This window comes from Tamandua tetradactyla, chromosome 3 (genome assembly GCF_023851605.1).
Source record: "Tamandua tetradactyla isolate mTamTet1 chromosome 3, mTamTet1.pri, whole genome shotgun sequence".
Lineage (NCBI taxonomy): Eukaryota > Metazoa > Chordata > Mammalia > Pilosa > Myrmecophagidae > Tamandua > Tamandua tetradactyla.
In genome coordinates, this window is record NC_135329.1 from 68,922,582 (window position 1) to 68,994,670 (window position 72,089).

The 72,089-nt window shown below is 45.3% G+C and overlaps 1 protein-coding gene across 17 annotated transcripts; it reads left to right on the forward strand.

The window, feature by feature from the left end:
- The first annotated feature begins 6,116 nt into the window (after window positions 1-6,116).
- On the forward strand, window positions 6,117-32,628 carry LOC143677370 (uncharacterized). 17 transcript variants are annotated; one of them, XR_013172538.1, is made up of 5 exons: window positions 6,126-6,228; window positions 8,232-8,401; window positions 9,469-9,522; window positions 11,214-11,395; window positions 18,095-18,457. XR_013172538.1 is itself a non-coding variant. In XM_077153234.1 (4 exons), exons 1-4 carry the CDS (start codon window positions 8,441-8,443, stop codon window positions 26,938-26,940), a joined length of 453 nt encoding a protein of 150 aa, XP_077009349.1. In that variant the 5' UTR covers window positions 8,408-8,440; the 3' UTR covers window positions 26,941-28,021. The 17 variants fall into 17 exon arrangements, 2 of the variants coding, with proteins under 2 accessions (XP_077009349.1, XP_077009348.1); XR_013172536.1 differs by having other exon boundaries at window positions 11,186-11,395; window positions 18,095-18,454; XR_013172533.1 differs by having other exon boundaries at window positions 9,469-10,256; window positions 11,186-11,395; window positions 18,095-18,442.
- The last annotated feature ends 39,461 nt before the right edge of the window (window positions 32,629-72,089 follow it).

A 72,089-nucleotide genomic window follows, 5' to 3' on the forward strand; every position in this document is an offset into this window, starting at 1 on the left:
TTTCAGTCGTTGGTGTATTTCTCTGGCAGTACCTGTCACCACCCGTCCTTTTAGGTTGTGTCTTTCTTCTAGAGAGAAGGGGCAGTAGATGTCATATTCTTTTTTGCATCACCAATATCAACATAATGCTTGGCATACAATAGGTACCCATAAATTCCTGTTGAGCAAAAGCTGGGTGGTGAGGAGGGGTTCACTTGGCCCATCCACCCCCATGCCTCCACAATCCACCACTGAAGGGGAAATAAGAAGTCGACAGCCCTGTGTATTTGAGTTTATAGCTGTATTAAGAGGATGGACTTTGAATCGGTTATTCTCGAGTTTGACTCATAGGGCAGCCATGAGATGTTGGACAAGTTTCGTAATTTTCCTAAGCCAAGAATTTTTCTGTCTAGAATAACTCTGATTAAAATAGACAGCTGAATAAACCTAACCTTATCTCAAGAATTTCCGTGAGGATATAAGGCAATAATGCACAGAGAGTGCCTGGCCCAGAAGCCACTTATTTGGGAGGTTATTATTGTGACCTTTTTATTTGGAACACATCTGCTATTTGCTAATAAAGTTAACCGGATACAAATGAAGCACTTGGTCAACTCAGAGTGGTGAGCCAGGATTCCTCCTCCAAAGACTTGAATTAATGATGTTTTCCTTCAGCTAATTAAATTACTACAGAAAAGTTCAACGACAAGCTGGAAGTTGGTCTGACATTTTAAGATTTCGACACCACCACTTCCAAGATGAGTTCAGTTGCATGGGGGTATGTCTCATCCCTGGATCTATGGGAATTTTCAAAATATGGCCCTCTCCTCTGTTCCCACATGAACAGGGAACATAAAATTTTTTTGAATACAAAAAGAATGATTCTGTATTCCTAAAATATCCATTTAAAGGGATATCCAGCCTGTTTGAACAATTAAGGGGGCTTACCCTTGGGAATTAAAATGTAAGTTGTTGGAACTCAGAACAGAAGAGATTGTAAAGTTAGTCAATTTTTGTAAAGAGTATGATTTCTAAACCCAAAATTTCCTAGAGCTATTTCATCACTTACAAATATGTTAATGACGGGGTACAAGGGTCGCACCGCAGTAGAATTCTCACTTGCCATGCGGGAGACCCTGGTTCGACTCCTGGTCCATGCACTTCTCCAAAAAACAAACAAACAAGCAAAACAAATAAACAAAAAATTCAACAAATGGTGCTGCAGTAACGGGATACATGGAAAAATAATGAAACGTGACGCCCCCCCATACAGCACACACACACAAAAAAACAAGTTAATAGCTAGCTCAAAGGTTGCATTCAGACGAGTCCACCCTTCAGAGCAGTTAGAGGAAAGCATTTTCCAGTGACTCTCCAAGAGGGCAGCAGAGAGCATTTGAAGAAACTGGGATTTGGAACAAGATGAGTATTTGAATCTCAGCTCGGTAAACAAGCTCTGTGATTAAGGGACATTTCCTTAATCTCTCTGGGTCTCGGATAAGATAGTTTCTCACCTCCAGTTCTGTGTGCTTTGTGCAAGAGTGTGAGAAGAACAGAGAGTGGATAGGAGCTCATCGTGTGCTCACAATTCCAGAATGAAATAGGAGCAGATGGATCCGTCAGTTTCAACAGCACTGTGGGAAGTAAGTGGGATGTTTGGTGGCCCCAACGCTACTCACCCATGTCAGCTTTTGCCCCTCAGAGAGGAGTCAGAGTGATTTCCTAACCCACCACTCACCTCCTCACTTCTTCCTCTATTCCTTATCTCTGTCAAGGTCTCCCTGGCCTCGCGGGTCACGTCCAAAGTCATCCTCAGGGGCTGGAAGAACCCGAGCCTGAGGCTTCTGGCCTTGCCTAACGTTAGTGTTAGGATCAAGTGCCAGTCTTATTACTACAGCACATTGTTCCTGATTTTAGCTATTTCCCAACAGCTCAATCCTTGAAGCACTCTAAACCTGCTCCATGTGTCCTAAGCATTGACATGTAATGACTTAGATTCTTTTGTGTCTCTTGTAAAGTCAAAAGGGGCAAATACTTGAAGCCCAGTACTGAGGTGATGGTTCCAATATGGACTGGCTAGCCTTGCCATTTTCTTCACTGACTCTAGGCTGCCTCAGACTTGCAAATTTAACATGCCCTTTACCTCTACCACCCACCCTTTAAACATTAATCATAAGCTGGAACACATCACGTGAGACCCATTGATGTTCTTCACACAATGAATTGAAAGCTCCTGTTAGAAATAGAAAACTGAACCAATATCATGCTGTCATTTCAAAGCCCAGTATTTTTTGCTCAAGTTCAATTCAGAACAAAGGTCAATTGAAAGACAAAGCAAAACAGCCAAATGAAGACAAGAGGGGGATTTTTTGAGCTGGGAAGGCACAGTGTTATAGATTCTAGTAACTGACGATTTCCACCCAGAAATTCAGTCTCTACTCAGGGGTCTCTGTAACACTGTTATTTATGGCAGTTGTCTCGGCAGGCTAAAGAAAGGTGGTATCTGCCAGGGTACCAGAGTGGGGAATTCTGGGTGATCATTTGGGGTCATCGAGATTCAACTATTTCTGGTTCAAAGGCACCTCAATAGAGTCATTTACTGAGATTTTATAAACAAGGCTTCTCTTGGGATAAAATGAAACACAACATGACTGGCATGATGCATCGATGCACAATATAATTCTCTACGATTCGATTTGTTCCATATCTCATTATCCAATGAAGAAAAAAGACTTTACCATTGTAACTGGAAAGCACTCACTTCCTGATTTTTTTTTAGGTGTAATGACCAGAAGGCTTTTTAGAGGACTAGGAAATGCTTCTGTCTCAGCACCTTCCACCCACCTCTCCACTCACTCTTACTTTTTCTGTGGCCGCAATGGGGGCACAAGGCTGATGTCAGGGGCTTTCTCAGAGGGGAAAGAAACTGATGGGGATCAATAAGAGTCCTCAACTTTGTAGTCCCACCAGGAAGTGTCTCCATGGGAACTGAAATAGGGAGCGACACTGCCTAGCATAGTACCTAATATAGAGAAAGAGATAGATTTATTTTTATCAAATCTAAATATGAGATGTTTCCTTCAAGAACAAACTTAGAATGGGAACAAAGGAAGTTGAGTAAATTGGCAGATATGTGTTCAAAAAATGATTCAATTTATGAATTCAGTTCAATAAGAACTTTTCTTTTTTATTGCATAAATTGTAGGCTTACCGAAAAAAACATGCATAAAATGCAAACTTCCCATATACCAACTTACTATTAACACCTTGAACTGGTGTGGTGCCTTTGTTACAACTGATGGCAGAACATTTTAGTAATTATACTATTAACTCTAGTCTGCAGTTTACATTAGGAGTCACTGTTTGTGTGGCACAGTACTGCTTTTTAAAAAATTTTTATTCTAGTAACATATATTCAACCTAAACTTTCCCCTTTTAATCATGTTGAAATACAGTTGAATAAGGATTTGCCAAACAACGTTTCGGGACTAAACCTTATGGGTTTACAGAATTGACAGGCATGGTGTGCTGGGTTGAAAGGAAATATGTCCCCTAGAAAAGCCATGTTTTAATCAAAATCCCATTTCATAAAGGTAGAATAATCCCTATTCAATACTGTGTGTTTGAAACTAATCAGATCATCTCCCTGGATGATGTGATTTAGTCAAGAGTGGTTGTTAAACTGGATTAGGCGGCAAAATGTCTCCACCCATTTGGATGGGTCTTGATTGGTTTTTTGGAGTCCTATAAAAGAGGAAATGTTTTGGAGAATGGGGAATTCAGAGATAGCAGTATCACGAGGCAGAGAGTCCATGAGCCAGTGACCTTCGGAGATGAAGAAGGAAAACACCTCCTGGGGAGCTTCATGAAACCAGAAGCCAAAAGAGAAAGCTAGCAGATGACGCTGTGTTCGCCATGTGCCCTTTCACTTCAGAAAGAAACCGTGAACTTCATTGGCCTTCTTGAACCAAGGTATCTTTCCCTGGATGTCTTAGATTGGACATTTCTATAGATTTGTTTTCAATGGGACATTTTCTAGGTCTTAGAACTGTGAATTAGCAACTTATTAAATTCCCCTTTTTTAAAAAACCATCCTGTCTCTGGTATATTGCATTCTGGCAGTTAGCAAACAAGAACACATGGCTTCTGCCATCCAGGGATGTAAATAAGATCAGGATGGCTCACACAGAAGCAGTGCTAATGGTGAACAACCTCATGTGCCATGATTGCACATATTCAAGTCTCTTTCCAGTTTTGAGGATATTAGAGATCACATCCACACAGATGAGCCACCTCATGAGCCATCTTATCTGTGTAGATAAAAGGCCATCATTTATCAAGCCCTCGCCAAATCCCAGGCAGTATAGCTTGCATTTGATATGCATTATACCAACCCATAAGAATTGTTATCTCAGTTTTGTAAATGCGAAAATTTAGGTTTATGAAGGTTAAACAAGTTGTTCCTACGGAAGATAGCAGAGCCTTGAAATTAGGCCTGTTTTATTGTGAAGACCACATTTCTCCATCATGCTACACTTTCTCCATGGTCTTTGCACAGTTATGGGTCAAATGCCTTATAAGGACTACTCCAAAAGACTTCCCATCCCATCTGGAGCATGAAATGAAGGGTTTTCAAATGAATTCCCACATCATAATTCATTGAGTCTTCATTATTCCCTTTTAAAATATCAAAGCAAATGACTTAACCTTTCCAAGCTACAGTTTCTCCATCTGTCAAGTGGAAATAATCATATCCACCTCCCAGCCTTGCCATATAGGAACCAGATAATAAGACCTCAATAAGTTGAGGATATAATTTTCACTACGCTGTTGCAACTGGCCTACCTTTAAAGGGGCTGATCTCCTTTCCCCAAACAGGTGGCCAAGTCATCTGTTTCTGAGTGCAGCATGTGCAGGTGGCCACGTGATGGGACGTTTGGAGAGGTTATGTGGGTGGGAGAGGGGCTGAGGGTCACAAGTAACCGTCAATGACTTCAGCACGTTATGGAAAACATCTTGTCCTAGCTGAATTTCCAAATGAACCTGAGGGTACATAGAACCATGACATCTCATGTTGGGCAGGTAGAGGAGGCTGGAGGCAGAAAGTAGGACCTCAGGGAAAGTCATCCCAGACACACACAGCTCAGCAACCCCCAAGTATCTAGCTGAGTCCTGTACTTAGCAACTGAGTAAACAGTCACTGGGAATTAATATATTATAGTGATCACTTCTGCAGCCAGAAAATTCCTTTTGCTAATTAATTAAATTAAGCCCACAATATTGAATCCCTGGATTCATGATTGTTTGATTGGAAAAAGATGGTATAAGTCATTTAATCTAAAATATACAAGTAAATATTCACTTTATGAGTAAGTTAAAGTTCTTGGTTAAATGGTTTAGCAGAGATCACATAGCTACTTTGGACAGACCTAAGCCTAGAAATTCAGTTTCTCTTTTTATATACAGGAGAGAACCTCAAACAGGGTTCTCAGCCTCTGGACTCTTGACCTCTTGGGCCACCAAGTTCCTAGCTGGGAGGGGGCTGCCCTCTGAGGTGCAGGCTGGTTAGCAGCAACCCTGGCCCTGCCCACTACATAATGCCCCCACCTCCCCAAGCAGGACAAATCAAACTGTCACCAAGAGTGGCCAAATGTTGCATGAAGGTAAGGTCGCCCCAATGGATAGCCACTGCCTTAAACCTTATTTAGAAAATAAAAAAAGAACATGAATATGGATTTGCTTAATGGACAGCGAAGTGCGGGGCATCTGCTCATTGTTTTCATTAAATTCTGCCCTGCAGCACTGCTCTCATTTCCTCATGTTGGAACTACCTGGGCAAGAGTGAGGTGGTCTTCACTGTGGAGCTGGGAAAAGGTAGCTCATTTTGCCTTTGAATTAAACCATGGGGTCACCTCAGAATGGATGCAACGCTTCCACTCCGCCTAGCCTGTCTTCCTGCACCCATTCTCAGCTGGCTCATTCTCACCCAGCCCCTTCTCAAGGAAGGCTCTCTGAGGCCATCCACGAGCTCACAGATTGGTTACCCTTTCTCTAGATGCCCAAGTTTTCTGAAACATCTCCATGGCAGCATTCAGTACACCGGGTCACAGTGCTCTCATGACATCACTGTCCCCAGGCTATGAAAGTGGACCTTGAGAGAGGGGCCATAGGTATCCATCCTTCTGTACCTATGAATTCACACAGTGCTTGCCCCAGGAGGTGACCAACAGATCATCACTGAATAAATAGGTAAATGAGTGATGCAAGGATTTTTTTTTAAATAAAGTGAAAGTTAGATGAATGGACAGGATTTAAAGATAATGCATACTTGGCTATTCTACATCACAGGGCAAGTGCTCCCTAGCCAGGCAAAGTCTTGCTTCTGATTTGAACTGAACTAATGAGCAAGCCAGCAGGTAGGTGTTCATGGCGTCAACTCAAAAGGGCTCAGAAGCATCGCTGGAAAAAGATAAATGAGCGAGTGAATGAATGAATATGTATTAGAAGAAAATGGAATTAATATACAAGAATCTATTTCACGGAGGAATATGTGATAAGTGAGGTTCCAGTCATCATCGATGGTTTCTAAGCCACCTCTTGGGAAAGGACAGCTGATTTCCTGCAGAGCACTATTTTGTGGAGAGGAAACTGCAAGACTGGGCTCTGATGAGTGCCTGGAATGACAGGGATGAGTGAGTTGGGCCTCCGGCTCCAACTTCATGTCTCTCCTCAACACAGAACCCAACCTCTCCTTCTCCTCTGAAGTGCTGCTCAAAATATTCAAAGATTAACATCTTGAAGAGGCCCAATCATTGGCCTGGCCTCCATTTCAATGTCCTTGGGAGTATTATCACAATTAAAGAGAGATGCAGGCATTGTGTTGGGAAGAATCCCAGCACTGGCAGGCCAGGAGAGAAGGAGCTGAGGAGGGAGCAGCCCAGGTGCACCGGAGACTCTGGAGAGCTCCATCCAGCTGGCAGGGGAGAACTGTGGCGAGGCCCAGTGGATGAGGCCATTCAGTTCTCAGAACCATCGGCCTTTGCCTGATTCCAAGCTTACCAGCAACCGCAGCGTCCTGTGTAGTTTGGCAGCAGGAAATGTCTCGGTTAAGCCACAAAGAGCTGGCCTGTCTATTAGCTGTTCCCATTTCCCTTGTTAACTAACCAGCACGGTTCCTGGTTTGTATGCCTAAGTTTACCCCGTACAAATAGGCCTTTTCAAATGTTATCAACTCTTTGGTAAGATTGAGCCTGTTGACCTGTGAGACGGACAAGCAGACGCGGACCTTCTGCAGCCCCACCAGGCCTCCAGGCCTCCTAAATGCCAGGCTTGCCCTGCGGTCACTGCCGGCCTTGCCCGGCCCTTGTGTTCAGGCTTCTCTGTAGGACATTAGCATATCCATCCTTGGGATTCAGCTGAACTATTTCAGAACAAAGTACAATTATAAGCTCCTACATTATGTCACAATAGCATGAGTTCAAAAATCGTAATTTTCTTGCCAAGTAAGCATTCCTGAATATAGCTGTGCCTGCTTTTCTCCAGAAGCCATTCCATCTGGAGGTGCACACTCAGAGAAGTCACGCCTCTCCAGATCTGACAGACACTGAAGACAACTCACTTGTAATTCTGTTATTGTTTTTTTTTTTCTGTTTTTGTTTTTGTAAAGTGCCGGTCCTTCCCAGGATCTTGAGAGACGTTCTGGTTTTGTCATTTTAAATCTGTTCTTTCTCTACAAGCAGGAGCTATTCATTTGTGACTGACAAGTCTTAGAATATACAACAGAAAAGCTTAGACTGACGAATGCATTTTTAATATGTGCAGGGCACAGACCATATGTGCATGTTTAGTCTACCACCTAGAACTTGTTGAAGCTCAGAATGTGAAATAACAGTCACTGAAAATCCTCTAATTTGCAGGGGGCAGGATGCATACTTTTCCCAGAATTCTTTGCAAGGAGTCAGGTTCAAAGAGCGCACTGTGGATTTGGAAACACAATATAAATCTAAAGTAAAAACATGAGTTATTTATGAGCAATGGTATGATCAAGGCAAAAAAGTCCATGTCAAGACCCAGAAACAGCTTGCAAGTTTCCACTTCCTCACCCACCACCTCCCGCCGTCGTCTCTTTCCAAACTGTGCTTAAATTGGATTTCTTCCGAGCTGGAGAAAAGGAAGGCTCCAGAGCAGCTCAGCACATGTCCCAGCGCTGATGACAAACCATCTGACTAACTGTGCCATCTCTCTGTCGGCAGCTGCTGCACTCATTGTTATGGCCTGTCGGCTCACTCCGTCTGGGGCGTGCACACACCTCCGAAACCTGTGCCCCACTTCCTTCATTCACCCCTGCATAGTCGTCTGTGAGGCCTCTTTGTCACTGCACATCAGCATGGAGCTGTCAGGGAAAATGGTCCTATTTAGGAAGGTAAAGGTAATAAAGCTTCAGAAGGGGGGTTGCACAGAAATGCAGTCACATTTCAAAGCCAAACTACCTGAGATTCAGGCAGAGCAGCTGCACTTCTCAGGCCTGGAGCCCAAGCAGAGCCTGTCACATCTGCTAGCTCCATTCAGCTTCTGCATCAAGCTTGCCAGAGTCCTCAGATGGCAGTTTTTAAGCACTGCACAAGCTGCCATGCCACAGGTAATTAAGCTTCCTATGAGGCTACACACCATACTTTGTTGGCGAAATAACAGCTTGTGAAGGGAAGTGTTTAATTCCCTACCCCACCCCGAGGAGGTGACATTATACATCCCATGTTTAAAATCTTGGATGCCTACTTTTGTAGTAATCAATTTGGGGGGAGCGATTACAGATCACTTCCCCACACATTCTCTTTTGACCTGTGTCACTCATTTACGAGAGGTGACTATTATACAAATGTAGCAGTTAAGATGCACTGCGGTTAAGTGACATTTTCCTATCATCCTCACAAAAAAGGAAAAGCCACGATTCAAATCCTGAATCTCTGATTCCAAATCTCTCTTCAAACCTTGAAATGCATCAAGTTTAAGCATACTGCATGTCAGTCACTGGGCAGCCAGACGCCAGCTCTGCCTGTCAATCCTCTTTTCTGCTCCAAAGACTGGCCTGGAAATATTTCGTTTAGACCTCCATCATTTATGAGGATTATTCATGTCTATATATTATATAATGGTGTGAGTATTATATCTATTTATTTACATATAATAAATATAATGAAATGCACAGACCTAAATATACATAGATAGGCATACATACATATGTATACCATTCATCATAAGAGTTCTCTAGGGAACAGAACCAACCAGAGATAGCCATAAATATTATGAGATTTTATAAAAGTGACTAATGCAACTATGGGAATGCACAAGCCCAAATTCTGCAGGGCAGGACACAAAGTTGGCAACTCCCGTGAAGGTTTTTGATGAATTCCCTGGGAGAGGCTGGTTAGATGAAGTGGGGTTGAAAGTTTTCTCTTCTGCTTACTGACGTCATCACTTCTCCTTTTAAAGCCTTCAACTGATTGGAGAAACATCTTTTGCCGAAGACGCTCTCCTAAGTTGATGGTAGGTGTCATCAGCCACAGGTGCAATCAATCCACTGATGATTTAAGTCCACGAAGTGTCCTTGCAATAATAATCAGGTCAGTGCTCGCTTGACCAGAAAACTGGGCACCATTGTCTAGCCAGACTGGCGCATGAACTTAACATCGCATCACTGTAGACTCTTCCCCAGCCAAGTTGGGAATAGAGGTGGTGCTGGGGAATGAAGAAACGCTTGGCTTTGAGAACTAGGAGTTAAAGAAAATACCGGGTGCAGACACATGCTTGTTGAGCTGACTTGACTCAGTGAAGCTCACACTTCCAAAGAGACGGTGTGTCAGCCAAAGTGAACTGGAGAGAGGAGTTGAGGAAAGAGGACCACCGTGAAGCCTGGAGAGAGGTGCCCCTGGGAGGGGTGAGGGTGGGGTGAGAAGCCAGCACAGACCGGCCTTATCCGATGAAAGATGTCCTTTGGCAACATTTTCCTATAAAAGGTCAGAAAGTAGCTATTTTAGGATTTACAGACCATCCAGTCTCTGTCACCACTTCTGAACTCTGCCCAAGGCACGAAAGCCACCAGAGATAATATATGAACAAGCAAGCTTGGCTGGGCTCCAGGAAAATTTACAAAAGCAGGTGACAGGTTGGATTTAGCCTGCAGGTCATAATTTGCTGATCCCTGGACTAGAGAGTTCACCTTCTTTTGCTTTAATTCCAAGCTTCTCAAGAACCCTTTGATAACCAAGTACATGCCCCAGGTGAGCTTGAAGTGAGGTGAGGCGGGATCTCGGGTTAAGGACGCAGACTTCTTCTTATCTGGAAGAGGAAAACTGTCAGCTTGAAAATTGCTATTGCTTTTGTATCTTCCTGGTTCAGTACATCAGTAAGCGTTTGGCTTACTGACGTGTAAGCCAAAGTGTGGATGATCTCTGGATATACCAAGAAATTCTGCATTCTAATCCTCGAAGTTTGAGAACCAGAATCCAGGTGATGGTCAGTTCGCGGAGGTGAGGCACCTGGACCGGCACTCCCAGACTTAGCCCCTGGTCTGGCAGCCTGAGAACCCCCATCCCACTGCCCAGTCTTTCTTATACTTTTCTCTCCATCTTGCGCATTTGCCTTCTGTTCACCCCATTTCAAACTGTTAAAAGGTACCAGATACTAGATTTTCCACTTGGGACACATCCAGGAACTTTCCCGAATGCCACTGCCATTGTGCTATCTGCAGATAGGAAAACTCGTCCCTAGCTGACAGGGTGGCTTCCCTAGCTAAGTGAGGAAGCAGATAGGAGGAGGCGCCCCAGGGTCTGGCCTGCAGGAAATGCCCAAAGCCTGGAGGTGGTCCCGGAGGGTGGCAGAGGTCTCTAGGGCCCTCATCTCTGGCGTCCCCTCTGCAGGAGAGGGTCAGGAACTGGCCCTCTGATGACTTGCTTATTTTGCATCCGTGGCCTAGAGTCCACCACCTGGACTGACCCTGGTTTCTGAGACCCCATAGGCCTCCGAGGGAAAAATCTGTGCCAACCCAGCTCCGGTGATTTGTAAATAAATGTGGTAGCAGATGGGAGGAGTTAGATATTTTGTCAACATAGAAATCACTTTCCCAAAGTGAGTTTCCCCGTCTAAGGATAGTGCCCTTAATTTCCGCAATTACGAATACCCGCCATATGTTAGACTCTCTTTTTAACAGCTTTCAGACGCAGCTCCTCATCCTTCAGGTTGCTGTGCTGTGTGGAAGCCACCGGAAGGAACCGCTGGGACAGCTGGAGGACAGTTCCCCAGCCCACGCTCTCAGGGGCCTCCGGGAGCCGTTCTCCAACCAGGAAAAGGGTAAAGAGCAGGAGCGAACGCTCTCTTCCAGGTCTGCCGGAGGGTCTCTGACTGAAGTATGTTGCAAAAGGTGAGACTAAAGAGGAGGACAATTTCCAGAGACAGTCTCCCCAGAATGACACAACAGCAGTGGTGGCAGTGTGTGTGTGTGTGTGTGTGTGTGTGTGGTAGTGTGTGTACATGCAGGTGGTGGGGGGTGTATAGTTATGTGTGTATGGTGGGCGTGCATATGTATGTGGTGGGGTACATGCGTGTGTGCATGGTCGCAGTGTGCGTGTGTATGTGTGTGTGGTGGCAGCATGTGTGTGAAGGGGTGGTGGGGGTCGGGATGTGTAATCATGGGTGTGATGGGTGTGCATATGTGTGTGGTGGGGTGTGCATGTGTGTGCATGGTGGTAGTGTGTGTGTGCATGGTGTGTGTGTGATGGGAGTGTGTATGTGTGCTGCTGGTTGTGTGTGTGTGTGTGTGGTGTGTGTGTGTGCATGTGCGTGGTGGTGGTTGAACGTGTACGTGTGGCGTATGTGTGTGCTGATGGTAGTGTGTGTGCAATGGGAGTGGGATGTGCACGTGATAGTGGTGCAGGCGTGCATGTGTGTGCTCAGGGCAGGAACTGGCTGAACGCACAACGGATGAGGTGTAGGTTGAGCCCAGCCGCTCTCCCCGTCCCTGCACCATCTCCCTGAGCGCAGTTAGAGGGCCATACCCACGCCGTGAGCACAGCTCTCAGGTCCCAGCACTGAGCAATGGCCTTCAGAGACAGACAGACAGACATGGGTTCAGATCCTGGCTTGGACCCTTTCTTGCTTTATGAACTTGCACAGCTCATTGGCCCTCTCTGTGTCTGTGAGCTGACTTCAGAAACCTTGGAAGTGCCCGTTGGTGGTGCACAGGTGAATAAAGGGACAGGTGAGCTGCCTATTGAGGGCACAGAATTTCTACAAGCTGAAAGGATTGGGACAAGATGCCAAGTACTTCAGTAGGTTGTTGTGATGATTGATGAGTTTTGAATATTGCCTAATGTGGTTGGACAAACGCTCAGTGGAGGACAGTGATGGAAATTTAGGGAGGGGGTGAGTTGGAGCTGCTCCCTCTCCGCCGTCCCCCCCAGTGCCAGGGCCCATTGCCTCTTGCCAGGTCTCCTAGCCACCCAACTTCACGGGCTCCCCTAACCCAACCCATTCTCCACAGCAATTCTCAGAGCAATCAGTGACCCTTAAAATTGCTCACTAGCTTCCCAAACCTTAAAAGATAAGGCCCAATTCACTTCCTGGTGCCTGCCCATGCAAAGAAAAAAGAAGATAAGGCCCAAACCTCATAGTATGCCAAAATCCTCTAAAACCTGACTGTGCCATCTCCCTGTCAGCTCCTGCCTCTGACCCGCATTTCATGTCCCGGAGGCGCCAGTGCCCCAGCCCCTACCTCCCACCCATGGCTCCCAGCCCACGCCTGCATGCCAGCCCCATACATTTTAGTTCCTACAAATTCTGCCATTTCTTCAAGACACAGTTCAATAGTCACTTCACTCGTCCACTCATCGTTCAGTTATGTTGGAAATGTCTTGAGCATCTACTATGTCTGAAGTCAATTGCTAGGAAGTCTTTAAATAGCTATTAGGAGTTCCTGCTTTTGAGATCCTGCATCTGACGGGAAACGGAGCACATGCGCACCTCGTTACCTGCCCACAGGATGCACCATACCTGGAGGACATACAGGAAGCTGCGATGAGGCCTGAGGAGGGAGGAGACAGCTCAGCCTGCGCTGGCTGCGGGCGCTGTCCCTCCTTCCCACCGCATCCCCCAGCACCGCCTCACCACCCTTCCTGGTTACTGCGGTTGTTTATTCCATGCATATCTCCTAGCTATGGCCGTCCTGAGCCTGATGCTCTGTCCCCTGACCACATGGCTAAGTCCTGAGTGTGTGTGAGTGTGGAACAGTGTGGAAGGTTCTACCCTCTGCGATCGGGAAGTCCCTTGCAGGTGAGGCGGGAGCAGGGCTGGGGCCAACTCCCAGGTCAACGTAAAAGCTATCCAAGCTTGGATGAGCCACAGTAGTTAGCAAAATTAGCCAATGTCAAGGGCAGGACAGAAACACAGCCCCTTTGTGTTTCACCTTTGAGGGAGGAAAGTGACCTCAATCCCAGCTGGGGTGATTTCACGGCACATTTGACGTGGGCAGTGACAAAGCCATCTGTCTGTGCAGGACTGTGTCAGCATGCCTCTCTCAGCTCCGACCGCCCAGCCTGACACCTTCACAAGCACATCACAGCCAGAGCTGAGGTCCTCAGACTAGCCTGGCTTCTCAAAGAAAGTAATATTGCTGTAATTTTTTCAATTATTGTCGCCTTCTACACTATCGTGTGTACTGATGTCACAATTTACAAAGTATTTTCACACTTTTTTTCATTTGAGCATCTCAAACATAGGAAATATTAGCCCGATTTACAGGACGTGGCAGGTACATGGGTCAAGGATTGGGGCGAGTCGCCCAGCCCACCTCCCACGCCTATTCTGTGTGCGACGTGACAATGACATAGACAGAGACTCCCAGTTGTTTCGAGTCCCACACAGACCCAGGCTTGTCTCGCTCTTCCTTATAACCCAGAGTGCCGATTCCGCATCCAGCTCTGTCAGTGAGAGGCTCTCAAGAGCTGAGTGCTGAGAGCCCCAGGGAAGGACAAACGCCTCTGAGGTCTGGGAGGCCTCACATGGCGGGGAACAGACTCACTCTGAGTGAACCAGGGATCAGCTCGAGGGCCGAGGAATAAACAGCAGGTGGACGAAGCCAAGGTCCTCCTCAAGAAGGAACACAGCTGATCATTCAGGAAGCCATGGGTGCAGCACACCTCGGGGTCCAGGCAGATGCTGGGCAGACCCTTGCTGGCAGGGATTCCAAAATCAGCTGGAGCTGGAAGCAGGTGACTTCCTGTAAATCCAGCCACCTGACAGGTTCCTGGGATCCTTTCATCAAATCCTAGTCACTGATGAGCACAATTGCCTCTGCCCACCTGGGCCTGTCAGAGGAGGGGTCATCAAAATGCCTGTCCCTCATCTTTGTGACTCTGGGACTGGTGGGCAGTGAGCTTGTATGCTGTGCTCAGCTCAGTCCCTCCTCCCTGTCCCTCTTCCCCTCCCCTCTCTCTCCTCTCTCTCCTCTCCTCTCCTCTCCCCTCTCTCTGTCCTCTTTAGCTCTCTCACTTCCAATCCTGACTCACAATAATTAAGTGTTGGGTTATGAGGACCAACACCTGCCACCCCACGTGTCATGGCATAGCTCACAAATCTGCTATTTCATTGCTGAAAGGATATCAATGGCTGGCACACAGAGAATTCTCCCGCTTTTTAAAACTCATCTGAAGATCTGCTGCTTGTGTAACTTGCTTCCTGCATCTACAGGCTCTGTAAATTTTTCAATCAATTACATGCCTAGCAGGGAAATTGCTATTAATGATGCAATAATAGCTGTGCTTCACTGCCACACAGCAGGCACTATGCTGGGAATTTTGTTGATCCCACCCTGATTGTCAACTTCCAAGTTAGATGGTGCTTTGTCCATTTCACAGATGCTCATGGAGAGTGTTACCTGACCAGATTGGTTTGAGTCCAAAATCCATGGAATCCAGGCTTTAAGAGTGAGGGATATTTCCCCTGGTGACACTGGCTAGTCACGGAGCTGGGAGTCAGCCTGGAGTCTCTCTGGTTCCATAGTCTATGCAGTTCCCACTGCAACATGCCGCTGCAAAACTGTCCAAATTTGTAACAACAGCTGAGTTTGGATTCCAAGTTTTATATACAAAACGCAGCTTTTGTTTTCAGGATCGCTATCAGAAAAAACGAGTGAAGAACTATGACCAGGGAATGAGGTCTCAACCCCCAAGTCGTATGGTTATTTATTTATGTGTGCTAGGGCTGCCGTGGTTGAAGACCAAGCCTACACGCTCCATATCTCAGAAGCAGTAACAGTTCTCTGACCTAAGAATCAGGGTTTCTTCTACCAGCATGGAAGATTGGGGCCAGTAAGGACCGGAAAGAAGATTTCTCTCAGGCACAGCTTCTGCAGAAGAAAGCTGACAAGGGAGAATCTAATTGATTGGGCTTTTAATTGAATATTAGAATAAATTAAATGCACAGCGTCAGCTTTTCTCATGCAATGAATGCATGACAGAAAACACGCTCTGTACCGTGAAACCTGAGTCACATGCCTCTCTAGACAGTTGTTGTGGTGTTGGGATAAACTCACTTAGCTACGATTACTTATATTCCAGCAAGATATGTTGCTGGAAATAATCACCCCTTCTCAAACTCATATTGATTCTCTACAATCCAAATGTGAGATGCTGATTCTGGTATCCCCTGCAGCTAAGTGCATCTTTGGGGAGCTTGCTGTGATGGGCTTCGACATTGAGCAAACCCGACCTAACCATAAGACACTGGACAGGATACGTACCTCTCTGAACCCAGCAATCTCCCCTGGAAAGTAGCCATGAAAGGAAGCCCACAGATTAAAGGAGGTGATATGCCTACAGAGGCAACCATACTGTCAGAAAGTATTAACTCTGCACTTTCTTCACTCCATGACTAAAGGTGCAAAGAGGACTCAGAGGTCATGGTGTTGCTTCCCTCATCCTTATATAATTGCAAACAATTTTGAATAATTTAGTCCTTTTCCTGACTCATTTCTCTCCCTTATTCATCACCACCGCAGGAAAAATTGTTTCCTTTGTGGGACATCAATATTCCAGGCACTTTACATCAATTATTATAATTTATTTGATGCTGAGCTCTATACAGTGAGATTGTTGGTATTACCTCCGTTTCACAGAGGAAAAAACTAAGGCTTTTTACAAAGGACGGTGGCTCGTTTGGAGTCCAGCAGCTGGTAACAACAGGACCAAGTCAAACCCGAGGTTGTCTCCAAAGCCTACGCTTACTTACCCTTTTTAGAGACCTTCACTCTATCACAGTAGCTCTCAACTGGAGCTCCCAACACCCCGTCCCATGCTCAGAGGCAGTTAAACAAGGTCTGGAGGCATTTTTCACTGTTGCAAATGGAGGGGGTGCTGCTGACATCTGGGGAGTAGAGGCCAGGGAGGCTGCTTAACATTCTCCAGTGCACAGGACCAACCCCTGCAAAGAGTTATTGGGTCTATACATGCTAATATTGATGCTGTCAAGAAACCTTGTTCTAGCATTGATCAAAAATGTCCTTGTTTTGATAAAGTGGATGTAATATGTCTGTATTTCTGGATACAGATGTTCATTCCCTGTTGACTCCCAGACACAAAAATATCTTACCTTTTCCAATTCTCCCGCAAGACATAAATTTTCCCGCCGTGTATTACATGTTCATGCTGTCGGCTTCATTTCCACAGCTCCATGTATACTGTCTCATGGTTTCCATGGTGAAAGGTCTATTGCTGTCTGCATACATTATTTTTTGCTTGTTCATGCCATTTTTTGTTAGAGAAATTGTGGGTTTACGGGAAAAAAATCATGCATAAAATACATGCATGACCACCCTATTATTAACACCTTGCATCGGTGTGGAACATTTGCTATAACTGAAGAAAGCACATATTTATAATTGTACTATTAGCTATAGTCCGTGATTTAATGTAGGGTTCAGTTTTTGTGTTATGCAGTTCCATGGATTTTTTTTAAAAAAACTTATTCTAATATGTAACCTAAAATTTTCCAGTGTAACCACATTCAAATATATAATTCAGTGCTGTAAATTACATTTACAGTATTGTGTTATCATCAGCAACAAGCATTACCAAAACCTTTCGATCATTCTGAACAGGAGGCCTGCACATTTTAAGCCTTAACTTCCCATTCCCTACCCCAACCCTGGTAACCTGTATTCTAGATTCTGACTCTACACATTTGCTTATTCTAGTTATTTCATAACAATGAGATCAGGCAATATCTGTCCTTTTATAACTGGCTTATTTCACTCCACGTGATGTCTCCAAGGTCCATCCATGTTTTCACATGTATCAGAACTTCATTCCTTTTTACGGCTGAAAAATATCCCATTTATATATGTATGTACGTTTTGTTTACCATTCGTCAGTTGATAGATACTCAGGTTGCTTTCATCTTTTTAATTCTCTATTTCATTTCTCTCTGCTCCATATTTATTTCTTTCCTCTGCTTGGGCCTCCAGATCCAAAGCAGCTGATCAAGAGCCTTGATCAGCGATCAACCCGGGCTTGCCCTGGACCTTGGAAAATGGATCTTTGTGTCCCTTTCTGGCACCTGCCAGCTCTTCCAGGAACCAGATCCACTACTGCCTTCCGGGGGTTTGGGTGGGGAACCAGAGCTGGTAACTGCTGTGCAGAGAGAGCAATTTACTGGCGTTTACTGCACAACCTCTTCATTTCCCTCGTCTCTGGATGCTGTACTTTATTCTGGCGAAATCTGAAGCTTCAAAATATTTGATTCAGTCAGTTCCTGCCAGTTTAATAGCTGTTCTGGTGGAGAGACTGGCTCTAGAGTTCCACCACCATTTTAGGATGAAACTGTCAAAGTCACATTGAATATATTCTATCCTCTTTTTAATTAATTTATTTTAATTAATTAATTTATTTAATTAATTTATTTTTTAATTACAATACATAGCCTGCCATCGAATTTAAACAATTTTACAATAGTAAAATGTATACCACCTCTAAAATAGAGTGGAAGGAATTATATAAAATAAAAATGCTATATCGGGTAAGGTTTTCAGAGGTCTCGCTCTCATTCATTCCCCACCTTCTTTTTACAGGGCAGCAGGTAGAGTTGTGGGAAGTCGTGATCTAAGCAGCAATAAATAAATCATCAGCACAGGCCTAGAAGAAGGCATGGCATACTCATTCCTGGGGTGGCTTTTACTGACTCACACACGAGATTTCATACAATAAAGTCCAATCAACACACACACACACTTCGTTTTAAGTACAATTGCATTTTCCCTCTTTATTGTTTTAGCAGGCTTAAAATAGTGATGGTTACCAAAATACCAAATGTAAACCTACAATCATGATGTAACTAGCCTGTGCTTTATGTGGGGGTTAGAGGTAATGTGCAGTTTGAACTACCTAGGGTACACAATGAAAATTTGAAATACATAGAGCAATTCTTAGATATCTGAAACCTCAAATTGAGTTCCTGGCATTTATTAGGCTTGACATATCATGTGAAAAGTGACACTAGACTACTTTCCATCTCTTATCCCCTAATGCCTCCAGGCTTTCCTTTACAAAACATAAGTACAACATTATCACCACCTGGCTCAAAAGACTTTAACTGCCTGTCATTTCCTAGATAAAAGCCCAGATCTTCAGCAGGGCATATAAGATGCCCTTACCACTGTACCTGCCCCAGTAGGCATCTTGTTCCCACTCTATTTCTAAAAGGCTCCGAGACAGTCACCTCACACAGACCCTCGGGCCCCTCCCGAACCCCGACTTGGTCCTGCTCTTCCCCCAGCTTCGGTACTGTCAGCTCTGCACTGGCCTACTGGGACCCCAGCTCAGGTCAGAGGGAGGACGTTGCTTTCTCTAATTCCTCAAAGCAAAGCTCAGACCAGAGTTATGCCAAGAAGACATTACTGAAGACCCAAAGACCTAAGTAAACAGAGAGCATGATGAAGAAGCTTCTAGAAATTGTAACTCTGAGACTTACAAACCAATGCCCAACTTCAGAATCCTTCTTAACTCCCATGTAAATTTATCGTCAGGACCCATCCCCACCCTTACACCGCACACTCTCCAAGCATCTCCACACCTGTGACTTTAGGCCCTACTCTTTCACCTCAGGTGAGTAAAGGAAAGGAAATCCTCCCTCCCTAAGTTTAAGAACCAAACCATTTCCTGCCCCAAGACAAATGAGAGTTGGATGACTCATTTCCCTTCCAGGCAAATCCTAGCCACAGGCCTGAAATCCGACCACCCCCGTTCTCAGCCCAAATAGGAAAATCACCCGTCCTGAAGCTTGGGTTACTCACTGCACCTTATTGTGTGGCCCAAACTCTTCTAGACGCTTGTGGTTGTCTTTCCTTGAGACTGACTTGGTGTGTGGCCTGGGTTTAACCTTGCTGTGGGAGAAGCAAGCCATCTCCTCCTTGTCTGCATTTTACAGATGAGGAGAGCGAAGCTCAGAAGGGACTTGCCCAAGATACCCACAAGTCAATGGTGGAGCAGGACTAGAATATCAAGTGCTCCCTTTTAGTATTTTCCTGAAATCTGAATAACAGGGAATTTTAATTGCGTGTGAATAAATACACGTAGAAAGAGTCAGCAGTTGAAGGAATATGAAAATTCAAGGCAGCCTTGAACATATGGAGACCAAAATTCAGTCACAGTACTCCTTGGGGACCCATCATTCTTGACCTAAAACAAAATAACTAAAACAAGAAGGTGCATCACTGGCAAAGGTGCAGAACACACTGTAATTGATGTAAAGGATGTATTTAGAAACCATTAATAATGCATGTAAGCTGCTGAATATTACTTTTCTCATTATAAATATTTAAGAGCACATGCTTTTAATAGCATAAGATATTACACAGGGATCAGCATAAACGAACGACGATAGCCAACAGTTACATGAGGTCCAAGGATAAACACCATTTCACGTTCCTGGAACGATCACAGAAGAAAGGTACTCTGAAACGGAAAAAAAATAAAGTCCACTCTGAAGGGTCCCCGAGTTTTACAGTTCTAATTTAAGATGAATTTATCATCCTTTATCACAAGCAGCTGTACAGATTCCATTTACGATGAACGGAAATAATTTTTCCTTGTGAACTTCAAGATGAGTTTTGGACCTTGCGTCTTTAGTGGAATTTTGGTAGCAATGATCAAGTTAGAAACTCTTTTCTTTGATTCTTTCATCAAGGAAGCCTTTGAATCTCTTTAGATGTCATTCAACTTCAGGTTTAAAAAAAGGGAAAATAATAACGGAAGAATCAAGAGCTACAGGATGGATAATTAGAACTAATTATGCAACTTGATTGAGTGGTCTGGACATTAAAGTTGGAGCAAACACTACTCGGCCTCAGTGGCAACCACCCCCACCCATTTGGGCTAGCTCTCCTGACAGGGAGGTCCACTGCATCAAATGCCTATTGACTAATCAAATCAGAAGATGGTTGCACCAAAATTGACACGTAGCAATGATTTCCCTGGAAACAAGCTCCTCACTGTCACTCAGGGAGAGGAAATAGAGTGGGGAGCCAGGAGCTGGAAAGAGAAATCAAATACACTTGGCTCAGAATTCTAGCACTGTCTACAAGCTGCGTGTCCTGGTGTGTGTACAAACCTTCCCTGGGCCTCGGTTTTATTCATGAAATGGAGGCAACACCAGCCCCACTCTAAGGCTAATGTGGGTACTGGCATCACTCCACGGCCCAGAGTCCACTGTCTGGTGTGCAGCATCCACTGACAAATCTTAGCTACACTCAGAGGAGACAAACAACTTCTCTGAGAGCCAGTGAGTTTGTCGGGAAGGACAGACACCTGGATGCCATTCGTGGCGCCTGAAGCTCTTTGACGTGACACACAAAGAAAATATTCAAATAGGTTCAAGCTGGGAAGCAAGGTTTACGTGACATGCATATTCTTCATTTTGATTTAAAAAGTCTCCCTTCCAAGTGATAGAAGTCTGGGGGCCCTGAGGACCAAACTTGGTTGTCACATCCCACGTGGATGAAGGCATGGGAGGTCACAATCCTCCTGCCCACGGACTGTGGTGTATGAAGCCAGGGGAGTCATCTGAAAAGAAGGGTCATGTGGGAAAGCCAAATAAGAGAGCTGAGAAGACCATCTACACAGATTGCTAATCTGAAGGCATTAGATATCAACCATATGGAAAGAGGTAGACCAAATTGGAGAGAAGTATCTGAACTGAGGGTTAAGCAGAACCAGAAGAACTGAGCAAAGAAAAAGCTTCAGGGTTATTTTGGGAAGCTGCAGTCTTTGGCATAAACATGAAGGGAGCAGCTAATGACTCTGACATGACATGAACCAAAGAGGTGTGCAGGGCTTCCTTTAATATATAGCTCTTCAAATAGAATGAAAGTAATTATACATATACATACATATATGTATGTGTGTGTATGCATATATATATATATGTCAGTATAGTGAACAGATATTTATTAAACCAACTCAGATGTGATAATATTTTCTTTCTTCTCTTGAGGAATAGGAAACATCTCCAGAGGCACGCCCATCGGTTATTCAGCTACCTGGTATCTGGTCTTGGTTCAGGTTCTGCCCTATAATCTTAAGCCAGCAGTTGCTCAAATCTGGAATTTTTCAGTCAGTGGGGACTCCTGCAGGCTGAGCATAACAGGTAGTATAAGTAGCTGAGATCCAAGCTTTAAGATGGAAAGGGATACTGTCAATTTAGGCAGAGAAGCATTGTTTGACTTTGCTACCACTTTCTCTAGTTAGCAGGATGTGACAAGACAGATCACCAAAAAGGAAGAACTAGAACTGAGAGAGAATCTGGCTAACATCCAGCCTGCCTCTCTCACCCCCCATTCTCTGAAGGACAAACCCCAAACTCTTCAACATAACATTCTAAGCTCTTCACAGTCTGGCTCAGCTTTCCTTTAGTACCATCTTCCTCCAAATTGATTCTCTTCTCTTTGCTTCCATCTTGAAGTGTTCACTGTTTCCCATACAAGTAGATATCTTGCACTTTGATGCCTTTTCTGGCAAGGCTGTCCCAGCCTGGAATTTCATGCCAGACTCTACCTATGTGAAGTCCATTTCAAAGGTCCAGCAATCATTTGTCTATTCAGTAAATGTTTACTGATTATGTAGTGTGTGTCTGGGCGTTGGTGAGAAGATATCAGAAACAGTACGTGATCTGTACACCGAAGGAACGGGAGGAGGTCAGGTGAGGTTTCCGGGAAGAAGTGTGTCTCTTCCCTCGTTCCCCAGGAAGGGGTGGTTGCTCTCTGATCAGAAGTCACACTCACATGGAGTCTCTTGTTCTAAAACGATTATCAGTTCCAACCTCAGACTAGAACTCTTTAGTCAATTTTAGCATTTCAGAGTAAAAAATCATCTACAAGGTTGTCTGTTGCCTGTTTGAAGAGGCCAGCTGGACAGTTCACAGGCACACAACTTTCTGCAAACAGGGGTTAGTCCTCAACTATGGGTTAAACGTGCATTTATCTACACACCTTATTTCAATGTTAGGTCACTTCCTACAAGTCTCAAAGTGAAATGGATTATTTATCTTATTTTAAACTTTTAAATTATTTCCAAAGCTGAGGAGGGTATTCTGGAAGCTCTTGGATTCAAATAGATAGTTTGTGCATGACTTTTTAGAGCCACTGACCTCTAGTTAGGGTCCTACTGAACCTGCATATAACTCCTGCCCGTGGACCCCAGAGGCCCACACCTGAGGTCAGCCTCAGAAGTGCAAGGATTTTATCAACAAACTGTTCTAGTAAAATGGAGCTGAGGCAGGAATGTTGGGTTATTTGCCCACATACAGCTCCTCCCTCTTGCATTCTCAGCAGAAGCTCTCTCCAATTCAGTTATCCCCTCACCCATTGAGCTCCTGGGACTCAAAAGAAGAAAAGTCCAGCCCAACCCAGGAGTGGTCCTAGCCATGACTGTTTCAAGAAAGGGCAATTTTATCTAAGGAAAAGTGCATAGGGGGCGTTCTCCCTTGTTCTGGGAAAATATCCAGTGCGACCCTCCGTGCTTTTTCTAGACATTTTGGCATGCATGTGCCAAAACTGCTGAGAAGAAAACCAATACAAATAGAAGAGTGGTGGCAAGAGAGGTGCCACAATCAGAGACCCCCTGATTATGCTACCTCTGAAGCCCACTCTTCCTCTGGATCCCCATACGTGTCAGCCAGTAAATGTGTTTAACCCATGTGAAGTTGGATTTTCACCCCAAAGCATTCCGACCATTATAGGAAAACTTATCATATAAAAGAATGAGACCCCTTATTGGGCTAAGTGGGAGAAAATCTGCATGGAATGAACATTTGGAATTTTCAGTCTTTGAGCATCATATTTAATCAGACACTCATGAAAGAATGGTACTGACTTATAAAAGAAAAAAAAAGATTTTAAACCCTTTCTTCAGAACAACAGCTGTGGGAGAGTGAAGGAAAAGTGAAGAGTGATGTCTTGATTGAACTGCAGGAAGAAAGGGCTTTTCTTAGGAGAAAGGTGAGAGCTCAGAGGCCAGCCTACACAGTCAAGAAAGGGAGAAGAGAGCTGCCTGCTCTGACTTCTTTCAGGACAGAGGAAGCCTTCGAGTCATCACTCCGTCAGTGTGTTTGGTTCAGGTTCCAAAGAGAGGCTGCAGGGGCTGAAGGGGTCAGTAAATCACACCTCGCTTTTCTCTCCTCTTCTGAGTTCCAAACAGGCTGAGAAATGGAAACAGGAATCAGTTAAGGGGACAAAAACATGAGTGTTACTGCTGGAGTCACTGGTTTGGAGAACAAGACGTCCATCTCGGCCAAACACACTTTTTATTATATCCCCGGTCCTACCTCTCAAACCCCAAGGAATTAAACTCCCCTCCACCACTCCAGCATAGGCAGAGAAACTGGAAAAATCCAGGTCTCCTTCTTCCTGCCTCTTCCTCCCTTGTGGGGACAGAACCTGCCTGTTATTAGGTTCATTACCTAGAGGCCCAGGGGAGAGAATGAGGCTCACTCTGACCAAGCAGCGCCTCAAGTGAGAATGAAGCTTGGGCGTGGGGAATTGTACCGTTCATCGCGTTAACACTCCTAGATGAGGGCCTTCCACAAATGAGCTAAGTCAGGTGTCTCTGACAGTGATAAGAGGGGCTGGAATTGCTATTCTAAGAATGCTTCTGGGAGCCAAAATCTGCTCTTGAACACACGAGGACAGGGAAGTGCAATTCCCCCTCATAGGAGATAGGCGCTTGAACACACTGGATAAGAATTCCAGAGAGAGCCCACATCCAGCTACTATTGAGAGAGACCTCTTAAAGCTGCAAATGGACAAGTGGGAAACCAACACTTGAATGCTAGGGGGCTATGCCTAGTAGATGCGGAAAAATGGAATTGATTAGCGTGCAGAAGACTGGGAATGTCAGTGTAGAAAATGTCAAGCACTTGTAGATCCATTTCCGCATGGCAGACTTGTCATCTGTTCCACTCCTGGTGCCCCCTTCCTTAGGTTCGATTGCAGGTACTATATGTGCCTCTAAAAAATATTTACAGGACATTTATGCTGTTTCAATGGTATAGTTAGAATAGATAAACCAAAGAAAAAAACAAACAATAAAAAAATCCAACCGTATATCACGTCAGCCTCAATTATATTTTTGACTGAAGGAAGGCTATTTCTTTTTTTTTTTTTTTTTTTTTTTTTAGGGGGGGGAAGGGAAGGAAAGACAGAGAGAAGGAAGGAAGGAAGGAAGAAAGGGAAACATCTTTAAACATTTTCTTGTTTTATTGTATTTTGTTTGTTTGTTTGTTTTTTACATGGGCTGGGGCCGGGAATCGAACCGAGGTCCTCCGGCATGGCAGGCAAGCACTTTGCCCGCTGAGCCACCGCGGCCCGCCCGGAAGGCTATTTCTCACGTGAAGTTTTCTGAGTAAGGAAGCTGAGAGTAAATAAGATTTGTTTGAAGAGAATATGCTTTCAAAGATCCAGAATTCATTAACTTTCTCCCTGTCACTGCAGGAAAAGTCACAAATAGAATCCAGAGGAATGTGTTTGGAAAACAGATATTGAGCCCAAACAGGAAGGTTAGTTCTACATGTAGTAGAGAAAGGACATGACCAACTTATGAAACACATCCAGATTTATGAAACTCAGCAAACCTTGCTTGAAAGGAACAGAAGAAAATCAAGAGAAATGAAGCACAGTAGGGCACATGAGGATCAGGAAGAGTGGTTCTCCTGCCATTGAAAGAGCAGAAGCCATTCAAGTGGTGAACAATGCGAAGGCTGAAGAAAGACCAAACTTGGGGAGAGCAGGTGGCCAAGGGTGTGGCAGAGCATGGACAGCACGTCTTGTCATCCTCAGTGACGCCATGAGTCCAGGGTCTGCTGTGGGACCCTCCAGCTGAGATGCTTGTGAGAAGGGGGATCCTACATGGGGAAGGAAGGTCTTCACAAGAAGGAACCAGTGCTGCAGGTTCCATAGCACAGAATCAGGGAAATACAGGGCAGGGCAGAAGCTGGCAACCACAAGGACACAGGAACTTAACTAACCCTTCCTCTCTGAGCACCTGCTCAAAACAGGGCAGACCTCATCTCAGCCCAAAGCTGAGGCAGGAGAATCACAGGACTCAACCACAGTCTAGACATTTGAATGTCTTGGGTGAACCTGAAGTAGAGAAATTAAAGAAATTAACAACAGGAACTCAAAAGAGGTTTCTGGGATGTCAGCATAGCAATTCTCCAGTGTTTTAGGCTGTTAGGAACGTTTCCAGTTGCAGTAGGACCCGATGAGAGAGCTGGCTGTACCCAAAGGCAGATATTCACCTCCAATATGGAAAACAGAGAGCTGCCACCCTTGAGGGATCACATCTTCCTAAGGCATTTAACTTTATGGGAGGCGGATTCTAGAACATTCTCAGGCAGGACAACATCCTGGCAAGAGTGAAATGGGATGTGTTTTTATGTTTATGTTTATGTTTTTGTCCCTGTGTAAGTTTCTTCTTCCAAATACCGATGATTCTTTGCCATTGTCTGTGGCGACAAAAGCAATGCGGGGATGGTGTTTATTGCATACTCGATTGTGGAAACATCTTGCTTTGGATTGCTTTTGTAAGAGCTGAGCATTGCTGTCTTTCTCGGTTATTCTCTGCTTTTTGTAGATGTCTGGCTGTTGGTGTGGTACTCTTGTATGTTGTACCATCCATTGGCTTTTCAAAAAGTGGGGAGAAAAGACATTGGGTTCGTTTAATTCAACTTGGGAGGTATGGAAAGCATTGCGCTCGTTAGAATGGAAGGAATGTAGGCCGAAGCCACTGCACGGAACTCAATTCTACTCACATACATGGCTGAGACCCTGACTAGTAAGTAGAACACGCCACTGGGAAGAACAGGGTTTGGGGCACAAATTCCTTTGAATTTTAGTATCTGAGCCCTGATTTCATTATCTGTGAAAAGAGAATATACATGCCCAAATCAGTTTACTGTGCACAGAGAAAGAGGTAAATTTTGTAAAGCAGATAGCCTAGTTCCTTGGGAAATTAAACAAAAATCCTCTAAAATAATTAGCTCAGGATCTAAAATATCAATGTTCGAAAGCTTCCTTCAATCAGCCTGCTCAACATTGTCAATGGAAAAATATCTTTTTGCCCATCTCTGGTGGCTGAAGGGGAATCTGGACATTGTTGAAAGTGACCATGTAATTCAAACCTGTAATGATTCATTCATACAATATTTACTAAGTGACTGCTATGCCCCAGGCACTGTTCTAGGCACCTGGACAGCAGCAGAGATGAAAGTCTCTCTTTTGAGCAAAATGGAGCCCTCTTGACTTTTCTCCTTCCCCTATAGACCACGAACCGTTCAAGGGCAAGGACCAAATATTACTTATCTCATGTTCTTCTCTGTGTCCTCAGCATCCCGGCAGAGAAGAGAGACACTATTGATGGTTGTTGAGATGACCTGCCGAGGGCTCTGCAGCATGGCAAGACTCAGGAAACCTCACAGGAAACCAAGCACCTCCTTTAAGAGTGTGCACCAGTGGGCAGACTCGAGTGGGTTTCCAGGGCATCCTCTCCTGAGGCCAAAACCTGGTCTCTGGACCTGAATCTTCCCTGGACTCTTCCCATCCTGAGCCTGCAATGCTTTCATCCAATTCAACTTCTGAGCCTTCGACTACCACTCACTGGCATGCTTCATCAACAAGCAGCAGCTTCTCCAATATTTGCAGAACATCTGCGTGGTGCTGGCCCTATGCAAGTGCTTTCTTTGGGTCCCGTTCATTGAATCATCATTAGAACTCCTTGACACAGACACCTCCTGAATGAGGAAACTGAGGCCCAGAAGGAATGCGGGACATGTTCAAGAGGCCACTGCTTGCAAGGAGCAAAGCTGGGACTTGAACCCTGGTGCCTTGACTTCAGATCCGGCACCCTCTCCACTTCAGCCCTTTATTCTGTTCCCACACTCTTCAAGCTGTAATCACTACCTTATACCCACTTTCAAAACAAAACACAGCACAACAACAAAAGTCCTTGGGGAAAATATGATCTCAACTTTACAATGTGTTTTCACTGACAAACCACTTTAAACCAATGACCCCCTTTGGCCCTTTAGAATGTCCCCATTTGACAAGGAGAAACCTACGGGTCAGAGAGAATGCCAAGTGTGCAATATCACAAAGCCAGCAAGGGGCTCACATAGAATTCTTACTCAGACTTGTTCGTTGCCTTCTTAGCCCAGTCTACTGGGCACAGTGTGATCCCACATGGTCTCCACATAATTATTTCAATCAATTGAAACCTGACTATGATAATAGATGGCATCATGCACAAAGCAGATATTCAGGATAATTCCCTCCAACAGATGCTTAGGCCAATTTCAATACATGTTTTGGGGAAAGCATGGGCAAGCCCAATTGGGTGCTGTCTAACCAAAGAGCCACAGAAGTTTGTCCAGACACAAGCTGAAGTTTTGCAAGGACCCCACTGAGGGGCCAAGACAAGGTGCTGAAATAAACATTACTATGTGGTGGCTTATGCCAGGGCTGTGGCAGACATCATCAATTATCTGTGCAAAATATATTCCTGTCCCTGTCTTCCCTCTAAAAGGGCCACAATTTGACCAGATGGCTGGTGAATCTCCAGACAGATGGATCATGACGGGTAAACTGGTTGTGGATTTCTCATTCCCCTTGATTAGTGATTAGATTGGGGGTGGACATGTAACAAATTCTGACCCAGTGAGATGTAACCACAAGTTGATTCTGTAGATCTTCTGGAAGGGTTTTGCTTTCCTGCCAAAGGGGTCAGATTTGTCTGGCATGGCTCCTTTAGCAATTTGCCTCTCCCTCTTCATCCTGTCTGGAATGCTGCTCTGATGCTGAGAGGTGCAATAGCCTGTTTATAATTATGAGACAACACCCATGCAAGACAGAACTCTGCACTCTAAGGATGGCAGAGGATGAGAAAAAAGAGACCTGTGTCCCTGAGGACTTCACCTATGCTACACCACTCACCTCTGGGTTTCACGCCAAGCAGGGAAAGTGGACTGGCTTCATTTTTGTGTTGTTCTGTTTTGCTTTGGGTATGTTGCAGCAAACACTGCCACAGTGCGAGTTCAAGTCCACACTGATCATTTTGAGTGCCCAGCTTACATCCACATTTTGGAATCAGGACTGGCTGATAGAGCTGGGTCTGGGATCTGACTACTCATTTCTATAAGAACCTTCCTCTTCGGAAGTTGTGTTAACTTTAAGATTTAACATTAACTTCAGTTAATGCACAAAAGTGTATTGTGCATTAACTGACTCAGCGATGTCAAGACTCCACCATCCAGAAAACTTAGCTGCTGGTTAAACTGGTTTCCAGACAGAAAACCTGGGGGACACTGCCTGGGCAGTTCACCATGATTAGCACTAGAGTAACAAGGAATGGAACACAAGGGAAAGGTGCTAACAACCATTAAACACCCACTACAAGCTGAATGGGGTATTCCGGGCACTTGACGAGGGTCACTCAGGGTCAGCACGTGCCAGGCATTCCCACAGCTGCCAGGACTGCACACAAATGGGGAGCCACAAAGACTTTGTCCTCCAGAGCTTGCATTTGAGAGAGTGGGGATCAACAGTCACAACCACAGAAGTGTATGTGTGTGTGTGTAGTTTATGTACATATGTGTGTGTGGTTTATATGTGTGTGCTTAGTTTACATGTGCATGTGGTTTATGTATGTTTAGTTTATGTATGTGTGTGCTTTGTGTGGTCCATGTATGTGTGTGCAGTTTGTGTGTGGTTTGTGTGTGTGCATAGTTCATATATATGTGGTTTGTATGTGTATGTGGTTTGTGTATGTGTTTGTAGCTTATATGTATGTGTGTGGTTTATGTGTGTGTAGTTTATACATGTGTATGGTTTGTGTGTGATTTATGTGTGTGTGTATTATGTTTATGTGTATATAGTTTGTGTGTATGTGTGTAATTTAAATATGTGTGTGAAATTTACGTGCAGAGTTCTACATGTATCTGTGTGTAGTTTACATATGTGTGTAGTTTATATATGTGTGTGTAATTTATATAAATACATGTTTATGTGCATGTGTGTAGTTGATATACGTGTCTAGTTTATATATGTGTGTGGCTTATATATAGGTACATGTGCACATGTTTAGTTTATATGTGCGTGTACTTTACATATGTGTGTGGTTTGTGTGTGTGTAATTTATATATGTGTGTTCAGTTTCTATATGTGTGCAGTTTATGTGTATGTAGTTTATATATTTGTGCATAGCTTATATTGTGTGGAGTTTGTATGTGTGTATGTAGTTTATTTATCTGTGTGTAGTTTATATACACATGCATGTAGTTTATCTATGTGTGTGTGAATGTGTGCATGTGTGTGTGTGAGTGTGCACATGTGTGGCTTAGAGGGGACAGTGCTGTGGAGAGGAACACAAGAGGAAAGGAGATGGGGCGCACGGCAACGCTCCCCATGCTGGGTGACCTGGACCCCCACCCCCGGCCTCTCCGCCCATCGTCTTGGTCTGCACACGAGGGGCTGCCCCAGGTCCCGCCCCCAGCCGACCTTCTCCCGGACAGACCCTCCTCTGCTTATGGACTGGCTCCCGCTTAACTGCGTCCGGACACACCCCCTCCAGAGTGCATGGGCTGCAGGTCAGCCTGCACTTCACTCTGTGACCCCTTCTCCCTTTGCTGGCTCCTGTCGGCCCCTTTTCTCTTTTATCACACTGGGAACAGTTGCCATTTTATAGTTGTGTGTTTTAATCATGTGTTATTAGTCAAGTAATTAGTTAAGGTCTGCCACCCCACTGGACTTCTGTTTATGCTTAATTTTATAACTCAGTGCTTGATGCTTAGTGTGAACTCAATAAAATAATGGTAGAATGAATGAACATGCCTTTATATATTTTTTCTTTTTTCTGTTCTTTCTTTGACTCATAAACTACACACATATATAAATTACACACAAACACACATAGATAAACTATACACACATAAAGCCATAGATGGTTTCCCAAGACCTCTTTCTGAAATGCATGATTTCAAACCCTAATTACACAGCCATTCATTCTCTAGGCAGAGTACAATCTTATTTATGTATTGTGTCGTTTGTAAACTGAGGTGGAGGTGATGAGTTTGAATAAACTCTGAAGATGCTTCTTTAGAAAGGATAGAAAAACCCACTCACATGCATACACACACACACACACACACACACACACACACACACAAATACAAATTCCCTCTCTAATTCATAAGGGGCAGGGGTGAGTGTAGACGCCAGGTTTGCCTCTCCCATCCACCCAGGCTGTTCATGTATAAAGGGCTGTTATTAAATGTAGACGCCCCCAGTTTTTGTGGGGACAGTGTTGCCCACCAGAATGATTACACGCATTAAATGGCATTGGTGTGACAGGCAGTATGGGATGACACAGGTGTCATTCAGCAAGGCATGTCACAAGGGTATCTGGCCAAAATCCTGCTGGCTGATTCAGTCATGCATTCATTATTTGCATATCTTTTTGAAAAGCATTTATAATTCACATAAACACATATGTGCCAAAGCATATAGTTCTCATTCTAAAACACGTGTTCAGCGATTTCCAACCAATTCTAGAGTCATATTCAGAATATTCTGTAGCTTCATCAAGTATCATTATGTTGAGGTACCTGGACGGGGTAGCCCCTACCTGGCTGTTAGAGTCAAGTTTGGATGTCCTCATGGGGCAATGCCAGGCAGACCTCTCTCCCCTGAGCCCCCTCACAAAATGATGCTTTATCTATCTATCTGTCTGTCTATCTATCTATCTATCTATCTATCTATCTATCTATCTATCTATCTCTCTCTCTCTCTCTCTCTATCCATCTGTCTATCTATCATCTATCCATTTGACAGGTATGTTGCAATACAAAAGCAACTAGCCTAGTATCTGGTAGAATGTCAAAATTCAGACCATCAGCACTTTCTGACAACAGAGCAAAAAATAAACAACCATAAGACACAAAAATTGTCAGTGTTAACATTTCCTGGTAGCAAGAAAAATAGGGTGATGGGAAAGACGAGCAGCAGCTTCCAAGAGGCCATCATTACAGAGATGCTTAAGTAAGGGATGCAGGACAAGACACAGGACCAGCGTCTGTAGCATTTCTCCAGAAAGTCTAGAAATGCATTTTGTTTGGTCACTTCTCATATGACTCCTCACACGGGGCAGTGAGTCTCAGGAATTGGGGCCTCTCTTGAGCAGTGTCCACTCCATCGCCTTCACTCCTCTCTTCCTCCTTCTTGATTCTCTATTTCCTTCAGCTCCATTTTTTCTTCTAAACCTTCTCTTTGCTGAGATACCAGATTGCCCCTGAAGGCATCCCCAGGGAAGGAAGTTCTAAAGGCCACCATCTCCCAAAACCTGACCTGACTCTGTCTATGGACATTGGGTGCTTGCTAGGGTCACTGGACAAAGGAAATCAGCTTTATCATGTTCATTATAATAACTCAAATTATCTCATTAAAGAACCGGGAGATGAGCCTTTGCATGTCAGCATGTTTCCTAGAAGCCCTTTAAAAGCAACCAGAAGGATGTGTAAATGAACAGAGAAAATGGAATTCTGTGGGACGAGACAGGATTTCCTTTTTCCAAGCCCATGATTGCATGGAGGTCAATAGGATCTGATGACCAGTAACGGTATTTTATTTACATAGAGCACTAGCATATGAAAATATTCAGCTGTAGATATAATAACAGTATTGCTTGCTGTTTTAATGACCACTGAATACAGGCCAGGCATGGTGAACAGATTTATTTTTCATCTCCCAACAACTCTGCTGGTGAGTGAGATGCCCAGGTCTTGAAGTTGGGAAATCCACACCCTGTCTCAAGTCTGCCACAGCTCTTAGATTTGTCCCAGAAGAGGTGGACTCTCTGTGCCTCACTTCTCCAGGAACAACCGAGGACCTGTCACCACGAAGGTTTGCTTCTCTGCCACGTTTGTCCAAGACATTAGAGCTTCCTGGAGGACTGTCACCAGCTAACTATAAAGCATGTTATTACCTGTTATTACCTTCCCAAACCACGGCAATTCTTTGTCACTTTATTTTTGAAAAGAAAATTGTACTTACCCAAAGCGTTTCATTATCACCTGAACTGTCTATTGCATATAAATTTAGAAACTGAAATATATATATATATATATATATATATATATATATATATATATAAAACCTCACAGCCTAATGCATAGGTTAGGAGCCTAAGGCAACTGAAATATTGCATTAGGGAAAATCAACTTTTGCATGTGGCCTTCCAAGACTCTGTGGTCTAAGATTTGAATCATCTCTGATTAAAGAGCCCCTACAAACTGTTTAGTGTGATGGTTCTTACTGCCTGTAATTGTTTCTTCTGGGTAGATCTTAGAATGACTGAGAATCATAACACCTGACGTCTGAATATTTGGGATTCTTTTTCAAAGCACATGTGGGAAGCAGAGTCTCATTTGGGGAAGGCCTATCTACGCCAGGTCAGACCTTACTCATTGGCTGAGATTGTACTCAAGACACATACTGGAAAGCCCCATGGATATGGCGGGGCACCTTTCCAGAAGCCTTTCAGGAGGGGTGAGTACCAAAGGAAAAATAATACTGACTCATGAGACTGCTGTGAGGATTAAAGGAGCTGATTTAGTTTAAAAAATATGTAGTTCATGACATAAGATAAGTGTCAATAAATATTGGTTAGGTGAAGGAGGAGAAGGAGAAGACAGTAGAAGAGGAGAAGGAGGAGAAGAAGGAGGAGGAGGAAGAGGAGAAGAAAACGAGAAATAAGGAGGAGGAGAAGTAGAAGGAGGAAAGGTGGGGAGGAGAAGGAGGAGGAGGAGGAGGAGGACAAGAAGGAGGAAGGGCAATAAGAGGAGGCAATGGAAGAGGAAAAGGAAAAAAGTGATTATTCTTGGTAGCACTGATAATAGTCAACTCGTTCTCTAGGTTACATCAGAACCCCAGGGAGACAGGGATAGTAAATACAGTAAGGGTAACAAATTGAACTTTTGTAGAATTGCAAAGTTTTCATAAAGAATTTCCCAAGCACAATGTGAATCAACTGGTCAACAAGCCAGCCAATCACTCTTCAAAGGGTGCCGGTTCACCAGGGAGAAGATTGAAGGGTTCCAGGCTGCTGGGGTCAGAAGTCACACTGTATCTACTGTGGTAGTTAAAATGTGGACTTTCCAAAGAGAGCCACATCCAAATTTCTAGCACCTGTAAATATGGTCTGTTGTACAAGATAATGAAAGTAGCAGATGAAATTAAGGTGCTAATCATTGGACTTAAAGATAGGTAAATCACCCTGGATTACCTGGGTGGGCCCAATGTAATCACGAAGATGCTTAGATGTGGAAGAGGCAGTGGAGTCTGTGCAACGTGATGAAGGCTTGGGTAGCCATTGGTTGACCTGGAATAAGGAAGGGAGCCAGGAGACAAGGCATGTGAGCAGCCTCTAGAACCTGGAAAAGGCAAGAAAGTGGATTTTCCCTAGAGCCTTCAGAAAGGTACTCAACCCTTTCAATACCTTGGTTACAGCCCAGTGAGAGTCATGTTGGACTTCTGCCCTCCGGAATTGTAAGATAAGACATTGTTATTGTTTTAAAGCCATAAGTTTGTGACAACTTTTCACAGCAGCTATGGGAACATCGATAATCAGACTGAACCCACATCCCAGCCAACCCCAGAATTAAGGCTGTGTTCCTCGGTGAGCCCAAGAGCAGTTCATCAGAGAAATATCCTCTCAAATATGGAAATAGTCTTCTAAGAGGAACAAAGTTCTTGACAGGGTGGACCCACTGGGGGCAAAGGCTTAAAGACATGAGAATGAACCCTCCACTTGTATCACTGTTGTCTCTGCTGACTTCCCAAGGCTCCTCTGTGCCCCTCCTTTGAAAGCTTTTCAAAAGAGTTTGAGTAATTTCCTCAAAAAAGAGGCCAAAAAGTTCTGGGGACAAGTTAGGGCTCTGCATTTGGGTGACTCTCATTTCATGGAAAAGCTCTTGGAAAGTCTCACCTCGCTGACAATTTTAAGGAACATTTGAGGATACCCAACTAATGCCAAAACCTCATCTCAGATATTAGATAGGAGAATATTATAAAAATCACCATGCGATTGTTTAAGACGTTGATGGTATTGTTGAAAGGCTTAAGGACTATTAAGTGATAATATTGTAATTGTAGCATAGCCATGGGGGAATTAGTGGAATTAAGTATTATATTAATTAGAAACAGTGTATGGCTTTAATAATACCCTTCATTATTAAAATCTCTGTCTCGGGAGGAAGCAGCTACCACCAGGTTATAAAATAACTGCACGATATGACCCTTTCTCTGTGTGCAGTAGTCTATACTGGGAGTAAGTCTGTCTCATTCTGAACTGGGATCCTGTATAATTAACTGTGACTTTCATTTCAAGGGAACATTGTTTTAACAGAGTAAGTAAAGATAAGGTTAGTCTTATAAGAAATTCAGCAAAAGGTATTCATATTCTTTCAGAGGCTGTTTTATATATGTATAGCCTCGTATTTAGAGGTGGGAGCAGGGCTGATCATGTCAGGACTGGGGTGGTTCAGAATGCAGGGGTAGGGAAAACATCGCCTGTATTTTAGAACTTCACCTGCTCTTTAGGACCAAGGGAAGAAGAGTTTATTTTTCCTGGAGCCTAAATTTTCTGTAGTACATAGTATAACTCATCCTGTCTGGATGATCATTTGAATGATACAAACACGGGGAGCCCAGAATAAGAGTGAGGGCCTTTAATCCTGTATGGCATGGTGTAACACCTGGATGGATCCCAGAATATATTACGCAGACAATCACAATGTATTGGCAAAGTCCCTGGAAGGACGGGAGGGAAAATATGGAGCTATTGGACTTTCTCACTGGGGAAACCCTGGATGCTGTGTTGAACACTGGGGGCACCAAGTCAGTGGGCCGGGACCTTGACCTTGAGCTGCCCTTGTAAGGCGTGTGTGTGGGGCGGGGAAGCCTGGCCTACCTATTGCACCCAGAGGACCTCTTTTGTTGCTCAGGGGTGGCATCTCTCTCTCTAAGCCCAACTCTGCGGTAGAGTTGCTGCCCTGCCTGCCCCCAGCATGGGATGTGACAACCAGGGGAGGGGATCTCCCTGGCAGCCTGGGGAATGGTTCACTGGGGTGGGGCTGGCCCTGGTACTGTGGGATTGGCACTGCCATCCTGACCAGGGGCAGGAGGAGAAGTGTAGTGGATAGTCAGTGGCTAGGATAGGTTAAGTGGATTTGGGGGGCTACTATGGGGTTCATTTTGCATGAGCTTCATTTGTACATTGCTGTCTGTCATAACTTGTTACCTCCATCCAGGGCTATTCCTGCTGATCCTAAAGAATACCTAGGGCATTCCATAAGATTCTATGGGGGTTCCATGTACTGGGGTGGCTTTCCAGAGGCCTCTGGCTTCCAGATGGGTCTCTCGACCTGATGGGTCCTGAAAGGCAGAGGGTCCAGCCTCTCCAGAGCATCATCGGCTTCCATCCCCCTATCCCATATCATCAACAGCCCCTTCCTAAGTGGAGAGGTTGGAATGGGCATGGCCCAGGTGTCCAAGAGAGTGGGAGAGGGATCGGGGCGACAGTGGAGTTGTGCAGAGAGGGTGGGCTTTGGCAAATGAGTATGATTGCTGAATCATTATCCCGACATTTCCTTTGGTCTCCGGTGCCTTGCAGCAGCTGGGGGTGAAGGCCTGGAGTTGTGGAACTGTGCCTCATGCCAGACTCTGGGGACTGTTGTGCAGCTGGTTGTTGCGAAGTACTTTGAAATTTATTGCTTTTTCGTATATATGTTACCCCTCCAAAACAGAAAAAAAAAAAAAGAAAAGGAGGAGCATAACAAAGAAGATAGGATTTGACAAATGAGTATGACTGCTGAATCATTATATTGATATTTTTCTTGGTCTCCAGTGTCTTGGAGAAGCTAGAAAAAAAATGAATAGTTGTGGAACTGTAGCCCATATCAAACTTGGGAATCTGTCCTATAGCTGCTTGTTAAAATGTACTTGGAAATTTATTGCTTTTTTGTATATATGTTGTTTCACAATAAAAAATGTTTGAAAAAAGAAGCTATTCATACTCTTTCAGAACCTCCCCTTTCTCTGGTATTCCTTAGGCCTTACCCCTACTCTCACCCCATCCTAATGCCAATGAAAACTGTATTGTGATCATTGTATTAAAAGATTTTTGAGAGGTTCATATATAGCACCCTAAAAGCATGCTGTTGGAATAAATCAAATATATGCAGAGTACTTGTCTTAATATTGCCATTACACGGAAAGTGCTTCCCAAGCTATGCCATAATGAACAGGACAAGTGACAGGCTGTGGTCACACTGGAGGGAAGGGTCAAGGTTGGTCCCAGCAGAAACCACGGCTGCTGCAGGCCCTGTCCATCTCTCCCTCTTGTGTAGACTAATGTCTTGGGTCGCTTCTAACCCAAGAACTCCTGGAGCATGTCACCCACTGTGGTTGGGAAGGTCCTGTATAAATAGGTTAGGAAATGGGAAAGGAGCAGAGCATAGCAGTTAAGTGGTAGATTCCAGAGTCAGATACTCTGGATTCAAGTCCAGTCTCTACCATCTGAAGCTGTGTGGTCTCAGGCCAGTTGCTTAGGACTTGGTACTTCAATTTTATTATATGTGAAGCCGGGAGGAGAGCAATAGTGGCTACTTGCCAGGGCTGTTATGAGGACATCATTGCCAGACACCGACCCCAGAGCGTGCGTGCAGTGAGTCCTGTGTGGCTGTAGGTCTAAGTCCAGAGTTACTATACTGTATGACCTGCAGCAGTCGGTTTGCTGTGCAGGTCATGTTTTCACCACTTGCAGAGGAGCCAATCTATGTTAAACTGCTTCATGGCGAGAGGGCCCCTCATCTCAGGTCCTCCAGGAAAATCGTGTCAAGCCACAGGATTATTAATAGCGCCCACCCCATTGGCCCTAGAAAATGTTCTGAAACATGTCCCGTTTGATGATAAATTAAATTGTCATCTCAGTGTCTTTGGCGAGCTTAATGCCAAGAGTGACCAGCAGCCAGGGGTCACAGCTGCCCTTGGAGGGAGCCCATTCAGGGCAGGGATTAGAAGAGAAGCCCAAAGGCAGGCAGTCCAGGAGGGACAGCAAAGAATGGGCCACAGTGAACTCAGCCTTGAGGTTCCAGTTGGCTCCAGGAATTTTGGTGGAGATATAAAGGAGGAAAATGAGGTAAATACTAGAGGGTAGTGTGGTTGTCTCTGTATGTTCCATAGTAGGATAGAGATCTGAGCACCTCTGCGTGCTCATGGCAGAGCCCCAGCACTGAGCAGGTTCAGAAGCAGTCGAGGAAATGGAAGATTAATGGACTGAGATGCCCGAGGTTGTGGAAAGCCAGTTCAGGATCTCAAATCCTCTCTCAGGGAATCAGTTAATTTTATACTGGCAACTGGATGACTTAATTGAGCTCTCTGATGTCAACGGTGCCATGAAAGAGATAAGCACATGCTAAATTCTAGGCAGTCCCCAGTTGATTTGTGTACTTGAAGCTGGGAATAGATATTGATTCCAGGCTGCTGTGGAGGCCTGGCTAGTTCTGATAATGCAGCTGATCCCACAACAGTTCCAGGAGTCTGTGCTGGAAGCCATTTCTGGGTGAGCTTACGAAATTCCCCACTTGGTGGGCTGGAAGCCCTCCACTTCCCCTGGGAGAACACACCCACCAAGAGAGCTCGGTCTCCCCAAGCCTGCGAGTCTGTCCCCAGAGCACTTCTAAACAGGGTGTGGTTACAGATGCCACCTCAACAAATCCCAACTCTGTGCTTGCCTTCCTGAGTGAGGGTCCAGTGACGCTCCGTGTCTTTGGGGCCATCCAGGCCATTCTCCATCACCTTGTTTCACTCTGGCTCTGCTGTCTCGGAATGGGGCACCTGAGAGTACCGCTGCCTGCTCACTGCTCTGGCCTTCTGCACGGCAGCAAGAGACACATCCTTGATTGATTCATGTGCTGATGGAGAACCGGCACGAGGGACCCAGAACTGGAGACACGTGGGTCCTCCAGGGCTGCCCAGTACCGTCTGGGGTGCCCGGTCCCTCTCACAATTACCACAGGCTGGTTTAGGCTTCACAACAGGAACTTACCGCTCTCCTCCAGCGAAGTGGAAGGAGGAAGGAACGTGCTTCTGGTGTTCTCCACTCACTAGGCTGGCCAATCTCTCCCTGAGCTGGCGGAGCCCATGCAGGCACAGAAACCCATGCCCTTAAATGACCTCGATGAGAAAAGCGATGAAAGAGCCACCATAGTTTGTCTATTTTTAATGTCATTTAATGAAAAGAAGTTACTAAAATAAATATACTAAACTTTATGAAACTCCTTCTGCTTGCATACTTGTCTAATCCCCAGCAATCTTTGTTATCCAGGAATGTTTTGGTTATTTGGAACAGTTGCACTCAAATACTTGACATCTAAATCTTTGGCATTGTGGATGTTATGAGCGATTTTTGCTTACACTTCAATGACTTGATAAAAAGTCAAACGAGCTAATAATGACTTGCTTCAATTATTAAAATGCTATTGTATAAACCAGATTCTAGGATAAATCCTGCCCACTTATTATCTTGCCTATTTACTACAAAATAAAGTAAATGTGATTGTGAAAAAAAAAAAAAAGGAATGTATTGGCTCATGGTGTTAAGGTGAGAAGTAGTCCAAAATCTGGATATTGGAAATGTATCCTTCTCCCCAGAGACTACAGCCTTCTGGTGCCGTCTGCCAGCAACCCTTGGGGTTTCTTGGTTTTCCTGCCACATGGTGAGGCCCCTCCTTTCTGGCTTCCATGATGTCCTGTTCCTCTTTACAAGGCCTCCAGTAATGCAGACTGAGACCCACCTTCATTCGGTGGAACCACACCTTCACTGACATTAACATGTTCGAGAGGCCCTATTGCAGTAGGGTCAGCACCACAGGGATGCAGATGAAGAACTTGTCTGTTCTGGGTGCGTAACTCAATGTACCCCAGAAATGCTGGTCACTCTTCTCCCAGGTGCACCACTCATCCTGGAGGGCAGCTGCTACCGGGAACTATAGAGCCCAGGCAATTTCTCCAAAGGACCCCTGTCGGACTTCGCACATGCTCTTCTTCTGGGAAACTCCTTTCACATCCTCACTGTCCTCCTCTGGAGCCACTGAAAACACCTGAACAGTCAGGAGTAGAGCAAGCCTCTGGACCTGCAGCCTCACCAGGGGCCGGAGACAGGGAAAGGAGCTCTACGGCATAAAGCGAGCAGGCTTACGTGGGACAGGACTCGGCAGCCTGGGTTATCGTGCACCATGAAATTATTTGTTCTGCTCCCAGAAGGACTCTGTATGTAGAAAGCAATAGTTTGGAAGAGTCATGGATGAAAAGAAAAACAAGTGCTCTGCAACGCCTGTCCTCAACAGACCTTCTGAGATGTGGAGTTGGCCCCCAAAATGAATAATGGGGCTCAAACCATATGCCATCGAAGGCCACTCCAGAGGGAGTCAGAAATCTTAGTGCCAGGCACAAGGCCAATTCTGGAACCAATGTAGGAAGCCAGGAATCTGAGAAATTCTACCATGTGGCTTCTCTGCAGCCCTTGCCAGCTTTTATTGGCTGAATGTCTCCTGAATCAGCTCTTTCAGTGCTGGCATCTTCAAGGCACTTAACATTTGCAATCCTGAAAAGAGTATGCCCAGAGAGGGGGGAGAGGGGAGATTGTGCAAGTATTTGAGGGCTGATTTTGTGCTCAATTCTGGGCTGCTTTTCATTTATTTCTGCGCCATCCCTCCTCTTCCACCACACACATGCACACACATGCATGCAAATGCACGCACACACTCACGCATGCACACATAAACACACACACACACACAACATACACACACACGTGCACATATACAACACATTCTGTCTGTCTGTCTCTCGCTCTCTCTTTAGTTTTTTAAGTCCCTTTATGCCTGAGTCTGTCTGGGCATTTGTACCACACACCCCAAAGTCCCCTTGCTCCTCTTAACAAAAAAGAATATAACATATATGTATAAATTGTCCCTGATAATAATATTGAAGAAGGCTGGATATGGTCTTTGACACTCAGTGTAGGTAGTCTTGCTCTCACTCATTTTTAAGCATCTACTGTGTGTAAGCATTCTAGTAGATTGGGGTCATAGAGAGTGAGGTACAAACAGCCCGGAATGGAGAAATCATATGCCTATGCAACTTGGATAGCTAAAAGAACAGGATGCCTGCCTTAAAATTAGCCTTGGAATAGCAAAGGCGGAGAGAGAGCGTTACTGACTTTGCACAGAGGGGGCATTTGTGCTGAGCCTTTAAGGGAGGATGGAGCTTGAGTGGTCCTGGAGGGGTGGGGAGAGTGGAAGCAAAGGCTTCTGGGTGGGAGGGCTGGCCATGCTGGGCTGTTCGGGCAGCTTCTCTACTTTGGACGTCCAGGCGAATGCTGGGAAGGTCAAGGTGACCTGACCCCTGCGTCCCTATGAGAGCTCAGACCCCTGCCACAATTTGTACCCAGGTCAGAAACTCTTCAGCAAAAATCAGATCAAGGGATTTCACCTTATTTTGCTCAGAAAGTTGGCACCCAGATTACCTGTCATCCAAAAGCCCTGAGGGTCCCCCCTTTTCCATTCCAGGAGTCAGCGTGGCAGACAGAGTTATGTACCCCAGGAAATACTCACGCTCCCAGTCATACTCGCCATCCGTGCGGATGTGGCCCCACTATCAATTGGGCCCCTGGAAGATATTACTTTTAGTTAAAGGTGTGGCCCCACTGAATGTGGCCGGGTGGGGGGGGAGGCTCTTAACTGGATTCTGAAGCCACGGAGGGGGACCCAGAAGGCGCAGGAGCTAAAAGGAGGGAGCTGGCCCTGGAGGTGGAGGCAGACTAACGGCACCAGAACGCTAGCCCCTGGGGGGAGGCCTTCCAGCCTCCAGAAAGCTGAGACGCTAAAACGGCTTAAGCCAATCCTTGGTGTGGTACTTGCTACCGCAGCCTGGCAGGTAAGCCGGGAAGCTCTGCCTAAGGGGCCACCTTGCTCCCTGTGGGCATCTTGGACCCTACCCCGAGCAGAAAGGGCTTCGGTTCCCACCTTCATCCTCTGAGCAAACACCCTTCTGCATCGCGCCTTTGGCTGGAAACCTTCGCCCCTCTCCCTGGTCTGCTCCAATAGGCACCCACTCCTTCCCTACCCTGGGCTCTCCACTCGGGCTGGAAACCCTTTCACCTGACCTGAACCCCCCACCCCCAGACTCATTATGGAGGCCGATACAGAAGCAGCATGTCCCTCGCTACCCGGTGGAGGGAGACCTGGAGGTGCGGCACGCAGGAGGATTCCCGATGAAGTCAACGTCTGCTTAGAAGGGAGGGAGGCGCTGGGAGTCATTGGGTAGAAGAGAATAGGGGAGGGCGCCCCAGAGGGAGCAGCAGGCCGGCAGGGAACCCCCACCCAGGACCACACACACCTGGAAACACGCGGCAGACGCTCCAAGAGAGGACGGTGCAGATGGAGTTGGAGAGGCAGGCAGGGACCGTGCACGCCGGAAACCCAGGACCCCAGGTCCCCAGGTCCCCAGCGGCTGCGTGGAGGGGTGCTGCTCTGTGGAGGGGATAAGCCTTTCACCTCTTCGGGCCTCCTTGGTTTCAGAATCGTATCCTTACCTCCCTCAGTTACATCAGGCCCTGCAGCGTCTCTGCTTCCTTCTCCGGCCTTTTCCATATTTGATGACACATTCTCCCAAGCCCGGTGCAATGGGAGGGGGACTCTGCAGACAGCTCGCTCCTGGAGACGAGGGCGTGCAGAGCGCAGAGAGGGGAATGGAATTTCATTTCCTGGCTCACTCGGGCAGGGGAAAGGGATTTCTAATGCGCGTGATTCACAGAGTCACCTCGCTGCCGACACGGAAGGAATTGTCGAGAGCTGGAGTGGAGCTGCTAAGACGTTGCCCTGTAATGGTTTCTGTGCTCACTGCTGGGGCTCTCCAGATGCGAAGGAAAGAGAAAGCCTCAAGCGAAGGGGAAAAAAGGCTTCTGCCTGTTTGTCAAATTCAAGAAACCTCTGTCTACACCCCGACACCAACTCCCCACCCCACCCCATCCCCCCACCCCCCCCACCCCCGCAGGGCTGCTGTGAATGGAGAGTTCAGCAGGGGTCCCCACACTTTATGATTCAATTCTGGTTAATCACAGGTCAGTGGACTGTCACAAGCTCGACTCCAAGCTGGGCACTGGAGCCAAGGACACTGGACAGATGAGAATGGATCCGTGTTCCCCAAGGGTTCACCCCATCACCAGGAGAAACAGCCCCCCGACACATTCCTGGGCTGTGGTGTTGAAGAAGTGTCCAGCCACTGTGCGGGTCAGCAGTCCTCCCCCCACCTCCGGCCATGCAACAGGCCCTGTCCCCAGCACCCATCACCGCTCCGTCAACTAGAAATCACCCCAAGGATGATCCCCAAAAAATACACAGCAAGGAGTGTGAGTCTGGGGGAGCAGGCGGGTGGATGCAGATGAAGGGACCCCAAGAAGTCAGCTGGGCCATGGAGTGTGTGGAAGAGCAGCTGGAGCCCAGAGGGGTCACCTTCCAGGCCCTGCCCCTGCCAGACCCCTTAGCTGTGTGGACAGATCTGGCCTGTCCCCTCCTTTCTCCAGGGCCAGACTTCAGAGGAGCCAGTCTGCAATGTGACACCACTGTTCTTAGGCTCTCATTGTCTCTGGGTTCAAATTCTTCCCGGGAACAACAGGGAAGGCTCACCTCTGCTCCAGCTGGTATCCCAGGAGCAGCTTGCGGGCCGGGCTGGGTGCCTGGAAGGCTCACCCTCTCCGCGTTGGCCATGCTGCTGGGAAGGGGAATCCGCCCACGGCCGGAGCAGGGGCTCTGCAGGGGTCTCTCTCTCCGTGTGGCCTCTCCCCATCATCTCTCCAGTGCCACAGCTGAAAGGGAGCTGGAATTCTTAAATGCTGGCTGGCTCAGCACTCCCAAGAAATTTGGAAGGAGGGAGAGAGAGAGAGAGAGACCTGTTTGGAAGCTGTACTGCATTTAATACTAACTCACTTCTCTCCAAGGAGAGAGAGAGGGGGAGAGAGAGAGGGGGGGGGGGGGGAGGGTGAGAGAGCTGTTTGGAAGCTGTACTGCATTTAGTACTAACTCACTTCTCTCCAAGTTTCAGTTCCCTGGTCCTCACGTGGAGTGAATGCGTATGGGAATTGAGAGTACATGCTCAGGAGCAGCTTAACTCCTTCTCCCAGAGCAAAGATCTCTGGGAAAGAAGACCCTGCCCCTGTTTGCTGTAATGTTCCCCCCATTTTGCCTGCAACTAGATACCTCAATAAGCCACTATGGCCCTATACTATGATTTGCAAAGAATGTTGCACATCGTAAAGCATGGGGAGGGGGCAGAAGCAGTGACGGTGTCAGGTTGGTGTGAGATCAGGTGGAGGCGAAGTGGGTGAGCTCCTTGGGACATGCCAGGACCATCAGCACAACCTCTGGAAACCAGGCCTGGTATTGGAAAGTCCTTATCCCTGGGGTGAGAAAACTGAAGCTGAGCCAAGTGTGACATGTTCTCGGTCCCAAGCTGGGGAACGGCAGATGCAGATTATCCAAAGCAGACTGGCTTCTCTACGCTTTTCCCTTCCTGGCACCACAGGCCAGAGTTGGGTTTCACTGATGGCCCTTCTTCCAGCAAGGAATGGAAATTCTCTCTCTGTTGCTAATGAAACATCAACTAGGGAAAATTGCCAACACTTTGTAGTGCAGCAAGCAGCATCCCAGAGCATCTGGCAAGGACAGAAGACAGCTCATCGATTTCCATAGAGCGAGCAGAAGCCCACGAGCCCATAGAGTTGAGTGTAGGTGGCCACACCACTGCACCTTCAGCTGGCTGCGCTTTTGAGAACTCGCCAGCCCCTCTTGCAGCAAGCGGACAGTGTCTACTCAGCAGGCATAGCTGCTTACCGAGGTGCTAGAAGCAGCCAGAATGAAGACAGACACCCCCTGACTGGTCTAAATGCCTCATCCTTGCCACCTTCAGCTACTTGGTGAAGTCCTGGAGCACAGGGACCACTTCTTCTGCCGTGCTGGGATGTCCTCAGGACCAGACACTGTCCCGGGCACCGGCAGAGAACCCAGCACCTTGGTCAGCAGATGTCTTTGGGGGTCCGTGGTAGTCACCTCTCCAGGTATGCAGGACCAGCAGATGGAGCCAATGGCTGCTTGTCATCACCAGTCAAATGGAGACTGCGCAGTTGACCCAAAACCCGAGCTGGCTACAATCTTCTCTTCAGGGTTTCCTCATGTTTTCATCTTTAAAAAGATACACTTACCAAACTCCTGGATATACCAGGCTCTCTGCTGAGTACATTTATATCCAGTATTTCATTTAGCCCTCTCAACACTCTGCCAAGATAAAAATATTTCTAGTTTGTAGCTATGAATCAAAGGCCCAAATAGATGAAGTGATCTGCCCACTGTCCCATGACGAGGAAAAGGCAGGGGGCTTCTTACCCAGGTTTCTAGGCCTCACTGACCACACCCCATGCATACCACATTCCTTCACCATAAACATACACACGGGTGCACACTCAGTGGCACGGTCTCCTGCCGCTGGTGTGGAAGCCATCCCGCCAGAGGAGAAGTGAGCTTTCAGCTGAGTCTGACTATTTGCATCAAGCCCACTAAGCCTGGTCAAACCAAGTGGTGAAAAGCACAGGTTGCCTTCATATTTGGCCAAACAACCAACTTCCCTGTGCCTCAGTTTCCTCCTTAATAAAAGAGGGTAATAATAATTAAATCGCCCTCCTAGGTTTGCAATAAAAATTAAATGAATACCTGTAAACCTAAGAGAAAAGTGCCCAGGATACAGTTTGGCTCATGAAATAGCACATGTCATGCTGCGTGGAGCTGGCACATATTGTCCCAGCTCATGGTGAGGAAGTCAACACACTAGAAGGTTAAGTTCCTTAAGAAAGGCCACAGAACCAGAAAGGAGGTGAGGTACAGTCTGACTTGTTCTGAGCCCGAGAACCACAAAGACGTGTGCCCGAGCTCTGATGACCAGCCCGGCAGGAAAGCAAGACTGCAGGGTGGCTCGAGCCAGAGACCTAGCCCATCTTAGTCTACCCACTTCCCTCTCTTCTGCTCTTCAGGCATCTCATGCTCTCAAGGCTTCTTTGGAAATCTGGGTTAAAGAAAGTACAGTCCTTCTGCCCCAGCAGCAACGGGACACAGGAAGAATTTCCTAAGAGTCTCTGCTTCACTGTTTGTTTTCTTGGCAGCCTTAGAGGATTTGGATAGCTCGGTTCAAACACACTCCCAATTTCATCCCCGTGTTCACACACTTTCCGATCATCTGGTATTTGTTCTTCATTAGTAACGAGAGTCAGCAAACTCCAGTCGACATGCTCACCTGGATTTCTGGAACTAAAGCATGTCAAATGCATTCATTTCAATGTGCACATTTTAAATTATGGTTTTGCAGCCATCTGTCTTGTAATGCCTCAAGAGTCTCAAACTGGTTCTCATCAAAAATACAATCTGTGGAAACTGTTTTCAAGCCCCTCCTGTCTTCCTCCTGCTACATCAGTGTCATTATCAAAATAATAGCTACTATTTATTGAGCACCTACTCTACGAGTCCTTTTCTTTTTTCTGAGATATAATTTACACACAGTAAAAGTCACTTTTTTTGAAAGAATGCTGACAGACTGATTTATATTCACCCTCGCAAGTTTGCTGGTGCCCCTGAACTTCAGCCCTTTCCCAGCAACCGCTGATCTGATTTCTGACACTATGGTTTTGCTATTTCTAGAATATCATCCAAGTGGTGCTCTGTGTGTGGTTTCCTTGGCATAACGCTTCTGGACTTCATCTTTCTTACAGCACCCCAGTCATTAACCCTCACGGGACTTCAGAACCTCCTGGGCCATGTAAAACACACTCAGATGTCAGCCTCCAAGATTCAAATTCCTCTGCTCTTGGGAACTGTGTGGCAGCACCTGTTTTTAAAGCCCTCAGTGACTCTAACACAGATTTTTCTAGTCATTGTCCAACAGATTTGTACCTCCCTCTACCAGCACCCTGTTTGGGAACCACTGGCCTGCACAGCACACTGCAGTTGTTTTGCATATACCAACTCCAATCTTCACCTCTAACTCAAAAAGCATTCTTCCCAAGTCTTACAGGTGAAGAGAACAAGACTTGGGAAGGTCCTGTCTTGTTCAAGGTCCTGTAAATAGTGACTGATAAAGCACAATCCAAATCACAGCTCTATGCAACCCTGTGCAACGCTGTCTCCAGAGAAAGAGAAAATCTCCCACTGAGGCAAAGAAGCAGCTCTTCTCACACTCAAAAGAGGGCATGGAAAATGTTGACTTCTAAAAAAACGAGCTCCTGCTATCTGGCTGGAGGTGGGTGGAAAGCATCTAAACAAATTTTCAGAGCATGATAACCATGCTTCACGCTTCAGCAGTGTAAAAACGGCTGGAGAGAAATTTACCCAAGTTTCAGGAGGAAAAAAAAGTCACCACTGGGCTGTGACCAAGACTGATGAATTCCACCCCAAAGGGTGAGTTTAAGAATGCTACAGGTTCCTGAGACACAGGCTTGTATTACAGCAGCTTCTAGATGATAACTGCAGCCAAGCCATGCCTGCACGGTCCGACAAGCCACTGTGCTTGGAGGTCAGAGGAACTGGGAAGAAAATTAACAGCTTCCTCAGGCTGTGGCTTCCTATATATCCGCTGTTAACTGGGCTTACCAGGGAAGAAGCTCGTTCTTACGAACATAAGTAAGCCTGGTGGAATCTCTTTGTCAACAAAGATAATGAATATTACAGAGCGGCATGTTAAAGGAAGAGTGGAATCTTTATAGTTAACTAGCAGCCCCTAAACCATAGTTTTTAAAGCACATTCACATTCTTGGGTATTAAAAATGCTTCATCTTTCAACATCTGTGCTGGGGTAGTCAATGCAAGACGAGGTACGGAAAATGTGGTTTAAGTCTGTATATTTGCAAGTGACATTACACAGTGGGATGGTGAACTGACTTTTTCTTTTTTGAACCAGAAGAAGGTCAGCAAATGTCTATTTTAATAAATGAACATCTCATCTGGACTGACTCGTTTGGTGGTTGTGACATGTCTATACAACCCCCAAGACCCCTGGAAAATGCACAGTGCATCAACGAGGTGACAAGCTCAGAGTGGAGTGGCCGTGGACACCCAGGGAGGCAGCCAGGGTTACTGGAATTGTTTCCCAGAAGCAAGTGAAGTGCTCGTGGGAAGAAGAGATCCCCGGACGTTCTATAGGAAGTGTTCAGTAGACATGGTTGGGGGCTAGGAATGCTGTCTGGGTGAGCTTACCAGCCTGCTTAGGGACTGCTAATTTCAGGTGTGGGATCTACCTTCCACCCACTCAACAATAAAAGGAGGCACTTGCCTGTTTTCCCTTTACTCCCCACTGACCCTTTGTGTAGCTAAACACACTTTCTGAGACCAAGAGAAAGAAGAGTAGTTCTCAGGGGCAGTTCCATGAGAGAACACATGCCACTGGCCATTGGGGCCATTTTACGCCCCTCCCCCCCACGCCCATATCACACTGGCTACTGCCATCAAAACTGGAGGACACATTTACCAAGATGTGTCTCACATTTGATGATGGTCAAGGTTTAGGAATGTTTCTTCTTATCCCTAAAGGTGTTTGCGATTCCACACACCAAATAAAATCGAACATCAGCAAATAACATGCTTCTTTCTGTGACAAATTAAAAGAAAGGGTGTCTGCTCCTTCAGACACTTGACTTACATTCAGTTTTCTTTGAAAAGGGCACAGGCAAAAGCCAAACATATATTGTATGAAGGTAAAGCAGCGTGAAGGTGGACTTGATAATACACAAGGAGAAAAAAAAGAAAAGAAACCAATTTGTAGCTATTATCGAGTACTGTAAATATTTGCTCTAAACAAAAACTCAACCTGGAGGTAAGTTTTCAGATAAGAAGAAGCATACAGAGAATGTCTGGAAGCTGAGGGGCTTCATGCCTTTTGCATCTTGTCTCAAAGGGCAATGACCCCAGGGGGTGAGGAATTCTGGGCCCTTCATGCTTCTGAAAATGAAAATCTTGTCCATCCCTCTCCTTGCCAACACTCCAGATGCTTTCTACTGAAGATGAAGCCCCAGGCCTTTGCCTGAACTTGGCCTTGGCTGATTTCCCGGAGCCAACCTCAAGCCTACTTCGTCCTTGTTCTCTGCCCTCCAGCCTCCCTGAGCACCTCCTCATCCCATCCGGAAGGTTCCGGCCTGAGACCGCTGACATTGGCCCCCACTCTGGCTCCTCTGTGAGAAACCACTGCCCGTAGGGGCTTTTCCATCACGAAACCCACCGTCAGCCCCTCCCCACCTCACCTGTTTGTTTCACAAGGCTGTGCCCTTGTTCATTCGCTCTTTTCCTGGAGCACGTAAGCAGGTAGAGAAGGAGACCTTGTCTTCTGTATTCTCTGTTGCCTGGAACAGAGCCTGCGCTGCTGAAGGAATGAGTGAGTGAACGAATTCAACATGGAAAGGGAGACCTCCATTGACTATTATAGGGAGTTATCATGGATTAGGGAATCGAGTCTTTAAATAATCTATCTAATTTACAATTCTAGTGAAATAGTCTCATTTGTCATTGCAGCTTAAATAAGAAATTTTCATAAATGTCTAAGAATACCCTGGTGATTTCCTCTTTTAGCAGAGTCTAGGAAGTCAGTCTGCACAGGTCACAGGGTGAGGAAGAGGAGAACAAGGTCGCTGCAAGGAGATGGTGGGACGAGGCAGGGAGACAACCCCGAGAAACATCTTCACCCACTAAAGCAGGAAGAGGGAGGCCGGGGAACGCGCACAGAGGCTCCGCGAATCCCTGGGGGGAGATAAGGAAGGTACAGGTCTGGGTGCGGGGGCGGGGAGCCAGTGGGGAGAGCCATGGGGAGCACCCCAAGGCCTGGCAGCTGGGGAAGAGCCGGCTGGACTGGGACACGGAAGTGGCGGCAGGGTCAGGCCATCCAGAGACAGACGCAGGACACAAAGGATTCCATGTCCTCTCAAAAGGAGTCCAGCAAGTGCCCCTCCAGACCTCTGTTCTCTTCCAGCTGCCCCACTGAACCAGGCCCCAGAACCAGAGCCAGGCACGAGTGCCCCGGGTCCTGTGGGTGCCACCTGCTCCCCATTCTTACTGGCCAGGGGACCTTGCAGTGGACCCTGCAGGTGGACAAGGTGGCTTTGCCCACTGCCCCTGCTGCTCCCAGCACCGACTGTCAGGGGACAGAGGGGCAAGAGTCATGGGGATGGGACACAGGTCAGCTAGGGGCTCTTGAGGCCTTGGAGGTTCTGTGCCCATGAAATGTGGGTGATGCGAGGAGCTCAGGAGTGGGAGGTATGGGGTTCCTGGGGGACATGACATTGGGGGGCAGTGTGAAAGTGGGTTAAGGCTCCACTAGGTGAAGCTGGCCCTCTGGGGAGCCCCTGGCAGGGCGGGGAGGTGAAGGAAAACAGAAACACAGCACAATGACAGGACAGCTGGAGAGCAGAGGCCTGGGGGTAGCTCGTCCTTTGGAGGACGCCTGGGATCCACCCACGTCAGCTCCGCACTGCCAGCGGACATGCCTTCTGTCCTTCTGTCTCCTTCATTTTACTCCTGAGCTTCCATTGATGGCAGGACCAGCTATCAGCTGAGATAAAGAAAGTCCCCTCCCAAATAGGCCATTTGCTCTGTGCTCAGGGTAGTTCCTTCGTCTCGTTCTAAAAAGGAGCTTCCTTAGCCAGACCCTGGATGTAATGAGGCTGCGACAAAGGGGCAGGACGCCAGCCCGTTGTCGAGGGGATTAACCGCACTAATTAAAATGCAGTGTCACTGGCTACCAGATTTCCAAGTTCAGCCTTGCCAGGGAGTCAGTGGGGCCACAAGTTCCCACTGGCAGGGGACGGGCCAGCAGCCGGCAGCTCCTGCGGGGGACGGAGAGCTCTGATGGCTGCATGCAACTCATCAGAACATGATTTTATTCTTAGAAGCAATTTCCATTACTGGCCCCGTTTATTATCACATTATTTTCTCAATAGCAGCAATAAACACACTAAACTCTCCCTGTTTGCCCACATTTTATTACTGCTCACAGTCGCCAGGCAGGGGTAGGCTGCGAGAACAGCGTGCATTATCCAGGGCTGCCGAGGGCAAGGCGTCCATCCAGGGAGCTCCGAGGGCCAGGGGCCCACTCCAGGCCCTGGGCTGTCACACAGGACATGATTCCCCACCTCTGCTGGTGCTGTCACCTATTAGAAAACATGTGAATTGATACCACAAGAAAGTGTTTGAAAACTCCAAAGTGTGTTTCCCAAATGGTAGGTGCTGGCCTTTCCATGGGCTATGAAATAAACTCCATGGGTCAGGAAGAGCATTTTGCAAATGACAGAATGCAGGCAGCACTTAGAGTATTAGTTGAAGAGACTATTGTTTGGGTTTTGCGTGTACATGTGTGCAAGTGTGTATGTGCATGTGGTTGTGTGTGTGTGTGTACACGTGCAGGTGTGTGTGTATATGTATGTGTAGGTATTTGTGTGCATGTGTGGGTGTGTTTATATGCAGGTGTGTATACTGTATGTGAGCATGGGTGTGCGTATGTGCATGGGAGAGTATAGGACTGTGTGAGTGTGTGTTAGTGAGGATGTGTGCATGTAAAAGGGTGTGAAAGTGCAGATATGTGTGTGTTCTCAGGAGAGTATGAGTGTACAAAAATGTCCAAGTGTGTGTGTGCAGGTTGTGTACAGGAGAGCATACGCACGTTTGCAGGTGCATGTGAGTGAGGGTGGGTGTGCAGGGGTTGTGCAAGTGTGTATGCAGGAGAGTGTATGCATGTGTTAGGTGTGGGTAAGATGTGTGTGCAAGGTTGTACAAGTCGGGGGGAGAGTACATTGTGCGCAGGTATGGGTGAGAGGGTGTGTGCAGGGGTGTGTGAATGTGTACGTATGCAGGGGTGTGCATGCAGACATGGACCTTGGGCTGTGAAGATTTCTTACCACGGCTGATTTCACAAAGATTTGATGCTCTGCACTTCTTCGGCCACCCTTGTTGTCCAAGGAGGTAGGCAAGAGCGGTCCTCCCACAGACACAAAGGACAGGACAATTTGAAGGCAAAAATGAGTAGCCCCTTCTTGGAAGATTGTGGAGCCAGGTAGGCTGGGGTCACCCTTGCATCAAGGGACGAGACAGGAGACAGAACACAGGGAGAGAATAACCGAACTGTAGTTGCGGTGGGGGTGGGGATTCAAGAGGGTCTTCAATATTCCATGCAGAGGAACAAGGTGGGGGATGGGGGCACGGAGGGCAGGGTGGGTCTGATCATCCGTGACTCCACCAGACGGCAGTGCAAGGAAGGTGCAGGTCAGAGGGAACTGACCATCAGACTCTCCAGCTGGCCCAGCTGCTGGCTGGGGAATCTCCCCATGCAGTTGCATAGCTCTAGCTAGCAGTGCCTGTGGGAGTCCAGAAGCAGACCCAGCCATCCACCACAAAAAGTTGCACCCCAGACACACTAAAATCAGCTACTCTGCCAAGTGCTGCATTCAGCTCCCCATTCCCCACGGGCAGGAAGCACCCCCCTTGGAGGACATTGGATTCCCAGGTGGCCACTCCAATCAGGAACAGTGGGGCTTCAGGAACCTCCTGCTGGTAAGAAGCAGGTAAGTGCAGGCTGGCAGACACTATCTGCCTAGGTTTGTTTCTTTTTAACATATTTTTTCTTTATATTTAAACTATTATTGTTTTTATTTATTTATTTTACATGTTTCTGTTTTCTATTTTTTATTTTTTTATTTTCTCCCTTTTCTATGGACATCAGTCTGAGTTAATTCCTAATATATTTTGGGGTGTCTCCTTCTGAATTGGGGGCCTACTATTGCTGAGGTGTATTTTCTTTTATTATTATTATTATTTTTTTTTTTTTTTTTTTAAAGGAAAGACAGAGAGAAGGAAGGAAGGATAGAAGGAAGGAAGGAAGGAAGAAAGGGAAACATTTTTAAACATTTTCTTGTTTTATTGTATTCTGTTTCTCCGTTTTTGTTACATGGGCTGGGGCCGGGAATCGAACCGAGGTCCTCCGGCATAGCAGGCAAGCACTTTGCCCGCTGAGCCACCGCGGCCCGCCCTCTTTTATTATTTTTAAATTTTATATATTTATTTATTTTTGAGTGCCTGGGCCAGGAATCGAGATCGCATCTCCCAAGTAGCAGTTAGGCATTCAGCCACTGAACAACCTGTGTACTCCTGCCTAGCTTTTAATAGATCCTCAAGTAGAATTGTACTACTTGAGAAAGCAAGGCCTTGATTTGGCAGGTTTTGCACAAACCATGTGCAAAAGGGAACCTTTAGTGCAAAACCAAATAAATGCAAAAAATTTTAGATGACTGAAGGAAACCAACTTGCAAAATAACCTTAATTAAGATGATCAAATGCCTCAAATACAGTAGAAAATCAAAAGGTACATGCAAATCCAGCAGAAATGGCCCAGCTAAACAACCAAATCAAAACACTGGAGGAGACACAGAATATGGAACAACTACTCAAAGATACTTATAAAGAAATGAAAGGTATCAGGAAGACACTAGAAAAGCATAAATAAGAATTCAAAAAATTCAATAGAAAAATGGCACACAGAGATGAAAAATATAGTAGACCAAATTAGAAATATACTGGAGACACATGATAACAGATTTGAAGAAGCAGAAGGAAAAATAAGTGAGCTAGAAGTCAGAACAGTTGAACTACAGTGCACAAAAGAACAAATGCCAAGAATGATGGAAAAAACTGAACTGAATCTTAGGGAAAGGAAATAATGGACAACAATATAAAGACCATTGCTGTCCCAGAAGGAAAAGAGAAGAGTAAAATGCTGGGAAGGGTAGTTGAAGATATAATCAGGGAACATTTCCCAGCACTAATAAAAGACATAAATATGCAAATCAAAGATGCCCAACAAACGCCAAATAGAATAAATTCAAATAGACCCATTCCAAGACACGTACTAATCAAACTATCAAATAGTGAAGAGAAGCAGAAAGACCAGAAAGTAGCCTGAGAAAAGTGACCTACTACATAGAAGGGAAAACATTTAAGACTGAGTTTGGACTACTCAACAAGCACCCTGGAGGCAAGAAAGCAGTGGTTGGATATATTTAAGAACATGAGTGAAAAAATCTTCCAGCCAAGAATTCTTTATCCAGCCAAGCTGTACTTCAAAGTTGAGGAGGGGATTAAAAAATTTCAAAGTCTGAGAGAACCAGTCAACAAGAGACTTGTTCTGCCAGAAATACTAAAGGCAGTCTCATCAGTTGAAGAAAAAAAAAAGACAGGAGAGGAATGTATGGAGGAGGGCACAGAACTAAAGAATATCAGTAATGTTAATTTAAAGGCTGAAGAGAGAGAAGGAGAAAGAATATATAGATCTGAGAAATAAAAACTAAAGGATAAGACAGTAGATTCAAGGACTGCTTTTACAGTAGTAACTTTGAACATTCATGAACTAAACTCACCAATTAAGAGATGCAGATTGGCAGTATGAATTAAAAATATACTCCATCTAAATGCTGTTTACAAGAGACACATCTTAGACTCAAGGGCACAAATAGATTAAAGTGAAAATATGGGAAAAGATGTTCCATGCAAACTGTAACCAAAAGAATGCAAGAGTAGCTAAATTAAAATTAGATAAAAGAGACTTTAAAGACCTCATAAGAAACAAAGAAGGACACTACATATTTAATAAAAGGGATTATTCACCAAGAGGAAATAACAATCATAAATGTCTGTGTTCCCAATCAAGCCTCTCTATAGTACATCAGAAAAACATTGGCAAAACTGAAGGGAGCTATAGACATTTCAACAGCAATAGTGGGAGACTTCAATACCCCAGTCTCCGCTATAGATAGAACAACCAGACAGAGGATCAACAAGGAAATAGAGAGCCTCAACAATGTGATAAATGAATTAGACCTAATAAACATAAGTAGATCATTATACCCCAAAATACCAGAGTATGCCTTCTTTTCTATTGCTCACAGAACATTCTCCAGGATAGGTCATACGCTGGGACACAAAATAGGTCTTTATAAATTTAACAAGACTGAAATTATCCAAAGCACTTTCTCTGATCACAACAAAATGAAGCTGGAAATTAATAATCACCAAATTACCAGAGATTTTACAAAGATATGGAGATTAAACAACACACTCAAAGGAGAAATTACAAGACAAATTGGTAAATATATAGAGATGAATGATAATGAGAATACAACATATCAGAACTCATGGGATGAGACAAAGGCGGGACTGAGAGGGAAATTTATTGCTTATATTAAAAAACAAAAATGAGCACAAATCAAGGGCTTAAGTTCTCACCTGGAGAAATTAGAGAAAGAACAGCAAATTAACCCAAGAACAAATCAAAGAACAGAAATAACACAGATTAAAGCAGAAATAAATGAACTGAAGAACCAAAAAAAAAAAAGAGCAATCAAAGGAATCAACAAAACCAAAACTTGATTCTTTGAGAAAATCAATAAAATCAATGGACCCCTAACTATACTGAGTGAGAAAAAAAGAGAGAGTATACAAATAAACAAAATCAGAACAGAGAGACAGACCATTACCACGGATCCTCAAGAAATAGCAAAAATCATAAGAGAATAGTATGAACAACTGTATGCCAACAAATTAAACAACTTAGATGAAATAGACGAATTCCTAGAAACACAAATTACTTATACTGACTCAAGAAGAAATAGAAGATCTCAATGAATTAATTAAAGAGATTCAATCAGTCATCAAAAAAATCTCCCCACCAAGAAAAGCCCAGAACCAGATGGCTTCACAGGGGAATTATATCAAGCATTCCAAAAAGAACTAACACCAATCCTGCTTACACTTTTCCAGAAAAATTGAGAAAAAATGAACATGACCTAACTAACATCACTCTAATACCAAAATCAGATAAAGAAGCTACAAGAAAGGAAAACTACAGGCCATTCTCCTTAATGAATATAGATGCAAAAATTCTCAACAAAATACTAACAAATTGAATCCAACAATATATTAAAAGAATTATGCATTATGACTGAGTGAGGTTTATAACAGGAATGCAAGGGTGGTTCAACATAAGAAAATCAATTAACGTAATATAACACATTAACGAATTGAAAAGGAAAAACCACATGATCATATTGATTGATGCTGAAAAAGCCTTTGACAAAACTCAGCATCGTTTCCTTATAAAAACACTTCAAACAGTAGGAATCAAAGGAAGCTTCCTCAACATCATGAGGGGCATATAAGAAAATCCCAGTATAGAAAGCATTCCCCCTAAGATTGGGAATAAGACAAGGATGCTCATTGTCACCACTATTATTCAACATTGTGCTAGAAGTCCTAGCTGGAGTGATAAGACAGGAGAAAGAAATAAAATACATCCAAATAGGAGAAGAAGAAGTAAAACATCCATTATTTGCAGAAGACATGATTGTATACTTTGATCTGAAAAATCTACAACAAAGTTACTTGAGCTAATAAACAAATTCAGCAGAGTGGTGGGATACAAGCTTAATGTAAAAAAATCAGTAATACTTCTATACACAAGTAATGACCTACCTGACAAGACAATTAAGGCAAAAATTCCCTTCAAAATATGGCATCAGCATTTCTTGAATAAAGGTAACCTCTTATCAGTGCCTTAATTTGGACATTTTCATGGCCTTAGAACTATGAACTTAATAAATTCTTTTTTTAAAAGCCTTTCCATTTCTGGTATATTGCATTCTAGCAGCTTTAGTAAAGTAAAACACATATGATGGAATATTATGCAGCAGCAAGATGAAATGAGGTCCTGAAGCATATGACAATGCATATAAACCTTAAGGACATAATGTTGAGTGAAATAAGCCAGACAAAAAAAGGACAGATACTGTATGATTTCACTATTATGACTCTTGTAAAGGTAATCTCAGAGGTGACACTGGAAAATATAGCAGACCTAGAGGTACACAGAAGCTAGAAGTGGGAGAAACACTACCCAATGAGATTGAACTTAAATGAGAAGAAACAGATAGAATTGATGGTAATGAATTATTAGGGTTATAAGTAACGTTTCCATATTGAATGTAAATGTGATCAAAAGGGGATGTATAGTGCCATGTATCCCACTGATTAAATCTACAATTATAAATAAGTTCTCACATGAACTATTTCAAAGGTTTGATATTGGGCAAAGAGTCAATAGTAGAGAGTTATAGGAGGAAAACTAAACTGCTGGCTTTGGCCAGTAGTTAACAGGAAGACATCAACAGCACCACAGCTCTACCAGGGGCAACGAATTAGGGAGGGACAAGAGATAAGGGGTAGTTTTGAATTTATATGTAGTGAGGCTGTGTTTGTTGGTTCTTTGTCTCCAGGGGCCAATGAAAATTGTCTAAAATGAGAGTGCTGCTGATTGTACAACCAGGTGAGAATACTGTGAAGCATGTTTGTTTATTTTGGACATTATCCATGATGCCTGATAAATTGAAGGGGCCAAAGGGCACAATAACTGAGAAGCAGAATGACGAACTGTGATACATTTATATGATAGAATATAATGTGACCGCGAAAAGAAAGGATGTCAGGAGGCATGCAACCAGCTGAATAAACCTGAAATAACAATGTGTTATGCAAAATAAGCCAGAAACAAAAGGAGAAATATGTTAGGTCTCTTTCAGAAAATACTTATAAGAAAATTGGAGCCTCGATTGCAGCAGCTACACGCAGTCTGAAGTTATAAGTCTATTTCTAGATTCTGAAACACTGAGCTATCTGTGTATCATTTGGGATTTACCTGGAAATTTGAGTAACTCTTTGACACTTACTAAGATCCAGAAATGGAGTGCTGCAGCCCTGAAAGTCAGCATAGCTATATACAATAACAATGAAAGTAACCAAAAAAGAGATCAGGCCTCAATTAGGGATAAAAACGAAGCCAAAATGGCTGGTACTAAGGTAAATGAGAATACAGGGTAAAAGATGTGAGTGTGTGTACTCTAGAGCTTCACCTACTATATGAGACCAAAAACAGAGAGGTTTATTGTGCCTAGAACCTAAATTTTCTGTTACACACAGTCTAATCAACCTGTCTGGATAGTTCATTTAAACAGCCCAAACTCCTGGGAACAGGGCCCTATAATTCTGTATAGCTTAATATAATCCAGTATATATCTCAGGCTATGATGGGCTGATAATTAAAAGTATTGGTAGAGCCCCTTGAGGGTCCAAAGGAAAAGAAATGGAACTATTAAACTTTCCCATCTGGGAAACCCCAGGTACCTTCTCAACCATTGTGGACTCCCAAGAAAATAGGCCACGCCCTTGATTTTGAGGCTTCCCTTTATGAAACTTTTTCTGTGGTGGAGAAGCTGAGATGACCTATTACGAGGCCTAAGAGTTGCTTCCAGGAAGTCTCTTTTATTGCTCAGATGTGTCCTCTCTCTCTCTCTAAGCCCAACTCTGCAAGGAAAATCATTGCCCTTCCCCCTACATGGGACACGACATCCAGGGGTGAAAATCTCCCTGACAAGGTGGGACATAACTCCCAGGGATGAATCTGGCCCTAGACTGTGGGGTCAGCAACACTTTCCTGACCAAAAGGGGAGAGAGAAGTGTAATAAAATAAAGGCTTCAGTGGCTAAGAGAGTTAAAATGTGGTTGAGAGATTATTCTGAAGACTCCTGTTCTGCAAGCTTCAGGTAGATAGTGCTAATTGCCATGGCTTGTTGAACCCCAGCCTACGCGGTCTTAACACGTAGAGCTCGGACTGAGACTCCATAAAAATTTCATGCATTAAGTTTGCTTTCCTGGAACCTATAATTTCCAGAAGGTTCCTAGGCCAGATAAATCCTGAAACCCAGAGGGGCCAGTGTCTCCAGGATTATCAACTAATTATATCCCCCATTCTTTAGTAACAACACCCTTCTTAAACATGAAAAAGTTAAAACGGGCATTGCCTAAAGATCCCTATAGATTGGAAGAAGGACCAAAGGAAAAGAAGGGGTTATAACAGAGAAAAAAATTTAACAAACAAGTATAACTTCTGAATCACTATATTGATATTTCTTCTAGCCTGCAGTGTTTTAGAGTAGTTAGGAGGAAGAATCTGAGATAAGGGAATGGTAACCCATTCTGAAAATCTGTAACTACTTCTTTAAGTATGCTTTGAAAATTATTGCTTTTTTTTCTTTCTTATCTTTGTACATATGCTATATTTCAAAATTTCAAAAGTTTTTTTAAAAGTTTTGATAAAATAGGTCACGATTCAAGGAAAATGGTTGAGCCACAGAATGCAAACAGCAAGTGTCTTTAGAGTCGGAGGGCCCTGGATTTGCACCCCAGCTTTCCCACTTGCTGGCTTGGTGACTTTGGGCTTTTCTCTTGGTTTGACAAGGACGAAACACTGCTTCGTAAGGGCTGAGGGTTCACGTGCGGGTGGGACAGTGGAGGGCCATGTGCGCATCCCTCAGACCCCTGACCGCCAGCCCACTCGCTGCTCTTGACTTCCATCTTGCACCCTGCCGTGGGCAACGGCTTCCACCCCAGGTTCGTCCTGAAGATCTGCGAGACAGGAAGACGGAAGCATGGACGCATGCTGTGCAAGTGGAAGAGCACTGTACAAATGCGAAGGCCTATAATTCCTACATTTATACTACTATGTAGAGAGAAAGGCTGTTCCCGGGACGCAGAAGTCCGTCCCAGCAGCTACTGGCTGGGGCTGCAGCCTGTAGGTGTCTCAGTGCCCCCTGAAGTGGGAGCTCCCATTCCGTGCTGAGGGGGAACCCCAGGATTGGATGGGCTCTCCATAGGCTTTCAGGGACTCCCATGTGCTCAGGGTGTCCTGCAGACAGGGAGAGTGAGCTTGTCCCAGCAGGCACCAGGAAGGCCTGCAAAGATGCAGCTCTGCAGGGCCCATTCCACAGGAGTCAGACCCTCCCATTACAAACCATTCCCTCTGCTGATGGCAGCTTTTAAAAATCATTTCAGGCTGCTCTCCACTGGGCTCTAGATTTGTTCCCAAATTCCTGTTTCTCAGAGTCTATTTAAAAACAAGCATGGCAGGCTGTCCCTGGAGCACCTGGCCTGACTCTTGGCAGTGCCACCTTTCCCAGGAGCTCCCTGGTGATTGATCAGAGCTTCTACCTGGGGAAAAGAGAAACCACGGCCATGCTAATGGGACTTAGATTAATTCTGTATGGAGACAGAACACATGTTTTCCCAGGGTGTTTTCCAGGCTGCACAAACAAGTACCATGAAATGGGCATACATTAGCTCACAGTTATGAGGCTAAATGAAAGTCCAAATCAAAGCATCATCAAGGTGGTGCTTTCTCCCCAAGATTGCAGCACTGGACTGGCTGCAGGGATTCTCAGTCCATGGTCTGTCATGTGGCCAGGCCCATGACCATCTCTCCTGGCCTCTGCTCTCCTCTGGGTGTCGTGGATTTCAGCTTCTGGCTCCCTCTCTCTGTGGCTTCTCTTTCTGTGTCTGAATTTCACTGGGACTCCAGTAGTCAGGTTAAGCCCCATGCTGCAGAGGTGGGCCACACCTTCTCTGCAGTGGCCTCATCAAAAGGTCCTGTTTGCCATGGTCCACAAGGGTGGGTTAGATTTAAGAACAAGTGCTTCTGGGGCACATACAGCTCCAAACCATCACCAGGGGATAATTGGACTTGCTTCAACCTATTTCCCACCATTTCCCCTCTTGAGTCACTGCATCAGCTACTGAATGGGCAGCCCGGATCACAGGTGTGTCCACCCCATTTTGGGTTGTTGGGAGACCCAGAGGAGGATGGTCATGCATCCATATAGCAAAGGGCTATAAGGGGCACTCATGCAGTGAAGGGGACCACCCGTAACCCAGAGCAAAAAGGTCTGCAGAACAGAACACGTGTTTCCAATCCATCCTAACCCACTTCCTTAAAAGAAAAAAATTCAATTCCCTTTAAAAATCATGCAAGATAATGGAAAGACCAAGCCAAAGTTATTTGGATTCTCATTCATCCAACTGCAAATTCTTATTGAATTTGCCCTGATTTCTTTCTAATTTTTTTCTGTTCCAGGCCTACATGGCAGTGCTTATTTCAAGAATGGGTTAAGACAGCAAATTTAAATCCCTACATGAAGGATCATATAAATCAAAACTGCTCACATTGTACAAACTGCTGCTAGTAGAAGACATGAGAGCTGAGACGTCAACCTGCAGATCCCATAATTTGGATCAAACTGGGTTCCAAAGAAGCCTGAGACTCTGTCCGAAGAAGAAGGCATCCAGAATCCTTTAAATATGAGACACACCATCAGAGTCTTATGAAAATCCCATCATTTGACTCCCAAGCCCCCGGTCTTCTCAGTCCAGCATGCGCCGAGAGTAGACCTCTATTGGATGACCACCATACACACTGGGCAGGCACTTGGGAGTCAGGATTTAATTGTATATAATCCTTGTCCTCAAGGGTCTCACAGTCCAGGAAGAACGGTAATAAAAGGGACTGCAAAGGTAACAACTCAAGGTACTTCAGTCGACTTATGAATTAGAGCAAAGTAGGAAAATGTTAATGATGCATAGTGGGTTGGAGCCAGCCAAGGCCTGGCTGACTCTGAAGTGTACAGATGGGCAAGACCAAGGATGCCTGGGGCACCAGGCAGAAATAACCAAGGGCTGCTTGGGGGTAAATGAGAGGACAGCAGCCACTGGGAAGAACTCTGTGTTCGATCATGAGGAGCCTTAAACACCAGGTTGAAGAAGACTTTAGATTGCATGAGGAACTACTGAAGCATTTGAGAAAAGAAGCAAGAGCACCATGAAGTGAGAGAGCTTAAAGAAGTCTCAGCAGAATTTCTCCAACCTGACAGTGTACTGCATCCCCCAAGGTTCTCAGATTCTGATTCAGCAGGTGTGGAGTGGGACCTGAGATTTTGCATTGACAAAGTCCCAGGAGAGAAATGGGATTGGCTGCTAGTCTGTGGACTCAAGTGCCAAGATCTGCATTCATTCTAGCCCAATGTATTTCAACTCTGTCTATATATCAGCCTCACCCAGAGAGCTTTCCAGAACTGCTGAAACTTCTACCCTACCTTGGGAACCAATAAAATCAAAATAGTTGGGAAAACAGAGACGTTGGTCATTTTAAACGGCTTTTAGTGATTCTAGTGTGCAACCCAAGCTGAGATCCTTATTTCACTCTGTTCCAGTTTGCTAGCTGCTGGAATGCAATATACCAGAAAAGGAAAGGCTTTTAAAAAGGGGAATTTAATAAGTTGCTAGTTTATAGTTCTAAGGCTGAGGAAATGTCTCAATTAAAACGAGGTTATCCTCACTCAAGAAAGGCGGATGAAGTTCAGGGTTTCTCTCTCAACTGGAAGGGCACATGGCAAAGTTTCTCAACTTTCTCTCCTGACTTCTTGTTTCATGAGGCTCCCTGGGGGTGTCCTCCTTCTTCATCTCTGAAGGTCACTGGCTGGTGGACTCCGTGGTTCCCTCAGCCTCGTGGCTCTGCTGGGCTCTGCTGTGGCTTTCTTGTGGCTCTGAAAAGGGACATTCCCCAAAATGCTTCCTATTTAAAGGATTCATGGGTAGAGTCACAACTCCAGGGAAGCTATCTGATTAAAGTTACTGCCCACAATTGGGTGGGTCACCTCTCCGTGGGAACCATCAAAAAACTCCCGGCCAATAACACTGAATGAGGATTAAAAGACACGGCTTTTCTGGGTCTACCACAGATTCAAACTGGCATACACTCCAACCTCTCCTTACTGCAGAAGGAGAGGCAGAGTGAGAAGGGGACCCACACCAGGCCACTCATCCTGTGGAACACGTTGAAAGAGGAGCATGTGCCCCACTCCTTAAGTGGGAGCAAGCCCCCCCACTCTATCACACAGGAGTTTATGCATTAATCCTAAAAAGGAGTTCAAAAAGTAGCCAGAAGCTGCAAATCTTAGTTTGGGTATTTCTTTGGCAATGGTTTTGGGTGACATTCTGTGAGATTATACTTCTGTATAATTAGTTGGCCATTAATCTTTTTGATTAATGAGTAAATGGAAAATTCTATGAACTCCCCTTCTCATTCTGACAGCCCCTTGATCTTATAGCAAAGTGTGTAGTAGGCTTAAAAGGAAAAACTGGTAATGTGCTATAATTATGCTTGGCTGGCCAAAAAGTGAACCCCACAATAAGAGTTCAAATAATTTAAAATTTAAAGCGGTTGGTGACTTGAGTTTCCTCTAGGTAAAATAAAAGGTGAAAATTGCCCGTTTAATATTTTTCTTATTCCACAAAGGTTATATGGTCCTGGGGGAAGAAAACTGGATTCAGGTTCCACTTCTGGCTTCTGTAACTTATGGTGTGACCTTGATGAACCCTAAACTTTCTCCTAGAACTACCATGGTTCTGACTAAACAAAAGTCAATAAAAACAAAGGGTGGGGGAGAAACTTTAAAAAAGATCATACATGTCAAAAGTGAGCAGAAAAGACAGTGAGAAAGAAAAGCTTCAAATCTGGCATATCAACACTGACAGTTGTTTTTTCCAGTATCCAGTTCCTCCTTCTTTCTTATCATGAGAACTCTGGTTATGTTTAAGTGAGTTACGGACCCAGGTAAAAATTACTTTTCTCAGACTCTCTTGCAGCTAAGATTTGCCATGTGACACAACTGTAGCCAATGAGACACAAGCAGAAGTCTGGTGAAAGTTTTGCTTTCTAATTTAAATGCGATCTCCTTCCCTTTGTTCTCCTTAATTCTTCTTGCTGCACTAAACAGATTTATAAATTCTCAATTTAGTGTATACACATATGCTTCCAAGTGGTCATCTGCTAAAACACAAACTCTAGTAAACATACAACTGAATTGGTATTAGTGAGACCACCGTGAAATTGCTGCAATGATCTTCCATCCAAACCTCCAATCAACGAATTCAGCAGTAGCAATTAACTACTTCAGTGATTCATCAAATGGCCAACTGGGTGAATTATTGATTCACTTAAAAAAAGTTTCTCTTAATCAACTGTAAAATTTATAGATTTTCTTTCTTTCAGGATTACCAATTTAAGTGAACTTTTGGCTTGCATTTTCTGTATATTTTGAATTTCACCAATCAGGCAGGTAACAAACATCAAATATTTTATAAACAATAAAGCAGGTTTCTTCCCACGGAGCTTCTGTAGTATGTTGCAGGGTAGTTGTTTGCACCTCAACGCTGGTCATTTTCACATTATTCCACCAGTGTGAAGTGAATGCAAATGTTCGTCTTGAGGTCTGTGATGGCTTGGAGTTGTGTACCCCACAATAACGTGTTCTTAAACCTAATCCATTCCTGTGGGTGTGAACTCATTGCAAGTAGGACCTTTGGAGGAGGTAACTTCAGGGAAGGTGAGGCCCAGTGGAGTCAGATGGGGCTTAAGTCTACTACTGGAGACGTTTATAAGCAGAATGAAATTCAGACACAAGAGGCAGCCAGAAGAAGCCAGATGTCAACCAAACCCAGAGCAGCCAGGAGAGACTGCCATGTGTGTATTGCCACGTTGCAGAAATGCCACCCACCAAAGACCTCCATCACCAGCCCAGAGCGCCACAGTCATGTGGGAGAGAGCAGACCCTGTAGGACGCCTTAATTCTGGACGTAAAACCATGAGCCAATAAATTCCCATTGTTTAAAGCAACCCATTGCATGGTTTCTACTTTAGCAGCTGGGAAACTAAAACATGTGGCTAAGCCCTGAGTTAAAAGCACCACACACACAGACACACACACCACACAAACACACATACACACACACACATTCACGCACATACACGCATCACACACATGCACACTACTCCCAGGACAGGATAATTCTCAAAGACAATACAGACTAAAGAAAAGTAAGGAAAACATTTTTACTAACCTACGTATAATTATAGGATTTTTTTTTTGTTCCAAAAGAAAATAGTGTTTTGCTTTAGGAAGCATTTTTGTTTCTCTTATCTCCTTCTTCATTTTTCCTCAATGTAAGGGTCTATGGCAAGGGACCCACTGAAGCATAAGAAAAGGGACAAATAACAATATCATTCAAAACAGCTCTCATTTCTCCCCAATCACTCCCTATGAACTATGCAAAGACCAGAAAGGTGCTTTGAACTTATACCTTTATTTTCTCCTTGGCTCAGATCAAATTCTCAGATGGGTCTCCTCTGTCCATTAGTCACCATGAAGTGGAAGGAAGAAATACAAAGAAACATTTTCCCACCTAGAGCAAACCCTCAGGCACATTCTGGGCCAGAATCACTCTTCCCTTTGTAATAATATTTTTACTTTAATTAGTGTAATAGTTTTTGACTCACGTAGAAATTCTACAACCTTTTGCACCTGAAGTTGAAAAATCTCAAAATAAAATAATTTGACATACATTGCCTCATGTCGTAAATTTTATATATAGCAATAGCACTTTCCCTTCAAAAAGCATGAAAGTTCACCGCCAGCCTTAGGGGAGCCTTGCTGGAGGGTTAGTTTGCGGGAGGTGGGTGAGGGCATACCACCTGCTGTCAGCTTCTGAAGACAGTTACATCATTTCCCATCAAGTTGTCTGTCCCTTGCTTTATCGGCAGTTTTGACTTGACCTTATGGCTGCGTATCTCAATTATCTTTAATCCATACCCTGTTAAGATGCTAATGGGGAGAGAGAAAAAGTCATTACCTGAGGAAGACAACCTCCCTCCCTCTCCTCATTGCCCACTGTGCCCTGACTGTTCACCCCTGAGGCAAATGGAAAAGCAAAGGGAGCTGGCGGGCCTTACTGCAACTCTTAGAAGGTCAGTGGGTAGACACATCCGTGGGCACGTATCCTCCTTTAAAAGGGGATTTGGGGACATTTAAACCATGCAGGCCTCCTGTCCATTGCTCCATTATGTAAAACAGCAGCGATGATGGAATGGCAAGTGAAATACAGAGCAGAAATGGGGAGGTTTTGTGAGGTTTGTAAATTTTGCACCTTTATGCATTTAATAAAAAGCTTGTGTCTAAATTATGAGAGTGCTCTTGAGAACAAGACATGGGTTGGGAAACCTTTAAAATCTGAGCATATTTTAACTGCAAAATAATAACTTGACTGGTACTTCTTTGAGAAGCTATGTAGTAAAAATGACAAGGGGCGTACAGAAATTTTTCATGGTATCCATTCATCATCTGCGACTTTAATACCATCAGGATTTACTGAAAGAGTAACACACTCTTATGTATTAAATGTCAGAAGTGGGATAACTTTTGAATGTTCTTGGAAATTATCTATCCAATTACATGTGTTCTTGCAGAAATTCAGCTGAGATTCCTAGCCTCGCACTCGCCAGAAGTGATTTGAGACTATACCTTTTACAGCTGATGACTTCTACATTTCCTTTCACTTTCTTTCTAACACAGTTTATGGGTTCATTACGACCTTGAACCATAACTTTGTGGGATTTGCCGGGGTTGAAGAAAACTCTGAGTTTCCAGATGAAAACTGAAGGGCAAAACAGAGGCTTTTTTTCAGGCAGGATACGTATCGGAATAGCATTGCTATGAATTAATGAATCAATTAAACAAGCATGAGCTAGTGAAAAGATGGTCAGGTTTAAATTGAAAACACAACAACAACAAAATAAAAACAAAGAGGGGGTTTTCATCTTGGCTCTTTCATCAATTCCGTAGGCTTAGGCAAGCCCCTGTCTTCCCTGAGCCTCATTCAGTGTCTTCAGTAGAAATGAGGCAAATTACTTAACAGCACAGTGACATTTTGAAGAAAATTAAGGGCATCAATATGAAAGTTCAGGGCATTAATATGAAAGTTCTCTATGTATTGTAAATGACCATTCAATTTCTAATGATTGGCATAATTTATTACCTCAAACAACATTAATTGAGGATTTCCTGGAGACCCAATATTGCGTTGTCTTGTATGGGAATAAAAAGATGAAAAGAGCCACAGTTCTGCTCTCAAGTTGCTTACAATCTGAAAGAACACTGATGGTGAGCATTTGCTGAGTGCTACGTGCTCAGCACGGGGTGAATTGCCATCTGAAAACTTAACAGGTATAAAAAGGAGCCGTGGACAGCAGAGATGTGGAGCTGGCTCACTAGAAAAGCTGAGTTTGCACCTGCAACTCTGGGTGTCCTGGTCAACTTCGGTGGAAGCTTCTGAAAGCTTTGAAAACACTTTGCATCCAAAGACCCCACTCCTCCTCTCACCAAGCAGGAGAGCCTGGTGGGACCTGCCTGGCGGCTGTGGCAGAGAGGGGTGCCCACCTGCTCTGTTGCTGGCTGCTGGCAGAGGGTTAGAGCCCATGGTGGCGGCAGCTGGGTCTGTCCTCACGGCAGCTGCTCGTCCTCCAGCCTCTGCCAGGACATGGGAGCCCAGCATGGCCTGGACAACCCAAGGTGAAGGCGGCCGCGGCGGGGACTGCGGTTAGTGAGTGCCCGGGAGGAGGGCGGATGCCCCCGCCTTGCAGTGTGCCTCTGTTAAGTAGTTAGGAAGTCATGAGCCTGCCACGTGGGAAAAAGGGGGCCACCCCAAGACCACCCCAGGAGGCTAGAACCACCTTTAAAATGGTTAAATTGAGCAAACTGCAGTCAGAACATTCCGCCTTTAACGGATGCTAAAATGGTTACATTGAGCTGTGTCAGAACACCCTGTTTAAAGAAAAAAAAAAAAAGAAAAAGCCACAAAGGGAAAACCCCAAGCAAACCCCCTAGTAACGTGTGTGACACCACCACCAGCTGGCCCCATAAAACCCTGACCCAAGCTGTAGTCGGGACCAGTCTGGTTCTGCAGCAACTGAGCCCGTCCTTCTCTAGGATGCATTTCTTCCCCTCTTTACTCTCTGCTCCTAAGAAATCACCTCTCGCGCCCTTCTTTGCCTCAGTGAGTCAAGGGCCAGGACTCCCTGCTGGGTAAGGCCGGGGCCAGCATCTCTCATCCAAGAGCTCTGGGAGCCCGACATCTTGGTCTCACCTTCACAGATGCCGTCGAGCGGGTGACAGACTAGATTTGATATCTGGGGGAATGGGTGCCTGGGTGGGCGTTTAATTTTTATAACACCCTAGAGGAGTGAGTGGAGGAGTTGAGGGGGAGCGTATGTGCGGCCAGCCTGGGCAGCTGGGGTCCCTCTGCAGAACAGGATCTTCTTCAAGGAGAGCACTCCCGCCGGAGCACCAGGAGAGCACTCCCGCCGGAGTACGAGGAGAGCACTCCCACCGGAGCACAAGCAGAGCACTCCCGCCGGAGCACGAGCAGAGCACTCCCGCCGGAGCACAAGGAGAGCACTCCCGCCGGAGCACAAGCAGAGTGGAGACCACCAAGCTCCGCCTGGGACCCCAACCGGGGAGGTGGGAGGCAGAAACCATGGCTGACAGTCTCCGAGCGCCTCGGAGGGATGCCAAAGCAGGGGTGCAGGAGAGCCCCAGGGGGTGGGCATGAGGCCAGGAGGGGCCTTAAAGGTGTCGAAGCCTTGCCCACGGGGCCTGTGCCATTTTAAAGAGCCTGTCCTCTCTCCTGGCGGGGATCGGAGGCCTCAGGTTTCTGAGCAGGCCACTAGCAAATCTGGATTTTGCATTTAGAAAGAAGAGCTTGGAGGACTGAAAGGAGTGAGATAAATCGAGAGACCGCAGGGCGGGTGAAGAGATGGCTGGTGGCTCATGGCATCCCTTCCTAGCAGGAGCTAAGGTGTGGCGATCGGTGTAGGCTGAAAGCACCACCATCTGATGCTTCAACCAGTTGGAGATGACCAGGGTGCCACTGCTGCTGTCGGAAGAACACCATTTAACACTGCCCGCACACACGCATGTGCACGAACATGCCCACCCGGCCGACCCCAGGGCCAGCGCGCAGAGGGTCCCAACCCCCACAGCTCCCAGGGTCCAGTTTGTGTGCCCAGCACGGGAAGATGCAGCTGCACAAATGCACTCGCTGACAAGGCTGCAGGAAAGCATGGACTTGAAACCATTACAGCAGGAAACAAGTCTTGGAGTTGTTCTCCAATGCCTCAATAAAGGGACGTCACAACCCCAGTGCAGCTGGCGTGGGGAAAGAAGGACGCGTGGCAGGCAGAATCACCGAGGATCTGGCGATGAAAGAAGAGAACGTTTCTCAAGGTAAGGTTTGCAACATGACCTAGTCAAGAGAATTCAGCTAGCATTAAGACTACAATAAAATCAATTAACTAGAAGCTTAAACTCCAGAAGAATAAAACAGCGACATTATCCTGAAAAGTTTTCATTAAAGAACAATCATTTTTAACATGCCATTGCTACAATTGAAAATGTCTATATTGCTTAAAAATAATCTGTTAAGGATGCTAATCACAAATTATGGCAGGCCTGAGGTGCATTCACTGAAAATTATAGATTAGTTTACAGAATAGTAAACTTTAAATGATCAGTTGGCCCAACTTTAATTCTACAATAGCAAATGACCACCAATAGAGCGAAATTCTTATGTGAGTTAAAAATTGTCATACTGATTAAAGTAAGTTATTATTACAATGAGAAGAGTGATTCTGGCCCCTGCCTGAGGGTTTGCTCTAGGTGGGAAAATGTTTCTTTGTATTTCTTCCACCTCACGGTGACTAATGGACAGAAGAGACCCATCTGAGCCAAGGAAAAGATAAAATGATAAATTCAAAGCAAATTCCTGGTCTTTGCATAGCTCATAGGGAGTGACTGAGGATAAATTAGAGCTGTTTTAAATGCCACTATTTGCCCTATTTCTTATGCTTCAACAGTTCCCTTGCCATGGACCCTTACATTGAGGGAAAATGGAGAAGGAGAAAAGAGAAACGAAAACTGCTTCTTAATGCAAAACACTATTTCTTTTGGGAACAGGAAAAATCCTATAGTTATATGTAGGTTAGTAAAAATGTTTCCCTTACATTTCTTTAGGCTGCATTGTCTCTGAGAATTACGTCCTGGGAACGGTGTGCATGTGTGCCGTGCGTGTATGTGTGTAAATCTGTGTGTGCATGTGTGTATGTGGTGTGTGTGGCTGTGTGTGTAGTGCTTTTAGCCCAGGGCTTACCCACATGGACCTTGGTTTAACTTCCCAGCTGCTAAAGTAAAAACCATGCAATGGGTTGGTTTAAACAACGGGAATTTATTTGTTCGTGGTTTTACGTCCAAAATCAAAGCGTCCTGCAGGGTCTGCTCTCTCCCACATGTCTGTGGCACTCTGGGTTGGTGCTGGAGGTCCTTGGTGGGTGGCATTTCTGCCACATCGCAGCACACATGGTGGCCTCTCTGGCTGCTCTGGGTTTGGTTGACATCTGGCTTCTTCCTGTGGCTTCTTCTTGTGTCTGAATTTCATTCTGATTATAAAGGTCTCCAGTAGCAGATGTAAGATCCATCTGACTCCACTGGGCCTCACCTTCCCTGAAGTCACCTCCTCAAAAGGTCCTACTTGCAATAAGTTCACATCCACAGGAATGGATTAGGTTTAAGAGCATGTTTTGTGGAGTACATAGCTCCAAGCCGTTACAGACCTCAAGATGAGCATTTGCATTCACTTCACAGTGGTGGGGTGATGTGAAAAATGACCAGTGTAGGGGTGCAAACATCAACCCTGCAACATCCTACAGAAGTCCTACGTGGTCTTGGTCTAGAAGGCCTGGGCAATTAGACAATTGCATGCCTTCGTGGCTGCTGCTGCAGTAAGGTAGAGGGTTGAGGGTGGGTCTGGGTGTGGGGTTTTCCTGGAGGTGGACTGAAATTCACATTGTGATAGGTAAGGAAATGGATCTGTCTGTGAGAGGATCCCTCTAGGTTGCATGGCTTATTGTCTTCTTTTGGTTGCTGAGAACAATTTATTTAGCACCTACTGTTAAGGGCTCACTCCCAGGGTTGTAATTCCCTTTAATCATCCCCAAGCCTTACTAAAAATCTTAGTAAAAGATTTTAAATAATGCAACAGTCTAAAAGCCAATAGAGCTAAGGGTCAGGCAGTGAGGGAAGCTGGTCTTCGACCCAACACTTCCCTGAGGAGGCCAGTTTGGGAGTAACAGGATCTTTCAGAGAGTAAATAAGAGTCGCAGGTAGTATGCAGGGGACAGCGAATACAGATCCAAGAACAGGAGTGGGGATATGTTTTTACAAAGAAGCAGCTGCCTCATGGACAACCCCTGAGCAGATACTGGGGCCAGGTCCCCTCTTCACAAGTTTTCTAGAAGAAGTTTTCCCTTGAAGTGGAAGGAAGGTAGGCACTGTGTTTATGTTATTGTTAGCTATTATGATTCTAATTATCATTAAGTGGTTCCATAAATACTTAATGAATTGAACAAATGGAATAATTCATTTACCCTGCAAATATTTACTGAGTGCTGACTGTCAGGGTGCAGGCTGTCCCCAAACCATCCACGCATGTGTTCTCATATCTGCTTACCAACCGCTGCTTATTCCTGGACCTGCTCGCACAGAAGTATGTCTGCGCGTGTTCACACACATACCCGCAGCGTACACACATGTGTGCGTTGAGAAGGACACACAGCTCTTCACCACAGGACACTCCGAGCCTCTGCTGCAGTGAAGGACAGAAGACCCGAGGCATGGGCCCAGGCAGCCCTGGCCGAGCAGAGACCCCTACTCCTCTGAAGCTGCTGCCCCCACCCTGGGATTGGCTCCAGCTGCCGCAATTCTGGGTCATCTCGGGGAGGTTCTGCATCACAGCCTTGGGCTCCAAAAGGGCAGAGACCCTTTTTCACACACCTGGGCCTCAGGCCACGGGTGCTGCGTCCATGTAAGTCCCTCTGAGTTGTGCTCTGCCATCGTTCCATTTGTTCATTACTTGGTTAGCCATTGGGGGTGGGGAGTGGTGGGACAGGAGGCAGTTCCTCAAGGGCAGCTGAGGCTTAGCAAGAACCAAGAAGAGACAAAATTGCTGGAAAGAGGAAAGTCAAAGATAAGGGCAAGAAAAGATTAGTCCGGAAGCATGAAAAGCAGATATAAATAGTAGAGAACAATAAGACCAATTATCAAAGGACTTGCAAGAAACCAGGGAGGGGATTAAAATACTGAATGAGCCAAATTCAGAGCTTCAGATCTTAAATCGGTAAGTGTTGAGAGAGAGGTGGGGTGTTCTTTGCATGCAAAACCAGGTATCCTGTCCATCAGAGGCAGGTTCTTGAAAGCTCCTGATAGCAGGCCCAGCTAAACAAAATCAAAGGTATTTTTAAATGCACAGGGAAAAAAAATGAAAATAAGCACTAAAAAGAAATTAAAATCTGCATGTGTGGTCATCAGGTTTCATGCTCGTTCTCCTACATCCGGGTATGAACGTGGAGCACATCAGACTGGAGATTAGTCCCAGACACCCCACCTTCCTTTGGGTTCGCGCGTCGCCCTGGCCAGTGGTTGAATTTGCTTGTCTACTAGAAGTGCCGGGTGACTAGTAAACAAGAACAACAGCCCGGAAAGTTAGGGTCTAGAAGGGAAGAATAAGTGACAGAACCG

Bases quoted from the DNA above. Each gene is read 5' to 3' on its own strand.
- LOC143677370 (XM_077153233.1), top strand. From the start codon at position 8,441: ATGCAGTCACATTTCAAAGCCAAACTACCTGAGATTCAGGCAGAGCAG. The intron at 9,523-11,213 runs GTAGGTGTCATC...CTCATCCTTCAG, and splicing joins GACGCTCTCCTAAGTTGATG to GTTGCTGTGCTGTGTGGAAG. The intron at 11,396-18,094 runs GTGAGACTAAAG...TTCTTTTTACAG, and splicing joins ACTGAAGTATGTTGCAAAAG to GGCAGCAGGTAGAGTTGTGG.